This window comes from Adiantum capillus-veneris, chromosome 16 (genome assembly GCF_014529385.1).
Source record: "Adiantum capillus-veneris isolate H3 chromosome 16, ASM1452938v2, whole genome shotgun sequence".
In the NCBI taxonomy this organism is placed as follows: Eukaryota; Viridiplantae; Streptophyta; class Polypodiopsida; order Polypodiales; family Pteridaceae; genus Adiantum; species Adiantum capillus-veneris.
This window is the reverse complement of record NC_140946.1, coordinates 6,820,740-6,892,828: the sequence shown is the minus strand read 5'-3', so window position 1 is coordinate 6,892,828 and position 72,089 is coordinate 6,820,740. Positions and strand designations below refer to the sequence as shown.

General features: G+C 40.0%; 1 protein-coding gene and 1 pseudogene across 1 annotated transcript; one reads left to right on the top strand and one right to left on the bottom strand.

Moving 5' to 3' along the window:
* Nucleotides 1-47,768: 47,768 nt before the first annotated feature.
* On the bottom strand, nt 47,769-48,044 carry LOC147438501 (uncharacterized). Its single transcript, XM_086484540.1, has one exon. The coding sequence runs from the start codon at nt 48,042-48,044 to the stop codon at nt 47,769-47,771; it is 276 nt and encodes a 91-aa protein (XP_086340666.1).
* Nucleotides 48,045-48,920: 876 nt separating this feature from the next.
* LOC147438500 (2-C-methyl-D-erythritol 2,4-cyclodiphosphate synthase, chloroplastic pseudogene) lies at nt 48,921-49,423 on the top strand (annotated as a pseudogene).
* The last annotated feature ends 22,666 nt before the right edge of the window (nt 49,424-72,089 follow it).

The window sequence follows — 72,089 nt, the reverse complement described above, 5'->3', positions numbered from 1 at the left end:
TTTAAAATGCAAAATTGCTAATTTTTTGGCTTTTTTTTGCAAATATTTGAAAAAATATTTAGGGGTTATAATGAAAGTCTTAAGCTTTAATGATTACTAAAACCATTCAATTATTTTTTCAATTTAAAGTTGCAGTAGAACTTCCAGAGGTGATAGCGGTGTCACATTTTATCCAAATTTAGTTCTGAGAGTTCCTAGCTATAGGTTTGCCGTGCTTGTGTTTGAAGATCGTTATGGTTTAAGCATATCTTAGCCTTCTATGGGACCAATACTGATGGGACTCAAATTTACTTAAATCCTAATGGGGAGTATATGGTTTGAGTTGATGACCATAGTGCTGAGTTTGAGGAGGAGGTTAGGGCCAACGAACAGGAAATCTTCTACATGGATATAAACAAAATGCAATGCGTAAAAAATGTAAATCTTGACAATGTGGATAAAACAAGATTAAAAGTTGATACACTAATTCCAGACATCACCAACAAGGAGGGACCACTAGTGCTTGAGTTGGAAGGTTATGATCAAGTATACACAAAGCCTCTGAAGCATATCTCGACTCATGATCCACAACTAGGAGTAAAGTCTCGAGTACTTCATGACGCAAACCAAGCTTTCCAACAAACAAATGAGGTGGGAAAATTTTCTTTCGCAATTTAATTTTCATATTGCTGGTAAGTACAATCAAGTGGCCGATGCACTTTCACAACGACCAAAAGTTAATGCGTTGTCTATAGCAACTCACAATAATATATCTTCTATGATAGATGAGTATGCTACTGACCCTGACTTTAGAGACATAATGTCAGCCCTTGCTTTGGGGAAGAAAGAGGAACCATTCACCTTGCACGATGGTTATCTTCTCCACGGCAATAGGCTATGTGTTACCCACTCCCTTCGTGAGAGAAATTCATGTATGAATCCCATGCTCCTCCCTATGCGGGGCATAGAGGCATTCAACCTACTCTCCGAGGAGTGGAAATGTATTTCTATTGGCCTACCATGAAAGTGGACATACAAGAGTATGTTTCAAAATGTGTGGTATGCCAAAAGAAGCAAGTTGGATCACTACAGCCACTGCCTATCCCAAATTCACCATGGGAGAGTATATCCATGGATTTCATCTTTGGATTACCCAAGTCTATCCATGGGAATACAAGAATATGGACAATAATCGATAGGTTTAGCAAGCAAGAACACACTATTAAGGCACACCAAATGGCAACTCTCTTCATATCACAGATTTTCAAACACCATGGATTGCCAACATCCATTGTGTCAGATAGAGATCCTAGAATGACCACTAATTTTTGGAAAGGTCTCTTCGAAAATCTAGGAACAAGATTGAATTCCTCTTCGGCCTATCACCCACAAACGGATGGCCAAAATGAGATAGCCAATCTTATGATACTTAATCTACTAAATACTTATGTTACTGAAGTAGATCAATGCTCACAATGGGAAAAGTATTTACCTCTTGTAGACTATCCGTACATTATGACTGTACATAGTTCTACGGGAAAAGAACCTTTTGAAATAATTGCTACTTAAAGTACATGGGAAGATCTTCATTGCCGATGAGTATAGCCGTGACCTACAAGAATCTTTTCAAAAGATTAAGGAGGCTATATCCATCTCGCAACAAAGGCAAAATATGCTTCTAACAAGCACAGCAGGGCCTTAACGTTCAAAGAAAATGATTGGGTCTTACATAAGTTTCCCAAGGTTAGATTGAGGCAAACAACGGGCAAAAATCCTACAGGCCATCAAAAGTATTATGCTGAGTTAGTAAAAAGATACTATGGTCCTCTCCAAATCTTGAATCCCATCAATGAGATGGCTTATCGACTCAAGTTTCCCAACCATTGGCTCATACACAATCCTTTTCATGCGAGTCTACTTAAGCTTTACAAAGGAGAGCCACCAAGTGAACCAATTATTGAAGACCCTCCCGAAATCAAAGACCAAGAAGAGGTGCTACAACCCAAAGCTATCCTTTGGCATGAAGACAAGGTACTACAACATGGTAAGATTATCCAATGATATTTTATTAAATTCAAAAATTATCCTTTTGAAGATGCTAGATGGATGCAAGGAATAAAGCTTAAGGATAGTATGAACCTTGTCAATGCTTACAATGCTACATTAGAGTAAGAAAATGTACAAATTTCTTTTAAATGACCAATGTTTTTGTCTTATAAGACTAGTTCTCTTTTTATTATGCACAAATTTCAATAGTATGCATGCTTAGAATCATGTTTGTGATGATGACTTCTCTCAAACACCAAGTAAAATTTGTCACTCTACTTTGGGAAAATGAAATGGACTAAAGAGCAGACATGCTTGTAGCAGCTATGTCTCCCAATATAACCAACCCAAATGCTTTTCTCATATTAAATTGATCATTTAATGTGGGAGAAGAAACAAGAACAAGGGATAGAATATAGACATGTGCTTTCAGATCTATCTCAACACGAGGCCAATGGTAAAGGGACCCAAATGAGAGATGGTCTGTCAAAGATCAAGGCTAGCTAATGGAGCTTAAAGACCTTAGGGTTAGCTTCATTAAAGACCTCCAAAGGTTAGTGTTAAAAAGTCCTTTGACCTTAGGTAAGCTAGGGCTGAGCTTGAGTTGGGAACCCGGCCCAAACTTGAGGTGCTTGTCATGCTTGATGACTAAGATGCTTGAGGTGCTTGTCATGCTTGATGACTAAGATGCTTGAGGTGCTTGTCGTGCTTTGCCGACTAGGGAGTCTGAGGTGCTAATGGGAACACTACCCAGGCTTGAGGTGCTTTGTCATGCATGTTGACTAAGGTGTGCAAAAGTCAACAACTATCCCTACGAGGAGGGGGCGAGCCCTACAAGAGGGGGGATGAGAGAACACACACCCCCTCACACAAGGCAAGCTTGGTATAAAGAAAGCAAATGGGACACTTGTCAAGTTCCTCTTCATGTTGCCCTCATGGTGTGCCTAAATCCTATTGGTTGTCGCCCCAAGGGGTCCAATGATAAATTAGTTAATTTAATTATTTTTTTTAGCATTTATGAAGTCCTCTCTCTCAAACGAGAAACGGGGACACTTGTCCCAAGGCTACCCTTGTTGCTTGATATGCCCCTTATTGGCTAGGCTTGGAGAGGTCCAATGATCTTCAATCATGAGCTACAAGGGGGGGTCGACCAAAGAAAGCTAGGGGGTTTCTTGAGGGGTATACTCTCCCACACACTCTCATAGTGGGTAGTGCAAAGTGCAAGAGCTCCCTCTTCTTCTTCAAGCAAGTAGAGAGGTTGAGAGCCTACACCAAGTCTCTTGGTTATGGAATGAAAATCCAACCAAGAGCCATGCTTCAATGCTTAAGCTTGCCATCTTCTCCATCTTCATTACTATGCTATTATGTATGCTAGCAAGAAGAGTGATGATAAGTGAGGAACTAATTCTTTCTCCTATGAAATGTTTCTTCTTCCTCTTCCCTACCCTCCTTCCCTGCTAGCTCTCTCCACCTTCGAAGGTGTTTGAGGTCTTGGGATTGAGGCTTGGGATAGTTAATGCTTTCCACAAAGTTTATGTTATGCTTGTGATACATGAAGCTTTCCAACTTCATTGCATCACCTAGGTCATAAGGAACACAAAGATTGTATTGTACCAAGTCTCTCTTGATATTTACAAATGCCTATTGGAGGGAGGACTGGCTCCACATAAATCCGATCCTCGGCTGTTGTTATGTTCTCTAAACTCTCTCTATTGCAAAATTATTGTTCATGCCAAGTTAACTAAATGCTATGTTTATGTTGCTACCATAAATTAAGTTCGCCCTCTATGCTCACAAAGTAATTTCACAAAAGTGCTTTCTCTAATTTCCGCTACTCTCAAAGTTAATAGGCCATTTCCATTACAATGCAATATGAGTATCACTCAATTATAGAAAATAAAACTTGGAAACTAATAGAGTTGCTAGAGGGAAAACAAGCCTTGCCTTGCAAATGGGTGTACAAAAAGGAGTACATGGGGCAAAAGATCTCGAGCCTAAGGATAAGGCTAGATTGGTTGCTAAGGGTCTCAAGCAAAAGAAAGGCGTGGATTTTGATGAGACTTCCTCTCCAGTAGTCAAGATGACTAAATTGCATCTTGTGCTTGGATTAGTAGCCACTGAGGACATGGACCTTGTCTAGATGGACGTGAAGATGGATTTTCTTTATGGGGATCTTGATGAGGACGTCTATATGCAATAGTCAAATGGTTTTGAAGTCAAACCTAAGAAGCCTATGAGGAAAAAACTGGTGTATAGATTGTATAAGGCATTGTATGGCCTAAAACAAGGGTCAAGATAGTGGTACATGAAGTTTGACGTACATACGGTATAAAATTTGGTACTCAATCACCACATCACATTAGGCACACTACCAATAAACTTTAAGTTTTAGTATTATTCCTTCCACACGTATAAATAGTCCTTATGCAAATTTAAGAAAAATATCAAAATGGAGGAATATCCACAACAGACAAGGTTTTGATATACAATAAACAACCTCCATGAAAAGTATGGGCTGAGTTTGGAAGGAAACTTCCTAAGGATTTTAATGAAAACCTGACTTCCCTGCTCTCTATTATAATATTGTTAGGGCAAAATGACAACTTTCTTACACCACATGTGGGCTCCAAACAAGCATTCCTTTTCATGATATCACTATCTTTAGGTGAAGGACACAATATGATCTGGTAAGTTAAATATGTGCTGACAAATTGCTTGGTTTCCAAAAGACTGGCTTGAGTTAATCCATGCACCACAAATGAAGCATGTACATGGATGACCTTTTGCATGATGCCCAACCATATTTTGTCAAATTTTATTGAAAACCTCCTTGAGATATACCATATAGATATGAAAAACATTGCAATGGGTATATTGATTTTTTGATAAAGCATGATTTTAGTGTCTCAAAGGATTTAAGTCTTAAATCCACTATAGGATAGGTACTCTCGGATATTTTGTAGAGCATAACCTATAAAACAAAAACTGATGCAAGTTAGATCTTAAACTGTTACAAAATGTAGCACATTTTTTATAAAGGCAGACTCTATGAATACCAATGCTTGATATTTTTCTTAAAAAGTAGTTTTGGTAAGGATAGTACAAAGGTATCAATTTGGTATTGTAAGAAGATTATTAGAGTATGTAATCAAAGTATGTGAATTTTGAGAGTATCAAAGTACCAGATTGGGTACTATAATGAAAGTTTGAGAGAACCAAAGTACTAATTTTTTATTCATAAGTGTGATACGAGAAGTTTCAAAGTACCAAATTTGGTACTATAAGCAGAGTGCGAGAGCACCAAAGCTGAACTATATCAAGTGTGACATATCACATTACCAAAGTTTCAAATTTGGTACTCTAATCAGAACTAAAAGAGTACCAAAATACCAAAGCACCAAATCCGGTACTATAATCTGTCAATATTATTTAATAAAGTAGTGAGCTATTTTTTTGATATGACAAAAAGGTCAAACTTGACCAAAATGTGCACTAGCTACAATAGATAATTAAGGTGAAAGTGATCATCGAGTGTAAGATTCGACCAAAAGGTGAGATGTGACTAAAAAGAGAACTTATTCCCAAGAGCTAGGGGGAGATGTGAGCAGAAGGTGACATTTGACCAAAAGATGAACTTACTTCAATGGTGGTCAAAGCGAGCATGAGATTAGGCCAAAAGTTGAGATGTGACCAAAAGGTGCTCTCACTCACAAGAGGTGGCCAAAAGATGAGAGGTGCGATTTGACCAAAGCATGCACTTACTACAGTGGATAAGGCGAAAGTGGGCCATGAGTGTGCTTTCACTATGTTAAGTTCTATATAATGCATTGCTATGTTATGTATGAATCCAATTATTTTTTTCCTACTAGCATGAACAATAGTTACTCTTCTATCATAAGACAACAAAGATGAGAAGAAGAAAGGACGACGTAAGAATGAGAGAGAAGAGACAAAGAAATGGAATCTAAGGGAGAGGAGGACAAAGAAAGATAATACACCTCCAAAAAATGATGTGATTGTTTTCTTTATCTCACCCCGTCTTTGAGAACTTTTAGCTAAGCAACAACAATCTCTCACACGGGAACTTAGCGTGGAAGATGAAATAGATTATAATATAGGTCTTGACCTCAAAATGGGTGCAAAGATAATCATGATTGGGAATATAATGTGTCAAGAAGGGCCATAAAGCTCAAAAAATGGGAGACATGTAAGAGTATTTGCATTCAATGTGAGAGGACCTCTAGTCACGGAATAAATCAGGACATTGAACAACAAAGGGAACCTCTAGTCATGTAATGGATATCATATTCATGTATAACTAAAGATACATGTGCTACTGGTATTCTTTCAAGGTGGTATATTAAATTCATTTACATATAAGGGGTTTGTAAGACCATCTACAAGGTTGTCATATATATGGAATTTGACAAGCTTTGATCCGCTGATCTACCGACACAACTCATATGAAGTGACACCTCACCTCAATGTGTTTTATGTTGGAATTAACTTTGGAATTCTTTGCCAAATCAATGCCACTATGATCATCACAATGCAACACTAGGATCTCTTGAATCTTCTACATATCTCCCACTAAACGCACCAACTATAAAGCCTCCTTGCTGGCCTTTGAAGCTGTTGAATTAGATAATCCAATGTAGCATTTATTCCAATAACATAATTAAGAGATTAAGAATTTTATAATCACATTTAGACAATCAATACTCACAAGAGCATAGCATGGGCACACAATGATTATTGATCATGAGCAAGACTAAATACATGCTCAATTTATAGTCTAGAGCTAGGTGTTTTTGCACACATAAGTGATGTTGTCATTGGGATGCCAAGTAGGATGACCACTAGGATTCCACATAGGTTAGATCACATGGTTTATCACATGTCACAACGTTGATTAGACATCCACTTGTAAGAGGGTGCTCACACATATTAGGTTCTACAAAACTTGCACCCTAAAAACCTCTAGATTTTTTGCACTAAAGCACTCACACTACCTCCCTAAAAACCCACTAGGGGTAGTTACACAAGGTACAATCCTCCCCATGAACACAAGTAGCGAAAAGATGCACAAACTCTGTAGACACAAGGTGGGATACTCAAAATCCTCCCCTACAACACAAAGGCCCAGGGTGAGGAACATATGGCTAAATAATGTGTGGATGTGTCACAGGAACAGAATAATAGAGATAGACAGCAAAGACAGAGAAAGAGATCTTCGTATTGATAGTGTTTGATACAACAGAGGAGCAATAAAATATATGGGCGCACTCCGTTGTACGGAGCTCGAACCTCCCGACCACCCCCGAGCTTCAGTTCGCTTGCATGCAACGTCTCACTCGCACTCGTCCTCGCACTCGCACTCGCAGAAGAGAGATCGTTGAATGATCCCCAAAACGCACCTCCCGTCTTTCTATTCTGATTTTTCCTCCAAAAGCTTGCGATCTCTCAAAATAGCCGCTTTACTATTTTTGGCGTTCGGTCGACTTGACTTGCGCGCCAAGTATACCTGCAAGAATAAGGTAAAAAACGTGATCGCGAAGCGATCCGTAAAGGTTAGATTTTTGAATTTTTTAAAAAAAATTTCCACAAATTTTCAGCTATCTTCAACTGAACATAACTCCCAAACGAAGCCAAAACAGCCCAAGTCCGTCTCACACAATCTTGTTGCCCTCGCTGCGCTCTTCGACGGCTATGCGATGGAAAATTTCCATAGCCCACTCTGATTTGCTGAAAATCAACTTACAAAACAGCATTTTCTACAAAAACGATGCAAAAACATCAAATCCCACTTTTTTTCTTAATCTTTGGCCCTCAACGAGCATCAAAACATCAAAATCTCTAAAGACTCAGAGAACCAAAGTTGTTCTTTATAACACAGGCTTCCATCGCTTCATACATCACTTTTCCAAAATCCCACGTTAACAGCTTCAATAATGCCCTAGAAAGTGCCTTCCGGATCAAAAAAATTTATTGGACGAAAACAATCCACACATCCTTTTACACAGTGGACTAACTTTAAAACGACCAAAACTTCCTAGAAAAAAAAAATTTATTGCTAAAACACCTCAAAATCAAGTCCTATTACAGGATGGGATGAGGAAGGTCTTACCCTATGTGTAAATAGGCATTATCTAATTCTCTACATGAAGTGAGCCATAATGCTCCCAAATATGGTCACACTGGTGCACCCAAAAAATTGTACGTAGCTTTTAAAAGTATGTACTCCAAAATTGCAACAAGCTCACAAACCTTTAAAAAGTGATGCAAAGCTACCTTGAAAATTTGCAGTATGTTTCTCTTGCTGTGTAAAACTCCATTAGAAGTGGCATGTGGGAGCGGAGCTTTATCTTCACGATGGGAATGACCTCTGTTGGGTGGTTTTAGGATTGGCCTCTTGTAAATAAAATTGCTTGGTAATTAAGCCAAAAAAGGGAGCTTGGGGCAAATAAGGTAGCACAATAGAAGTTGGCAAAGCGGAGCGATAAAATAGTGTGGCTAGTGGCTCTTCTAACAAGTGCAATTTGAGGATGGGTGAATGAATGCTGATTAAGGATGCTCCCCATTGATTGCCCACATGCCTTCATAACTCTCCAATTTTTTCCAAACAAAAAAAATCACTTCAAAAAAGCCCCTTGACACACCTTGAGAATATCTCTAAATACACCCAATATTAGCCTTTCTCTGCTTTTCTTAATGGAGGGCTTACACACGAAAAAATCCACTAATCACTCTCTTTGATTGAAAAAAATAAAGCACAAAGTGAACGCTTATGGGATTGTTGAAAACCTCTTGAGAGTGCAATTCACACACGCAAGTCAACGAAACTAGTTGTGCTAACACGAAGGCCAATTGTGTTGTTTATTATTCAGGGAAATAAAAACATACACACTAGTTAATACTAGCCTTGACTGGGTCATGAGAGTAGTGGCCCATGGACATGTTCTTAATGGCCTAATCAAAGACTAGTTTGGGCTTTATTAGACTTATGAATGGTGATTGTAATGGCCAAGAGCCTCTGTATGCTAGATTGTGTGGTGGCACTCCATAGCATAGTTGACCTTGCACAATTGTCTTCTATAGAGTATGAAGAAGAAGAAGATCCTGAAGCAGAAAAGGAATTATTGCAAGTACAAGTACTTAAACACCCACCTGATATTGAGGTCTCTTGGGCTTTCCAAATGCTCAAAAATTCTAAAAATTCATAAGAATAAAAAACTTTTAGTTTTTGTATTGCACGTCACAAATAAACCTTAAAGGTTTTTTCTACAAGCTTTACTTTGACATGTATATATCATCTTTGTCAGGGTTTAGACATTGAGCATGCCTCCGACATGTGGTAAGATTGCCCATGCATCATTTTCCTTGCATTAATATTTGGTTCACTTCATGGGCCATACTCCTAAGACCACACCTTTTTATTGCTCACTTGTTAAGGATTTGGAATTAGGGGGGAGGGGAATGGGCTTGTCTGGTCTTTGAGTCATAGTGGAACATGTGGGGTCAACCTCTAAATCAAGGAGCACATGCGGGCTTTTGTTCAGCTATGAGCCATGCATGGTTAGTTGGGTGAAACGGTTAAAAATTGTTCCACAACCACCGATGTACTATAAATGGGTCCAAATTTATTTAGTCTTAACCATAAGTCTAAGTAAGCAATAGGGAAAATTGAAGTAAGTTATTGTATTGTAATCCATGCTACATCCAAACTAGAACTTTGCCTGGACAGAATCATTCACCATGTCAAAGTATACATCCTCAAGTTATTTCCACCAAAGAGACGAGTAAAATTCAAGCAAGGCAGAGAGCTTGGGAAAAACCACTCAAATTCAGTAAAGTTAGATGCAAGTGAACTAGCAAGGTAATCTAAAGTTAATAATATCTTGGGAATAGCCTCTACAAGGCTAGGGGATCAAGTGGTATCAACCTTATTGGTGAGATGATAATTTACATCAATCACAATGTATCCATGGAGGCTAAAATTTGATTGCCCGTTTTTAGTGGATTCCTAGTGTGGGTTAAAATTTGGGTCAAGTATTGCATGATTTGGATATCATTTGGGTTGTAAATCAACCCTGTAGGATGTTGGCCCCATGGAAACTGCTCTTTTGTGCCTATCCATCACCACTTGGTGGTGTAAAGCTCTTTATAGATCTTGTAGGTTTCTACGTTAGTTTGTGCTTCATCTTTCCTAGATATTGGAGATTAGCCTGTTTAAAATTAGTTTTACAGAATTGGTAAGTATGAGGAGCTTTTGGAAATAAATTCCAAAGTTTTGGTACAATAACCAACTTGGGAAATTTTTTACAAGAGGGAGCTATCTTGTAGCCACTCTAGTGTAAGACTAGAGACTCAGGCACCATGCAACCAAAAGCTAATCATGGTCAAAGCCGATACAATATCCTCACTGATTTGGTGGGGGTACCTTTGAAAAAGACCAAAATTTTAACCTCCTCCTATTCCCTCTCTTATTGGGAGCATGTAGGAACTCTTCAAAGAAGCAAAATGTGGTGGAAGCAAGAGAACGGGGTAGAAAAAGTGTAGAAACCTCTTCTCCTCTTCATTTCCCAAAATCCCCAAACCTTGCAAATGAAATAGAATCCTACCCCCCTAAACCCCTAATATGGATTTAGCCCTTGTTGCTTCCTTTTCCTGGCTCTCAACTTTGTTTTGGACCCCTCATGTTGTTTTGGGCTCTATGTTCATATTTTCACTTGAATTTCCTAGGGCTTAAAGTTATAGGATTCTCTTACTAATTTGACAGGCTCTTCTTTGGGTTTTTCTAAGACAATTTTCATGTCTTGTATGGTATAACATTTGAAATGTGCCAATAGATTGGGGTTTTGTTCCCCATAACTAACACTCCCCATAGATTGTGGCCTCTTTCAAAATGCATTTTCTATCTTTGAGATATTCTTTTCAATCCACATTTATGGGCTTGTACTTTTACTTCTTGGAAGGTTCACATTTCTTAAAAGAGGCAGCATCCGTTTTTGTCTCTGATTCTTTTTAGGTTCAATCTTGCAGATGGGATCACTATCTATTTTGGCTAGGTGACCAGTAATTTTGCAATTCATCCCATGTTTCCATTTTATCTCCTTCTTAACATAGTCATGCACTTCCACGTGAAGCAAATATTTGGTTTCATTTCAAAACTCTCTTGGTCATTTGACTCCAGTCAAGGGTGTGTTGTTGCTTGTGCTTTTGTTGTTGTTTGAGGCATTTACCTTCATTTCATATGAAACCCATTGCAGAGAGGTTTTGTACCTTGGCTATCTCATTGTCATTGTTCATCATCTCCGCTTTAGAGCTAGCTATGCCAGGTGAGCTCTTATATTTGCTATAAGACACTTCTACTTTGTCCAATCTAGGTACCCTCACTTGTTTCGTAGGTGTTCTTCTATCTCTATTTCAACATGCTCCTCAATGAACGATACCATCTTTATGGGGACTAAATCATAGCCATCTCCATAGAAAAATTGGGTCTATGATGCGAGGGCACAATTGTCTCTAGTGGTTTAAATTTTTCATCCATTCTTGGTTGAACAATTTTGAGTCCAAAAATATGAATAAACATAATCATCCTTAGTGGTGATCACTACAGTAATTTTAGCAACATGAATTGCTGATAGATCACTATCTTTCTTTTTAAAAAGGAGAAGATTGTCTTCACCTTCACTGACGTCACTTTATATCAAATAAAACATAAATAAAAACACAAATATGTTTTTGGTGGATTGCTACATTACTTTTATGCTAAAAATTAGCAAAATATAGGCTTTAAAAAAAAATTATTTAAATATTTACATACCTAGGGGCTTATGTATGTCATTTGTACCCATTTCTTTGCATTGGATGCACTTTTATGGAAATAAAAGAATAAAAAAGATATTTTGATGACAAAAACAAAAAAAATAGCAACTGTCAGTCCAAAAACATTGCCCATATATATATATCCTAATCCATCTTGGGTCCACATTTACCCCCCCCCCCCCCCCCCCCCCTATTCGGAGTCCTCTTGAATGAATGTGTATTGCTAGGGTAGTGCTATGCATGGACCAAATATAATATGCTTACTATATCTATTAGAGAATGTTATCGTCAAGCTTTTTATATAGAGAATATGAGTAGTGGTCGAAAATGGATCAAGGGTCCACCTTTTAGAAATATCTATAGCACATGCATTCAAGAGGTATTTATAAAGCCCTTTTATACACACACTTCACCATGAATTAAAAGACCCCTTTTCTTTTGTAAACTTATAACTTATTCAAAAATTTCATTTTTTAACACCTCTTGTACATGTAATTTTGTAACTCTTTGAAATATAAGAAACCCCTTTGGGTGAGCTCACATGCTACACTTAATTAAATTGAGGTGGATCACTTAAGCTTGTTCTAGCTATTGTGATGCCCAATTGGTTTTGGTCCTCAGTGTACTACATACAGACATGTTTTCCATATGGAGTTTCATTTGATATGGTTCCATTCTAGTATCATCAAGAAGTACATGGTATGATTGATCACATTGACCCTTGAATTATGTGTTGATATAAGCTCTCTTTGTATGACCTATGCTTAACCCAACCAAAATATTAATGTCAAATGCCTTTTTAGAACCAAGAGGATTGAGTTGAAGTATTCTTAAAAATGACTGGACATATTGCAATATTCTAGTTTTTCATCTCAATATCTGCAAGAAAGATGCTCTAGTTCCTGCTCAATTCTATCTTACTTCTACTGTTTTTGCTCTCTAATTGAGTGTAATCTATCCAATATCGCATTGGTTAGTGGCATGTGATTTGTAATTAACATCCACTAATCCAATTGGACATGAGATCTTTGTCTAAAGTGACAAGCTTAACTGATCCACTTGGTGAGACATCCTCTATTACAAATGCTCCACTCCCTTTCTTTTGAACTTAGGAGCATACTACTTAAGGAACTACACTAAGACTAGTCCTCCTTTCTTGAACTCTTTCATCAATAGGTGAGAATCAAAGAACTATTTTTAATTTCATATATAAATATAGATGGGAGCAATGGAAACTACTATTTACTCATCTTGATTTCTATCTGGAATATTTACATCACTTGCTCTAAAGATAGGGATATACTCTTTTGAATTGGAACGTAAGTAAATTGTGGATCCTTATCTCACCTATACAATCTCTCTCCTATTAAATCATAATTTTGAGCCAATGTTTGTTGTCTGTGTTTAATCATTTTCTTAGGAAATGCTTTACTCAAAAAGAACACCACCAAATATTTACCCCATTTGGGAACCACCATAATTCAAAACACTGTGGTGGATGGTATCTCACTTTTTTAATTGCTCAAATGGATCTAGTTATGGACACCTTGCTTCATTGATTGCCAATATACATGAAGAAATTTGAGTCACTTAGTGCCTATATCCTTTGCAAAATGCAGAGGTGACTATTGTATGACCTTGTTCACATTGTTCTACATACTTATGAACACCTTGCTTCATTGACGACCAATATACATAAGGCATTTGAGTCACTTAGTGGTTGGATCCAATATACACAAAGGCATCGATGTGTACATGAAAATCCCATTCCAATTGATGTCTTAAGTATAGGGGCTAATAATAATGCATCTAAAGTTTTGGAATGAGTCTTCGCATTCATAAGTCCAAGTGAAGGTATATAATCAATAAAGAGGATTACCTACTACAACATACATGTATGCAAACCTTTTGTAATCAACACAATGTCCTATGAATGCTTGTACTTTGCAAATTATTGGGGTTCTAAAAAAATGTGTAATCTCTTAGATCTTTACAAGATCAATTGATATCCCATATTTTAAGCATTACATGTCCAACAATTTTATCTTGTCACACCATAAATACACACTTCTCAAGATTTAAAAAATTATATATGGTCACCACTTTCTTTCTTTTTTTCTTAAATTGACATGATGACCATATTGAACACATAAGTCATCCATAAAGTCACATAAATCATACATATGCACTTCCAAGAATAATTGTATGTATGCTTGGAATGCATGACTCATGAGCCTCTGAAATGTTGCTAGAGAAATGGCCAATCCAATCGACATGAATCTATAAGCAAGTATAACCCATTTGGTAGAGAAGGAAATCTTATGTTGATCTTTTGGATGTACAACCAATTGGTTGGTTATAAACCAAAAAAACATTCAAGAAGTTGTATGCTAGTTTTCTTGCTATCTTTTATAAGACATATTCAATGATTAAAAGACAATACCATCCTGAATAGTAGCCGCATTTACCTTAATGAGCATATACTCTCAATTTCCATGCTTCTTGAGCACTACCACAATTGAATGAGTATGCTCTATTTCATAGATGAACTCAACTTCTTTTATCTTTTTTTGTCTCCTCCTTGATCTTCTTTGCTAAGGTTTCATTCTACATACATGGCCTTTGCTGTGTAGATTTTGCATAATCTCGTTAAGGAATTGTTTGTTGAAAAATATTTTATTCCATTAATTAACATACTTTGTACGACCAATCAAATACATCCCTGTGTTTTTTTTGGGCATTGATCAAAATTTTCTCCTCCTTTAGAGATAACGTCCGTGGAAATATATGCAAGTTTTGGATCTTCACCTAGTTGGGATAGCTCTATTTGTTTGGCATCTTCTAGTCTATCATAGGACTTCCTAGGTTCTTTCAACTCTCGTGTAGTTTGTTGAACTACTATCTTTCTATTGTGAAGTATATACTTCTTTTGATGGGACAAAACACTAGTTATGGCATCACTTTGTCTAATTTTGTCCGATTTCATTTCTGTTGTCTAAACATTAATAAGATTTTTCTTCCAACTCTTCATATTTTGATCTTTGTTTAGTATTTGCCCATATTTGTCATTCTAGGGTCTTGCTCATTCTTGTTATTCTTTCTTTGTTTGATCTCCATCTTTGTTTCTAAGATCTTTGTCTTTTGTTGCTTTTTTTCTTCGTCATAGAGGCTCTTTCACTTAAGTCAAACAGGATCTCCTTATCTTGTCCTTGACTCAATCCTATGCGTTTATCAATATGAGATATTGTATTTTCCCTTTTATTGATTGAATAGGATGCATTCGTATCTACTTTGCCTCTTGTTTCTTCAAGTAATGCTTATGTCAATTGCATCACTGGTTTGGAAGATAAAAAAATTTCTCCTCTCTATCCTAGCTGGCAATTGCGCTATTGTAAACCGCTTTTCAAAATCCAAGACACTTGAAGTGATTAGAACCTCTTCAACCTTTTTTGAAGGATCATACAATGCAACTCCCTCTTCTTGATCACAAAATTCGTTTATCTCATGTTTTTATTGGTTTCTAAGTTTTTGGATAGATCCAGCTTATGGTATCATATTTTGATAGACGTTATGCTATAACCCACCATATGTAGACAAGTACGACGTTACCATGTGTATGTATTAGACATAGACCTAATGATATGGATTACCATACATAGATGCTTTTTACTGCACCATATCGTGATTGTCATACATAGATATCATTATATCCATGCCTATGTATTGGACATAGAGATAACACTTTAGATGATAATAGATTTTTGTATAAGAGGTTCATTGCATCCATGATCATTTATTTTCAATGTGGGAAACATGTCATAGCAGTCTCATCAGGAGGAGGGGGAGTCCCCCACAGTAGTAGGTCCCATAGTAGTAGTTGGTGCCCCCATAACAGACGCAACCACCACAAGAGTTTGATGCCCCAACAATAGCCACATCTCCCTTATAGGAATTGGTGCCCCCACAACAATGGGATTCATCTTTAGTGCCTGAATCTTCTCTACCATGCACACGGGCACGCGTGCGCACACATACACATTGGCATGGGAGCTCTTTAAGGTGTGGAGCATCTTTGTAATCTTCCTTCGTGTCCCAAGACCAGGTCAATGATAGAGACCTTGGAGGCTACCATGGCTACTTTTTCCATCACGATGCCACTCGCCTTCTAGGAATGGGTAGTCACTCATTGTGTTGGGCATAGAGGCATGTCACAATGTGAAGTGGAGGATTTGCATTAGAAACACTCTGTGAGTTTATAGTAGTTTTATTCTAGGCCATGAGAGTTACTTCCATGAACACCCTTCCCCATTGATGTTGTCTCCACCCTACCATGAGAGAGCATGCCCTATTACAATTGTGATGTAATATGGAGCACTATCCAACCTTACTCAGTTGTCCCCATACTTTGTGTACTAGCTTTGGATCGAGTTTTTTCTTGGGCTAGAGGTTGACTAGAGGTTGACTACTATGATAGATGACCCGAAAAAGGCCATGTTTACGAAAAAACTTATGAGAAGTAGAGGCTCCTAAGGTTGATAGAGTTCATGAGAAGTAGAGGCTCTTGGGGTCAATAGAGTTCTCAGACCCCCCATCTAGCTAACAATGGGTAGAGCCGATGGTTTCTTGGAGCAGGATTCAAAATGCAGCTTGCATGGGAGGTTTGCTCAGTGGTGAGACTACATTCTTGAGTACTTTTCATAGCTAGGGGGACCTTCTTTGGTACATTGGTGCATCTCTTGTTTCATTTGTTTTGTTGGTAGAGTGGTTTGTAATGACATGCTTTTCAATGTTTTACTTTTCTAGATGTTAGTGCATATTTCACCCCTTGCTCGCAGTGGAGATTGCATAGATATCCTTGTCATATTTTCCTTCTCTATAGTTTAGAATGGGATCCATTATTCTAGCTACTATTGTCTTTTTTATTTCCCCAATAATTTTCTTTCTCTACACTAGTAGTGGCTCCACCTCCACCAATGAGACCCTCAATGCCCCTAGTTCCTCATACAATCAACACAACTTCACATGTCACCTGCTCCTATGCAGGCATAAAGAATTGTGTATTCAGAACCTCCAACACACAAGCCCGCTTGCCCTCTTGGTTTAGAAAGCTAATTGCTATAGAAAGTGTGGTAGTGTGGTCACGAGATCATAACCAAAATTTAGAGGGGGGAATGAGGTGGACCTGAAGAATGGTCAATCTCGGTTAAATCGACCTGGCAGGCCTGTGAAGGTTGTGCTACATAGCTCACGCCTACCATGTTTGGTGCTAACTGTCATACCGATCAACTATGATGACATTTTGTTTAATAGAAACACATATAAGTTGGGTTTATTTTTCACTCAAAGAGTGAGTAGGTTCAAGCACAAGATAGTAGCCCCACTATAGCCCCACTAAACTGTGTGCACAAAAAAAAAACTTAGACATTGGCTAAATATGTTGGGGTTACATGCCAAAGAGTCGACATGACAAACATGCATCTCTACGTGGAGAATATAAAATTAAAGGATGAGTGCTCAATAGTGTTTAGTTTGAAAAAGTATATCTGACCATAGAAAATGAAAGCTTAAAGGATGATTTCTCAATAGTGTTTAGTTTGAAAAAGCATATCTGACCATAGAAAATGAAAGCTTAAAGGATGATTTCTCAGTAGTGTTTAGTTTGAAAATTTATGCACAACCATAAAATGAAATGTCGTATCGTTGTAAAAGCATCTATATGAGATTTCATATCCTATTATCCACTCAAAAAATTCTAATAAAAAACGTGCTGCATTAGTGGTGATTGTGATACACTTTTCTTTCTTGTCATGAAAGATAGAGTAGTTTTAATCAAATCTATGCAAAACAATATAAACTACGTTCCTTGGAATTTATTGAGATGAGAAAAAGCATAGTTAATGGCTATAAGAGGATGTAAAGATTGTAGAAAATAAAAGAGAGAATGGATGGAGCATTTCTAAGTGAAGGTGAATGATGTTTTTTTGGAAACAATTGACTATTGCTTACACCACTGTGAGAATAAGAAAGAAGGGGCCATAGTTTCCGTCCTTATATAAACAAGATATTTAGGCTAATGAAAGAAGCGATGTGGATAGGTACAATCTATGGAGCTGTGACACAATGACAAGATCTCGATCAATCCACTGCATTTCAAGGTTTTCCCCCCATGATCGTACTCAAGTAATGACTAGGTGGATTTCTTGTTTTTGTGATGCTTGTATGAAGGGCCATTGGAGGCCTTGTTGTAGAAAATCATATGTAGGCAAGTGGACACGTAAGGAATTGAGAACACTCTCTAAGCTACCGATAGAGACTGATGTACCAAAAGATAATGATAAAATGTTTGAGGGATCCAAGGATATGCTAAGTGAGTATCTCACTGAATGTGATAGCTTTGCAATCAATGCGAAAGCTAGCAATGCAGAAGGTATAGAGTTCTTTTTGTTGAGATGTACAAAGAGAAAGTGGCAACAAAAATCATTGCAAGAGATAAGTGGAAAACAAAATGTGGAAAAAACACTTATGTTGTCACACTTGGGCTCTTCCTGAGTTCTTTCATTTCCATCTCCTCCTCCTCCTCCTGGAAGAGGTTAACACTTGAAGTTACTCCCATTCACGACACTCTTCTTGACGATAAGGGAGTTACTAACCTGTATTCTCACCTAGTTGTGAAATCAATTTTTTTGCTAATCCTCTAAAGCAATCCAAACCTGATTGTACCCAAAGTAGCCATCAAGAAAACTATAAGCTTTCTTTCCTATAATTCTTTCAAACACATGGTCTATAATAGGTAAGGGATAGTTATCTCTTTTTGTGGCTTCATTCACCTACTTCAGATTAGCACATAAGCATAAATTTTCATCTTCTTAGGCACAATCACTATGGGAGAGACATACGCCATGTGCTCTATTTCACAAATGATCTCAGCATCTAGGATTTTGTCAAGCTCCTTGATGACCTTCTGAGAAAAAGTATCATTATCGTTATATAGCCTCTGTTTTCTTGGTTTTATGCCCTCTTTTAGGGGAACAGTGTGTTGACAAACACTTGAGTCTACCCCTTTCAATTCTTTGTATGTCAAGTCAAAAACATCTTTATACTCCATAAAATCTACTATAATACACAAAATAAAAAAGAAATTTAGCCTACAATTACTTTACAAATTCTACTATAAGAGACTAAAATAACATCTCATCATTCCATAAGTTAGAAAACTCTTCAATTTTTTTGGGGTAAATTAGTAGACACCAAAGGTTGTACCAAAATTTAGAAAAAGTATTTCTATATTGTTTTTGTTGATAAACTCCCCAATCACAATCAACCTCTGCTTCCTATTAGTTGTTTCTGACTTCTATAATAATGTATGACATGAGCACACACTATGTCAAAATGATTTTCAAGCTAGTTCACCTTTGCATAAGCACTAGAGCTCGGTGAAGTTGCCCACATGAGTAACTAAGGGAACAATGTGGCAGTTAGGTAATTTGGGGATTTACTAACATCTACTCGGGGTGCCCGACGGGTTGAGAAAACACTTATGCCAGCAATGTCGCTATTCAACTAAGTATAGAGCCTCCAAAAGTCTTGTAAACACTTCAAAAGTAGCTCCTTTCTATGATCACTAGTTGAAGGGACCCCATGAAATTTATCTAGCCTAAAATGCATCATTTTACACCTTTCTTGATAGATGATATCTAGGACAAGTTGTCTATTCATCCTGGGAAAGCAAGTTCTCAAAGCAACCTCTAGATTATCTTTGGTCTTGCTACTACATAGCACTAATTGTTCTCTTTGGCACAATGCATGCAAAAAGGCCAATGCATTGGGCTTGAAAACATATTCATATTGCATCTTTCCTGGAACCCTTTGAGTGGTGATTACATGATACTTTAGTCTTGCCACATCAAGCACACATTTTCTTGCTCTCCCATTGTAGTAGGATACTTTGTATCTCTTTATGAGTAGGCCATTCACATCCAATATAATACATAATTGTTAGCAGCGGGACACACCCTATGAAGCTCGGCGGAATATTATTTTTTGTAATTATTCATTTATTCAGAAAAATCGACCTTTCACCTTTGTAAATAGTGGGGCTTACAGAAGCTTCCAGATTGTATCCCATTTTTGACATTTAGATTGAGTAGATGGTTAAATTGGAACATTAGGGTTTGAGATTGTAAGGTATTTATACCACTTTTTGACCTTAATGAAAAAACCTTTGTCATTTTAAAAAGTTATGTCTGTGAGTGAGCGTACTGTGTACTAGAGAAAGTGAGAGTTTCATCTTGACGCTACGCGCGCACCGGTGATAGGAATGAGTGCGGAGAAGTGTAGCGTGTTGCCCCCGACGAGAGCTACGTGCCAATACCTACATTGCGAGCGTACGGTCTGGTTTTGCGAGCATGACCCGCGAGCTTCATCTGGTGATTCGGTGAGCATACGTTATCTGTTTTTGCATTTCAGCATATCCACGCGTTCGCATTGAGTAGAGCTACACATTAGGCACTTTAGTTTTTGGAAACGACGACCTGCAAATTTCGGCCTGACATCCTACATGATTTTGCACCAGGTGTTTAGGGTTGGGATTTTGGTTCATGGACCTTAGGGAGAGTGACCTATTGGTGTTAGTAGGGTCTCCTTCAAGTTCTATGGCGTTTCGAGACCGTTTGATGGGTATTTTGCTCTTGGAAGCGTTGTAGGAAATCTCCTCTCATGCACTCATGAAGGCTGTAGCTTAGACATTGGGTAGAGACCTCTGTAGGAATTAGTCGAGAGTCGGTCGAGTGTAGGTTGACACCCTATGCTTGCTTCCATGCGCCTGCGGGTCGAGCTTCGTCCTTAGCTGACAAATCTTGCTAGGTGAGTTCTCGCTGTGCTGACGTCCGTCGCGGCATATCCGCCAACATTGGCGCCGTTGCCAGGGACGAAAACCCTAGGTAGGTGACCGAGACTAGTCCTTGAGGATAGGGATTCTCTGGCTTTCTAGAGTCTCGTTTTACATTTAGATAGGATCAGAGGGTGGAGGACTCTCTAGGTCTTAGAGAGAGTCTAGGGAGCATGTGTCTGGCGTAGATCCTTCAACTTAGGTAGACTTAGATAGTTTTAGGTATTAGTTGAGTTGTAGAGAGTAGGAGTTGGAGTGGTAGAAGCGGTGAGAGGAGAGCTTGAGAGTCCGGAGAGGCCAAGAAGCAACCAAAACACCATTATTACCATTTCACATGATGAGTAGGAGTAGGGTAAGTAGGACATCATGATTTATGAGCTAGAGCATTTCATGCATGTTATACTTGCTGTTAAGTTCATCACAAGGTTATAAAAGACGCAAAAGAGTGGTTGAAAGCTAAAGTGAAGTTCAAAAGTTGTTGTGAGTGTTTCTGATAGAGCTCTAGAGCATCAAGAGCATTTCTGTCAGGAAAAAAATAAATTTTAAGCCAAGGGACATCCTACGCGTAGGATGTGTACAGGCTGATGTGGTGGAAAATTTGAAATTTGGAGTTGACCAGTATGTTCAGAAGGTAGGTTTTACCCTATTTTCACCTAGAAAGTGAAAATTTGACCATATCTTGATAGGATAAGGCCAGATAGACAGAATTGGCAGACATCCTACCCAAATTGTGCCAAGGTATTATTTTAAGACAAAAACCATAGGATGGCTGCATGAGCATGATCTGCATGATTTATTGAGTGCCTGAGAAGGGTTTCATCTCAATTAGGTGAGAAAATTGGGTTTTAAGCAGACTTTAGAATTTTTGACTGAAAAGGTCTAGGACAACTAAAATTGGGGTCTTTTGAAATCCAAACCAAAATCTAAGCATAGCACTGAGTTGCTGACATCAAGGGGAAGCTGTGGCTCAAGTTTGGGGGTCAAACAAGCCAAGTAGACATCCTACGTGTAGAATGTGTTTTGTGTGATTTGGCACTCCAAACCCTGATTTGAGCATACCAAAGTGATCAGCGCATCAAGAGGAGTCTGTGCTTTGCATTTGAATCCATTTTGAGCAATTAGACATGCTACATGTAGAATGTTTAATGCATGAAATTGAAGCCAGAAACTGATTGTAGGCATAGTAGGGTATTGTATAGCCTGAGGCTTGTCAATTTTGGTCCAAATTGGAGTTGATTTGAATGGTCAGACCAACATCATGCTGCTGGAACAGATTTTTGATCCATTGACCAGCTTATAGGTGTACAAATCAAAAAGTAAAAATAGTTGTGGACTCAGCACATCAAGGGGAGCCTATAGTGCAAAAACCAGGCAAAATAGAGCAGGAGACATCCTACACGTAGGATGTCTACAGAGGCTTAATGAAGAGAAAATTTGATTGAGGACATACAGTGATGTTCCATTTGACTTAAGAGTTCCAGAACTTCTTTCAGAAGGGAATTTGGACCTTGTTTGACCTATTGACGGAGCAAAGACGGAATTAAGACTTTCCAGATAAATTGACCAACATCCGAGGGAAGTACAGTTCCAGATTAGTAGACCTAATCCAGAACATCAGAAGTGTATAAAATACGGTAGTGGTTGATGTTAACCCTCCAGTTATACCAATAATTACTAAGACCACCTCTAGCGGATAAATGCTTTGATTTGATTGCCGAAATTAAACGCTTGTGTACAAGTATATTCAGCGACAAAGCAAGAAATTGTGCGAAAACTGATCCTTTGCCAGGTGAGTGGTTGGATTTGTGTTAAGTTGCACTGCTAAGTTTGATGAATTTAAGATCAAGAAGACACAATTTTTAGAGACCAAAAGGTGGCAGGTGATCAAGGTAGCTTAGTGTCCACCGAGGAGAGTGTAACTCAGGCAAGGCTAGATCCACTAGCACTAATTATTGAGGAGGGTACTGACACTTCATTAGACAAATCCTTCTTCATGATGGGTAGTCAACAGCCAGGAGGTTTCTCCAATGAAGGACCGATGCTAGGAGGAAGCACCTCCCTAAATCCTTTGAACGATTCCAAGTTCACTATAATCTTCTTAGAAGGAACAAACTCGAGGGGAGCCCTAGTTTATTCTGACTATCGAGGACGCAAGTGTATTTGTATCGAAGAAAGGCCTGCTCAGAGACTGGAAATAATTCGAGTCTATGATGATGGAGATAGATTCCAAAATGAAAAGGGGAACCACTATCTAATAGTTAGTAACCCTGAGGATTACAATAGATATGGAGATAACGTGGCAAAAGGAAAAATGGTTTCAGAAACTCAAGAACCACCTCCAAACATTGATCGACCTGGAGCGCTTTTTATGTATGATAAGAAAACAACCAGGGTCTCAACCTATAATGAGAATGTGGGAATTTACAAGCATGAGAGCGAGGGAATAGTATCTTACTTCCGATGCAAAGAACCCTACCCAAACGAATTAAGCAAAGACAAGGTTCTTTACTTATTCTCTTATGAAATTGCTATGGGGAAGGATATTGTTTTTGTTGATAGGTAAGGACGAGAATACAAACGTATTCTCCCAGAGGAGGTAGAAAAGGCAACAGTCCCAGAAGCATCAACATATGCCCCCGAAGAAATGCCAAGAGCCACCTACACGCCTAGCAAATTGACAAATCCATTTTCAGAAGAGTACGACACGACCTCACATTCTACCCAACAACAGACGTTCAACTACCAAAACCAACCAGCAACCCAGCCATCATTGCAGGCATGGCTTCGACAGAGTGCAACATTAGAACAAGACCGAGACCGAGATGGTTATCCAGCCGCACGAGGGCTAAGGGATTTACAAGAACCACCACTCTATTCATAGTATCAAGGCAAGAGTAATCCAAAAACTCAAGGGTCAACAGAGCCTGGAAGACCACCCATAGAACGAGTTCGACGAGATGAACCATCTCTTGCAAGAACCGTTAGAAATTATGGCTTAGGAGCACCATTGTGAGAGGAACCATCCCACTACCGAAGGCCAGGGGAGGTATATAGATTGGGACGAGGAGATACAATGATGAGAATTGTAGACCATCATAGGATTAGACCTTCTCAGGTGCAAAAATGGGTAAACAAGAAATACACGAGAAATAGAGATCCTAGAGATCATGTAGCAGCCTTTGTGCGTGTAATTAGAGCTGAAGAGGTGTTAGACTTCCCTACCCAATTTGTAGGGTTTGGACTAACCCTGGAGGAGGATGCTGCTACTTGGTTTGACTCTATGGAGCGTAGAGACTTTGAGTCTATGGAGGAGGTGTTTGATGAGTTTATTGAGGAATCCTGACAAAGGGGATAGCTCATAATACAGTCTCACAAATCCATAAATTCAAACAGAAAGACGAGGAATCTGTGCGAAAGGTAGCTCTACAACTAAAAAGATATGTTAAGTTCTGTCCTATGGAAGAACTGCCAACTCAGTCCAGACTTATGCTTATATTTATTCAAGGACTAAGGAATGCAGATCTACAGAAGTACTTACATATGAAGAGGAGCACGACGTTAAATGAGTTAACTAAAGAGGCTCTTTACCTTGTAGACAATTGTGCGGTCTAGAAGGAGGGTGAATTCAAGGATCTCGATGACGCTTCATCCTCACAACAAAGTGGAAGCAAGTCCGCTAAGACAGCACCGAAAGGAGAAGTATTTTTAAGCCAGGAGTAGCTTGTAGAGAAAGTGCTAAAAAAGATTAACATGTACGCCAAACCTCAGGCTAAACAGCCAAAGTGGTGTGCTATTGAACAAAAATGGACAAACCATGGGACGGAGGAATGTTATTATAACAAAGGATATGTGAGAGAGACGTTATGCTCCCCAGGCTCAGGTAGCATCTCCTCAATTTCCATCGATGCATAGGTATCAAGCAGGCTCAGGTAGCATCTCCTCAATTTCCATCGATGCCTAGGTATCAAGCAGGAAACCTACCAGGACCTGTAGGTGTAGAAAGACCACAACCAGTGTTGGGGCAGCAACCACCCCTACCAGGATTACGACCAGTCGGTATAAGATACACACCACCAGAAGAGAAGGATTTGGTACCTATGCATGCATATTACGAAGATCCCAATGGATATGCTGCAAATCCTGCATATTATCCACTGGAAGAACCCTCAACGCCAGGACCATGGAGCATGATAGGAAGTGCGGACCACCAACAGCTTCACAGGTAGCAGGAGAAGGAAGATATAGCTTTCATGAACGAACATTGTCGTTCAAAGCCAACGGAGGCATGGGCAGGCAGAGACATGCATACCAACACAGAGGAGCTCAAGGAGCACCTCAACAGCCTAAGGGACCCTGCTACAAGTGTGGTGGAGACCATTGGCTAAGAGACTGTCCTCATGATGAAATCATTAGAGTCAACACATATTGCACCGAGTGTGGAGTTACTCATCTGATTCCTGATTGCCCTAAAAACCCGAGCAAAGGAGTAAAAACTACCTTGAACATGCTGGAAGCAATGCCTTCCAGTGGAGGGTCAGAAAACGAGACAATAATACCTATTCAGACAGTGACACAAGCCCAAGATCAAAGAATGACTAATGAACCCATAATTGAAGAGCCAAAAACCGATGCCCCAAGTTCAGAAACAAAAAATCAGAGAAGCACTTGGAATAGCTAGAAAGGCGCGTATGAAAGCCAGGAGAGAACGAGAGCAAACGGCTCTATCCGAGGAGTTAAAACACACCAAGGATAGATTAGAGCGGTTAGAGGATCTAGCTAGTCTAAGCTCACACACTACGGCAACCATAGCATCCAAGGAAATAGCAGAATCCAAAAGTGCAGGATCAGGAGGATCAGTGTTGGTAGAAAAGGTAAATGAGCAGTTAGACGCACTTTTAAAATCTTATGAAGCCAAACTCAAAAACAACCAAACCCAAGAGCAAAGATGGATGACTTATCCATATGCTGAAATAGAAAAACAAAGGTTGGAAATGTGTAGAAAGATGATTGAAACAGCTCAATCCCTGATAGAAAACCCGCTTGGTAAACCTGCAAGTTGGCATGAAGTACCAGTTCCAACCCCTATCAAACCAACTTTAGAGAAACAAGTAGAAACAAAAGAGAGACTCATGAATGCCTCTGAGTCTAGGAGAGAACCTATCATAGTGCCAAATACAATAGATGAGACAAGTGATGGTTTTCAACCTAAAACATTGGTAGAAATGGGTAGGGATTGTAACGGTCTTGATGATCTGTGGAAGCAAATCCGTGATGCCAACGAAGCTAACAGGGTGGGCTACCAAATGAATAGCATGAGAAAAGAGAAAAATGAGATCTTACCTCCTATTGAAGAATTTGAGGCAAGATCACAAATGAACTTTGATATGCATTCACAAGGGGGAGACCAGGTATCAATTAGTTTGGGGCACAGCCAACCAGACTCGCTAAAAACTCTACCCTCTTACCTAGGAGAGTATGAAGCCAAGTCTGAGGTGAGAGCAATCCCATCCCAAAGACTTTCTTCTAACAGAGTGATGGATTCACAAGAGTTGATTGAGTTATTGTCCACCCCTATGGCATGCACAATCACATTAGCCGAAATCCTAAGGCTACGACCAAACATGTGGACCACCGTAGGCAAACGCTTAGAAAAATTTGGAGTGAAAGACCCCACCTCGAAGCTTTAAAAAGGGATTAAATAATTGGACAAGCCTCAACTAAACACTAGGCCAGTACCTTTAAACAAGGTTGGAGAATATTGCGAGGGAGAAGATGGAAACACCACGCTTCCAAGGAGTAGTTTCCAAAGCTATTCTTGATAGTGGAGCAGGAGTCGCTATTGCCACCAAGGAAATCTGAAAAATGGGAAAAACCGGCTTTGAGAGCTACCAGAATGAAATTGCAATTGACAGATGGGTTCATGGAAAAGCCTCTAGGACTCTTAGAAAAAGTAATTGTTACCTCGTGCGGAATCGAGTATGAGCATACGTTTGCAATAGTCGATTTCGACAAAAAGAACAATTACGAGATCATCTTGGGAAGACCATTCATGAGACTATTAAAGATGGTCCAGGATTGGGGTTACGACCACATATACCTCAGACATGGCGAGACTACAACCAAAATACATCTAAAAGACCATAGTTACAAAGATGTGATCCAGACACCAGTGGAAGAGTTTGATTCAGCTACATTGGCAGGGTCCAAACTCCCAGCATGGTTAGGGCAACAAAAAGAGTTATGGATGTACGGAGCTTCACATTGTGGGAGCTTAAAAAGAGAGGAATGCGTCTTAGAAAGAGCTATTGAGGACAAGGATTATATTCAGGAACCTTTTCCTGAAGATGCCTTGGAACCTCTGGAATGGGAACACATACTAGCAACGTTGGATGTCTATACCATGACAGATAGTCCAACGACAAAATTTTGCGATACGGATGGCTATGATGTGCTACCCTATTACATGGTAAGCCTTATACGAGGAGGAGATGAGATTGTAGAACCACCAGAACAAAGAAGAGTTTTATAACTCCTCTAAGCATCTGGAGGTAAATAACGATGCAGATAAGGAGTGTTCAGACAGCTCAAGCAAACGTGAGGAGAAAACAGAGAATATCAAGTTTTATGATTTTGCCAATCAGCACCCTAGACGCCAGGAACGCTATAGGAGAAAACAAGCAGAAAAAAAATGAGAGAGAACCTGATGCTCACGATAAAAGATAAAACTCACTATCTAATGCTTGGCAAAGCAGAGGATTGTGTAAAAGACCAAATATCAGGAAGATTCTCGAGAGTGCAAAGGGAACGGACGCAAGAGGAAATAACACAGGTACGGAAGGCTAAAACAGAAACAAAATCAAAAAAATCTCAAGAATCAAAACAAGAAAAAACAAAAGACCCAACGTGGACCAAATTGGAGCGTAAAAAGAAATACCAAGAATTGAAATGGTCATTACGAGAGGTATGGACGACTGCGGGAGAAAGTGATGGTAAGGAGGAGTCAGAAAAAGGAAACATGAATGTACCATCACACTATCGGAAATTCACCATCCAGGACAGAAAAATCATAATGACACCACCAGTCAGGGAAAGAATAAACCAGGAATCTTACGATGGGTCGGAAAATACAAACGGATAGACCTCGCTGAACCAGGTGAAAAGCCTCAGCCAGTCTATATCGCAAACTGATTTAGAGCTTGAAGAAGAAGAACAGTTAACACAACTTCTCAAAAAGTATAAAGATGTGTTTGCATGGTCCTACAGAGACCTCAAAGGAGTTGATCCATCGATATGCCAACATACAATTCCTTTGAAATCAGATGCCAAACCTAGCAAACAACGTCCTTATACATATAATGACACATTTGCTAAACGAATCAAAGAGGAGATTGACAAGCTGATGGATGTTGAAATCATCTACGAAATCGAGCATACAGATTGGGTGTCACCCATTGTGGTTGTCCCCAAAAAGAACGAAAAGTACGAGTGTGTGTGAACCTCAAAAAGGTAAATGCAGCCACCATAAGGGATAATTATTCCTTGCCGATCATTGAACATGTACTTAAAATGGTGGCCAGGAAACGGGCTTATTCCTTTCTAGATGGGTTTTCAGGGTACAACCAACTGGCAATTGCAATAGAGGATCAACACAAAACAGCATTTGCCACAGAATGGGGAATATATGTGTATCGAGTTATGCCTTTCGGCTTAACTAATTCCCCAGCTACCTTTCAAAGGTTAATGACTCATACGTTCAAAGAATACCTGAGAATATTCTTAGAAATATACATGGATGATCTTTGTGTACACTCTCTTCTAGAGAAGAACATATAGACCATTTACAAAAGGTATTTGAGAAATCCAAAACATATCGAATCTAACTTAACCCGAAAAAGTACATTTTTATGGTTAGGCAAGGCCGCATCTTAGGACATATTGTCTCAAAAAATGGCATAACCACAGACCTAGACAAAATCAAAGTCATAGTAGACTTGCCCAAGCCTACTAATGCCAAACAAGTGCAATCCTTCATGGGACACTGCGGATATTATCGAAGATTCATATATATGTATGCAGTCATTGCACAACCTCTGTATCGTTTGTTAGTTAGTTTTGACTAGACTGAGGAGTGTGATACTTCATTCCAAAAGCTTAAGAAAAACCTTGTATCAGCACCTGTACTTAAGGAACCAGATTGGGAAAAGATATTCCATGTTCACATTGATGCATCTGCATATGCAATCGGGAGTATTTTGGCTCAACGTGACTTGGAGACGGAACAATGGATTTCCCAGTTAAACAGTGCAGAAAAGAACTACACAACCACTAAAAGAGAGGAGTTAGGAATGATTTATGTTGTAAAGAAATTTCGGCGTTATTTGCTCGCAAACAAATTTGTGTTCTTCACAGATCATCAAGCTCTTTTGTATCTGGTAAATAAACCATGCAATACCGGGAGAATTGTCGTTGGTTTATTATATTACTAGAGTTTGATTTCCTAGTGGTGGTCAAAAAGGGTAAAACACATCTACGGACGGATCATCTTTCAAGGCTACAAAATGGGCAAGCTGCTGAAGGAGTAGATGATGACATACCTGACGCCTATCTTTTCAATATTGAAATGATACCCAAATGGTCTCAGGAAATTTTTAGCATTCTTTCCTTTGGAGGTAGGTTTGATAACAAGGAATACAAATCCAAATAGCAAACAATTCAACAAACAAAAAACTTCCAGTTGATTGCAGGACGACTGTATCACCTAGGCTCGGACCAAATTCTACGGTTATGTATAAATCCAGAGGAATTCGAGTGTTATCTTGAAGAAGCACACATCCAGGATTGTGCATTTCATTGTTCAACAATGAAAACACACCAGAGACTGAAACAATTAGGGATTTATTGGCCAACTATGTATGCTGACACACATGCTTATGTTAACAATTGTACTATATGTAGTGCCAGACAACCAGTGGATCACGCGACATTGTTTCAGGTAAACATTGCACCTTCATGGAGTCAATATATCATTGATTTCTTCACCACAAGGACGTTTCCTGAAAACATAACAAGATCACGGAAAAGGGCTATAGAGCTAGAGGCTCACGACTATAATTTAATTGGGAACCAACTCTATAAGCGAGGAAAGGACAATCAACTTAGAATCTGTGCAAGTGAAAGTGAATACCTACTGATTCTAGAACACGCACATGGAGGCATAAGTGGAGGCCATTTTTCAGGCGATAAGACGACAAAAATTGTCTTAATCGCAGGAATATGGTGGCCTACATTGCATATGGATGGTGAGGAGTTTGTAAAGCATTGTGACGCATGTCAATGCACTAAGGTGCGCTGGCATCTCATCTCTAGTGCCGATAAAGAGAGATGAGATACCACTACGGCCAATGATGGGAGCAAGGGCATTTGCAAAATGGGGCGTTGATTTTGTGGGGCCTATTTCACCCCCTGCATATCGCACCCATACCCAATATATCATTGTGGCTACAGACTATCTCACAAAATGGGCGAAAGCCAAGGCAACACAAAAAGCAGACGCACGAACCACTGCACAATTTTTGTATGAGAATGTCTTCGTAAGGTACGGATTACCAATAGAAATTGTCAGTGATCGAGGAACACATTTTCTTAATGAAGTCATTGAATATCTACTAGAGGAATTTATGGTCATACATAGAAAATATGCTCCATATCATCCACAGGCAAATGGACAAGCTGAGGCCACAAATAAAACACTATGCACGGTTCTCACTAAAATTGTATCAGAGTCAAGGACAGACTGGGATCAGCAGTTACACTCAACACTATGGGCATATAGGGTAGCATACAAAACATCAATAGGAACAACACCGTACAACATGGTGTTTGGCCTAAATGCTATATTACCCATAGAGTTTTTAATTCCAACTCTACGAGTAGCGAAACACTTAGAATGGACAGGGCATGAGCTCTCTTCAAGAATAGATGATCTTGAAAAGCTAGATGAACTTCGCTTGAGAGCCGTAGCTTCAATCTATGCTAAAAAGAGAAGACAAAAAGAGTTTTTTTACAAGCATGTGCGCACGAAAGAGTTCAAAACAGGTGATTATGTACTTGTTTATACCTTGAAACAACATGCCAAGAAACTTAAAAAGCGAGCGATGGGACCCTTTGTGATTAGTGACTTATCACAAAGTGGAGTTGTCAAGCTTGCTACATTAGCAGGTGAAGAGATGCCAAATTGGATTAGTGGGTGTCGATTAAAAAAATATCATTTACCACTAACACAGGATATGCTTCAACAAATCCATCAAGAAAAACAACGGATGAAGGAGAAACAGAGGGTATGGGAAGAAGCCCAAGCAGAAGCAAAAGAACGCATTGCAAAAAGACGGCTTCTACGACAACAACAACAATGTGGATCACCGTTGCGAATCAATGCCATTCGACTAACGAATTTTGATGAAGACACAGTGGAGCCAATAATTGCAGTCAAAGTGGGTAGCAATCAAGTTGAATCGACGGCATTGCTTGATTCTGGAGCTCAAGCAAATCTAATCTCTTACAGATTATACAAACAGCTCAAGCCCAAACATCAACTACATCCTACTCCACAAGTGCTGGAAAGTAGTACATCACATTCGCTGAAAACAGTGGGCTGGACTATATTGCATGTACAAGTACATCAATATATTTACCCACACAAGTTTTATGTGGTTGAGGATGAAAGCACACAACACCCCATGTTGTTGAGACAACCTTGGCAAAAAGAGTATAATGTGTAGATAGATTGGAATGCGGATGCAGTCAAAATTCAGCATGCATAAGAGCAACAAGTGGTAGCGTTTGCCCAACAACCCCGGAAGAATCAGCTGCCAGCAACACAGTCACTGGATAAAGAACCAAAAGGATGGGTGCCACTAAAGAACAACACGATACCCATGACTAACAAACACGGAACTGCCAACCATGTTCACTACAAACATAAAAAGACACAGACCGCAGTGAAAAAATCAAAGTTAGCAACCCGTGAAAAACAAGTATGGGTGGGTGCCAATTAGCAGCAAAATAATGACAAACGCGGAAGTAGCAATAAACCTACAAAAATCTCCAAAGCAAAGCTACAAATGGAAAACAAAAAAGACAAAGACAATGGCCACTTCCGCCATGACAATTCTCTCCAAGAAGACAACCATGGCTTTATCAACGGTAGCGGTAAACCAAGCGACTTTTGTAGGAAAGACAATCAAACAGAGAGCAGTAGAGTTACAAATTTTACATGCCAAAAAAATATGCCGACCAAATCAACAACAAACAGGAAATCTCAACGGCGAATGCCAATAAGCATCTTGCTTATACCCTCCTCTTGCACAACATTAATTTTTTCCATGCATTCACCGAGTATGCATTATATAGGGCCACATTACACGGCCGAGCATTAGCATGAGTTTTCACCCATACACGGCACATACACTAAGGCGATACCTTGTCGTCCGGGACGACTCCGGCTAGGAGGGGGGGAGGCATTCTCAAATGCGGACCCAATGGAAAAAAGAGCAAAAAAGGGCATGTTTTTTGACTATTTTAAAGGTTGTCGTTTGATTGCAAAATTTTTAGGATTAATCTAAGTACATATGCCCTTATACAACATGAATCTACAAGTATATAGGGCCAAATCCCAAATCAAGCCCCTAGGTGTGTGGGCAAAATATTGAAAAAACGGAGAAATCCCGGCCATAAAAATTGCATGTGAGTGTATATAGTGTTTTGCGGTGATGTTTTTGATTTAGTATGATTTTTGGGAATTTTCTGGGTTTAATTTGCTATTTTCTTTTTAATTTTACTAATTTTCGGCAGAAAAACTTCAAAAATAAAAAAAGCAGGTGAAAAACGGCCGTAATGAAAAACATAAAATATGGGGATGATCAGTGACTATAGGACAACCTATGGTACAATGGGGGTGCAAATATGTGAATGGAGCGAAAAGCATGTTTTGGCCAGATTTTGACCGAAATGTCAAATTTCTCGGAAACTGAGCAAATGGAGTCCAAATCAAGAAATTTTTGAGCCTAAACCGCATCTCGCAAGAAGTTGGGAGCACATGTCAAATTTATTGGAAAGTGGTTCGGGGACCCCCATTATAAGAAATTTTCACTGCATTTTAAGCTCATTTCTACTATTGACTTTTGAGAGAGAGCTCATGCCACCTAGAGCGAACGGGACGTCTAGTAGCTTCTACGATGCGCACGACCACCCGACAGGCTCCAGACATGAGAGTTAGGCTCACCACCTTGAGCTTTTCGCGCATGTTTGTTGTTTTGTCGCGAAAACTAGCGTAGGGTTCACACGGGAAGAGGGCAGTAGAGACCTACAGGTAGAAGTGACCACCTAACGGCTAACCCAAAAGCAATGAGACTTCATCGACGGCTTACCCTAGCATAGGAGACCACTTTTGGATGACCAAAGGCAGTAGAAAACCATCGGGAAAAACCCTAATTCCTAGAGCCCCGCAAGAGGCCACCAAATGGGAAATCGGCGGAAAGGCGCCCATGTAACATTTAATGGCCTAATAACTTGTGTGTAGCGGAAATGAGCATGAACATAGTGGGCATTTCATTAGAATAGATTCCTAATGAGAATTACAAGAGTGCTTGGGTGGAGAGAGCAACAAAAAGCATAACACCTAGTTAAATAGCATCGACAATACTTTCAAAAGAGAGAGAAATTAAGCTAATGACAACAGTTGAGGACCGGATTTGCATGGAGCCGGTCCCCCCTCCAAAAGGCTTTGTATTATGGTTTCTCCCATCAAGAGAGACATTGTACAATACAATTCTTTGTGTTCCTTCAAGACTAGCTAGTGCAATGAAGATGAAAGCTTCATGCACTAAGCAAAACACTTAGCAAACACAACTTGAATTATCCTCGTTCTCAGACCCAAGACCTCACACACCTTCGAAGGTGGTGAGAGCTAGCAGGGTATGAGAGTAGATTGAGAGGAAGAAGGAGTATCTTGTGAGAAAGATGTACATCTCCTCACATAATCACTCATATTAGCATAGCTTAGCTTAGTAATTAGCTTGGTAGAGGAGATGAGCATGCATTGAAGCTTGGCTCTTGGTTGGATTTGCATCCACATGCCAAGAGTGTGTTGATGTAGGCTTCTATCTCATAAGCTTGGAGTAGGTGATGAGCTCTCCATTAAAGCTTGGGAAGAGATAGTCTTCTCTTTCCTCACATATGAGATTGTGTGAGTGTGTGTGTGTGTGATAATGCCCTGCAAAAATCAGCCCCCTCTCTCTCTTGGGCGAGCCCTCTTGCTATTTGCTCTTGATGAGCCCTCATTGGCTCTCCCCAAGTCAAGCCAATGACTATTAAGCAGCATAAGTGATAGCCTTCTGACATGTGCCCCCCTTTCCCCTTTTGTGAGAGCTTTAGGTAATTAAATAATTAAACTAAACTCTCATTGGACCCCTTTGCCTCCTGGCCAATAGGAATCAGGCAAGCCATTGGGCTCCTGAATGCTCATTGGACCCCTTGTGAGACTGCCCAATAGTCTTCTAGGAGACTTAATTCTCATTGGTTTCTTTTATTAAATGTTTTTAAATTAATTAAACTAGATTTACTCTAGCTTAATTCTCATTGGTCCACTTCAAGGGTCATCCAATAGAAACTAGGCACACCTTGTGGGCATCTGGCCTAGGGAGCTGACATGTGTCCCTCATTCCCTTTGTGTAAAGGGAGCCTGTGTGTGTGTGTGTGTGTGGCTTTCTCTCTCATCCCCTAGAAGAAGGGCTCACCCCCTCCCATGTAGGGATATGTGTTGACTTTGGAGAGCACACAAAGCATCCAATTCCCCCCTAAGCTTTAACCCTTTGGACACAACCTTCGAATTTTGGAACCTTAGCATTTTGGAAGTCTTAATGGGCTGAACCTTAGGGTCTTTTTAGCCCATTGTTGCACATGGCTCTTTTGAAGATGGCGCCCCCTTTGGATCCCTATTTTACCTCCTTTGGATCCCTACTGTGGCCGGTCTGCTAGCTTAACCAATATTCTAGCCTTTTCTCCCCTGGCACTTCCCCACATTAAATGATCAGTTTAATATGAGAAAATCATTTAGGAGAATTAGATATTGATTATTATGACAGCCCAAATGCTACCAAAACTCATGGGTAAGAGCATCTCTACATGCTCGACAAGTCTATATAGCCCACATGGCCATAAGGTGACCCGAAGCACACTAAACTTCGGAAACGACATCAGACACACAAAGCATCAAATAGCTCTCGCGGCCAAACCGCATGTCCGTTTGCCACCAAACTTCACGAGCGGCTTTCCTAGACCATCAACAACCAAGTCCTATGGTGGTAGACCACCACAAGTCATCGAAGACATGAAAACGCAACCACAGGTGCTTCCAGAGCGACAAATTGCCAAACAGAGCTCCGGTGAAGCCAAAGTCGACAAAAACCATATGGCAAGGATCCCCAAGGGACTGTGAAGCTATGGAGACCAACATCAAGAAATTTCATCGCCAAAAAGCACTCCAAGAGTCAGAAAATGACTCGAAGGCTCTGAAATCCACACAGGGAGTTTCTTTCTATCAATTTAACGTTTTTGTTAAAATAATGCTTAAAAGGGACTCAAGGGGGCTCATAGCAGGTACCAGTAGCACCAACCCCAACATCTGTCATCACACACAGCTTCTGAATAGCCTGTACAAGCTAGCCACCAAGTTTCATCACATTTGGACAAAAATTGACCTCATGTGCACCAAAAGACGGAAAGTCAGGACATAGAGGCAATAATGAGCCATAGATCTACCAAAACTTGTCCAAATCACATGAAACTTGCATAATATACTCATGAGCATATTGCCAAGCTATCTGTGTAGTCATATGTGAAAAATGATGAAATAGACATTCTACGCGTAGGATGTCTAAATGACATTTTTGGCCCCCAGCTTGCATTTTTGAGTTCCAGATCTCTCTATAACACCTTCATAAGCTCATATATCAAGTTTCAAGCCATTCCCATCACTTTTGGCCCCCAACACCTCCAAGATGCATTTTTTGAGCCCAAAAACACTACACATGGTCTTACCAACACCAATTCTTGTCCAAATCAAAATCCAAGAGCAGGGCCATGTTCCACATGCCAAGAGCTACCAACAGAACCAATTTCAAGCCATTTTGATGAAAAAGACATCCTACGCATAGGATGTCTCAAGTGTGATTTTGACCTTCTGTGCAAGGAATGACTTCATGGGAGCCATTACCATGGCGCAAGAAGCTCATATGTCAAATTTCAACCCATTTGAATATCATTTTCCACCTGTTGAGGACATCCTACCAATTTGTGAGCCTAAAGCCTGAATCTGCCCAAAAATGCACTTTTTGATGACCAAACCCAATTCCAATCACATAGCCATGTTCCACACGTCAAGGGCCACCACCCTGCCAAGTTTCACCAAAAACTGATGAAATAGACATCCTACGCGTAGGATGTCTAAATGATAATTTTTTGCCAGAATGATACTGTGAGCACATGCAGAGTTTCCCTAGTTCCTTTTAAGTTTTATTTTCAATGGTCAAGTCATTTGGATAGTTAGAACTCAGTTTATCAGCTGATATGGAAAAAACGCTAACTTTGGACTACTGAGTGCAACAGGATCCATGGCAGCCGCAAAATCACCGGCAAAGAAGAAGAGAATGACAATAAAAGACTACTTGGAAGAAGTAGAGCCATTTGTGATCCCAGAAGGAACCCTGAAGCCAACCAACACATGGATTCAGGATGATTTGCTAGAGTCATATGATTTGAAGATCTACCAAGGCGTGTTCAAAGATCCTGAAGGAAATGCAGTAGAGCTACCCATGATACCACAGGAGCTCAATGAGTTTGTCAGAAGCAAGATGGGAGATTACCTAGAGAAGATAGATCTCCATAACTACTTTGAAGCTTTGCCAGCTGGGATTGACATCAAAGAGTGTGGGAATTTGTAACCACTATCAAAGAAGATGGAGTGGCCATAGTCACTGGCCATAGTCACTGATCTGCAAGGCAAGCCGAATACCATGATTGTCATCATAGAGAGGGTGGTGGCAGCCGCTCTTGACATCTCCAACAAGGGAGATAGTGTGACAAAGCGCCGAGATGAAGTCAAGGTGTACTCCAAAAAGAAGAACAACTACACTTTTGAAGACATTGCAAACCCAAAAGTGGCTATCATGAGCCAACTCTACAACCAGTACTTCCACATGTGTACAAAGCGGCCACAGAAGTACATAATGCCGCCTGGAGCCATTGCTACCGCCTTCACCTAGGCAATGCAGAAGAGCAAGCCAAAAGTGATCAATTATGTTGCCTACATCCATGACAACCTGGTGAAGATGGGGAACAAAAATCCCACCTACATTGTACCTGGTGAGCTAATAACATAAGTGGTTTATGGAGCACTGCATGCCAAGGGAAACTGGCCTAAACCTCCTTCACAGAATGATTGGCTAAAGCTCAAAGAAGATAAAGAAGAAGAACCTCCCAGGGCACCCAGAGTTCCACACGTTTGAATCGCTGGTTAGAAACCGTGCTAGAAGAGCCACCGGAGCCGAAGAAAGGAAAGAAGGAAAGTGTACAAGTGCCGATCAAAGAAACCAAATCACAAAAAGCAGCATGGCTAGAGCGACTAATGGAAAGCTTCAGAGCCGAAAGAGCACTCAAGGGAGATCTAAGCGAGCTGTGGAAAACCTCCCTAGAAGCCATGTCGGGATCATCCCGAAGGGTGCACAGAGATCGGTTTGAAGACTACATCAAAAAATTTGAGATTTTACATGATAGGACAGAGAATATCCCTAATGTCCCTTTTACAGAAGAAGAAGTGGATGAAGTACGACGGCAACTGCTAGAAGAGCAGGAAGGCCAAGAAAGAGAGAGAAAGACAAAGGAGGATAGGGATTTCAAGAAAAAGCCACCAACTCCACCGTCAAGCCGAGAGTCCAGCCCACCGCCATCACCACCTCCCCTTAGCCCTCCACAAACCCAACAACAGGAGGATGAACAAGAAGATTCAAAGCAAGAGAAGAGCCAAGAGCAAGAGTGGAAAGAAGAAGCTGAAGCGAAAGAGGAGAAGTTAGATCCACAAGAAAAGAACTTCATAATATTTCTTGATCTACTAGCTACGGGTTATTCACGAGAAGAGGCAGCCACTGTGGCCTTTGAGTTGGCAAGCACAAGACCCAAGGAACAGATGCAGAGCCTGCGGTTAGTGGAACTGAAAGAGATGGCCACTGATACAATGGACCTACAGCCACCGACCAATGACTGGGATGTGGTGATGCACAAGCTAAGCCGGCGGGCTCAGGGCAAGATCAGTGCCCAGAGAATGTGAGATTGACAATCTCAAAGCCAATGAAGTTCAGATCAAGGTTGAAGTCAACTCACTACAAAAATTGGGCCAAGAGCATATAAAGAAACAAACAGAGCTACAAGCCAGTCTGGCCACGGCATTACAAAGATGCCAGGAGATGGAACGACAAAACCAGGCAGCAGAAAACAAGCTTCAAAGAGCGGAAGGAGAATACAAGAAAATCAACAAGTCATTGACAGATGCAGAGAGAGAAAGGGACAACCTGACTCTACAACTTGCTGAAGAGTCCAAAGAAGTGGAAACCCTGAGGAATGCCAAAGAAAAGGCAGAGATAGAGCATGAAGCGAGCCAGGATGCAGTAATCAAGCTGAAAGATCAGATGAAAGTCAAAGATCAAACCATCCAAAGGCTGTGGGCATCTCCTGCCAGAGTCAGAGCTACTAGCTCGACTGGCACCACTTCAGAGAATGAGCTATATGAAGAACAAATGAAGGAGCTCCAAAAGGAGTTAACATTGGAGAAGCGGCAAAGGCTAATGCTGGCCGAGGGGTCTATGGTAATGCAAAACCACCTAGAAGAAGAAAATCAGGCCATGAAGAATGAGCTAGAAGACATCATGAGAAAGCTCGAAGAGGCGGAAAAGATAAATGCAGATCTAAACAACCTCCTAGTAAACATGGGAGAGCAAGCAGACGAGAAAAAGAAGACACTTGAGAAGCAAATAGAAGAGCTGAGAGGCTAGCAGAATAGAAGAGCATCAGTTTAGCACCAGGCCAGCAGCCATGGAGGGTATTGACATAGAGAATGTGTCAGATCCAGTGGACACCACCATGCAAGAGGAAACCTTGGTGGGACCCCCACAAGAGCCACAAGATCTGACACAAGAAGAAGAAGAGAAGCTGCAAAAGGCCATAAAAGCGGCAGTCAAAGACACAGCCAGAGAATCATTGGAGTGGGAGCAAAGGGTGTTTAAGTCGATGACTATTCAAAAGATAGATGCCAGCAACCTTCGGCGTGAATGGCTACAGCCATCTCTCCCATATCCTCTGCTAAAATATGAAGCTGCCACAATCAACAAACAAATAAAAGAGGAGCCAACAGTGCCATTGTACAAAGCAGATATCTCCAAACCTGAAGGAGTCAAGCTGATAGTGGACTCTCAGCCCAGGTGGAGAAAGGCATCGCTGACAAAGTATTCTCAATATCTAATCCATCTGGTAGAGGCACCTAAAGTGATCAGAGATAACCTCAGTTTCTGCCCTCTACCAAGGATGAGGACATGGAAAGCCCACGAGTTGTTGCAGAGAAGTCAATCCACTTGGCTAAATTACCCGAAGCTGCCAGGCTTGAAGGCAGGCGAGAGAATAAGTGAGCAATACATGGTGAAAACCCTAACGGGCGCCATCAAATTGTTCACTGGCTCGCCTGACCTATCTTGCATCATGATGAGAAAGATATGTAAAACCCTTTTGGCAGTCTTCGAAACATTCAAACCAGGCTAGGCGACAGACAATATCTTCTTCTTTCAAGATACATACAGATGTGCATACGATCTGTCTGGTCAGCCTTCTCACGAGGTGATACATGCATTTTATCAAAGGATTATGTTTTTGCCATCTTATCACCTCCAGGCCTTTGAAGAAGCCTTCTACACCGGCTTCTTCACAATCAGCACAGACATATTCGGCCCGACGCTACTAGCTCAACATGCTAGATATGAGTCCCTTCTCAAGATGAGAGAAAGCCTACGCTAAAGAAGCAGCTCAACAGCCATGTCGGGGACGACATGAACAAGGAGGGGGGAAGTGTTAGCAGTGGGACACACCCTATAGAGCTCGGCGGAATACTATTTTTTGTAATTATTTATTTATTGAGAAAAACCGACATTTCACCTTTGTAAATAGTGGGGCTTACAGAAGCTTCCAGATTGTATCCCATTTTTGACATTTAGATTGAGTAGATGGTTAGTTTGGAACATTAGGGTTTGAGATTGTAAGGTATTTATACCACTTTTTGACCTTAATGAAAAAACCTTTGTCATTTTAAAAAGTTCTGTCTGTGAGTGAGTGTACTATGTACGAGAGAGAGAGTGAGAGTTTCATCTTGATGCTACGTGTGCACCGGTGGTCGGAATCGAGTGCGGAGAAGTGCAGCGTGTTGCCCCCGACGAGAGCTACGCGCCAATACCTACATTGCGGGCGTACGGTCTAGTTTTGCGAGCTCCACCCGCGAGCTTCATCTGGTGATTCGGTGAGCATACGTTATCCTTTTTTGCATTTCAACATATCCACGTGTTCGCATTGAGTAGATCTACACATTAGACACTTTAGTTTTTGGAAATGACGACCTGCAAATTTCGGCCTGACATCCTACGTGATTTTGCACCAGGTGTTTAGGGTTGGGATTTTGGTTCATGGATCTTAGGGAGAGCGACCTATTGGCGTTAGTAGGGTCTCCTTAAAGTTCTATGGCGTTTCGAGACCGTTTGTTGGGCATTTGGCGCTTGGAAGCGTTGTAGGAAATCTCCTCTCATGCACTCCTGAAGGCTGTAGCTTAGACATTGGGTAGAGACCTCTGTAGGAATTAGTTGAGAGTCGGTCGAGTGTAGGTTGACACCCTATGCTTGCTTCCACGCACCTACGGGTCGAGCTTCGTCCTTAGCTGACAAATCTTGTTAGGTGAGTTCTCGCTGTGCTGACATCCGTCGCGACGTATCTGCCAACAATAATCTTTTATATTCACTCATCATCATTAGAAGACACAATAGGTAATGGAAATACTTGTAGTGGAATTACTAGAAGTGGCTTTATCCTCTCTTTCCTCCCAAACATATTTAGAGCCCACACAGTCGTAGATATAGACGTATCTGCATCGTCTTGGGTACTTGAAGGACCATTTCTATCTACAAGGTCAAGAGAAATACTTGGACAATCAATCTTGGCATGGGTAGTGACATCACTTTTACCCACTGTCTTACCTATTCCAGCTTTGATATTTATGACGACCTCCTCAACCATACCTCTCGTATCCCCAACAATTGCATCTATACCCATAGCCTCAATTACATCAACTATGGAATCAACTGCATCAATAATGGCATCTATGCTAGCATCATTTACATTACCATCAACAAAAACATATGTGCTAGCATCAACTTCCATAGGATTTGCAACAATGCCATCTGTCTTTGCATCAACTAACATAGGATAAAAAATGGCACCTGTGCCATAACCAGCCTCTTGTCTTCTTTGTTGGAGTAAAAATCCCATTAAGATCAAGAATGAGTGCATGTTTCTTTATGATGATTGCATGAGCAATATTTTTTGCATATGATACAAAAGAATGATAACAATATAAGGTTTTGTACTTATTATAAATCTCATAAAAAGAGATCATATATTTCCAATAACACAATTGAAAATTGCACACATTTATTTATGTCTGGGGAATTTCAAATTCCGAGCAAACCTTTCCGAGAAATCATAAAAACAAGCAAAACCCAACAAGATACATATGAACTTAAATCATAATAGGAAACATTTAGCATCAAACTACATATTATCTATCTATCATTGTCCCTAAACACCTCCTCCAAAGCATGGCTCCTGGTCATAGATAATCAATCCATGGTAGATGCTTGGGCAAGTGTGTGTGTGTGTGTGTGTGTGTGTGTGTGTGTGTGTGTGTGTGTGTGTGTGTGTGTGTGTGTGTGTGTGTGTGTGTGTGTGTGTGTGTGTGTGTGAAGTTGAGTGTCGCATCAGTCCATCTACCAATTCACTTAGTTATCAATGGCCCAGCTTGAAGAAATGGAAGAGTGCCACATTTGTTGTGAATGTTGCAGGAAGGTTTGATCTACTACAAAAGTGAACGAAGAGGCCGTCCAACATTAGCGACACAAGTGCACATACAATTCGTGTGATCAAAAGGTTCAATGAGCTGGATGCAGTAGCATCTACGGTAATTCGATCGACACATTCACCATCATCAACATCTCTACCTTCTCGACCGTAGCATAATCTGCCATGCCCACAGGGCTTCAACATCTTCCCCTCCCTTCACGTGCGACTCTTACAAGATTGTGGTCCCCTTATATGCAACAACTAGGATCCACTCCTCAGCTTCCTTTAACATGTCTGTTGTCCTCATGCTGGAGCCTCTCCACTACCTTGTAGAGTTGTCCCACCCCTATTAGGTTTTACTCTATTTTGTAAAATTTGAACAAAGTGAAATCCTACTGCGCACTTGTCTGAGCACCCCATAGGGTACCCCCCTCCAAGGGGTGACTGGGTTGTTGACTGCTACAACGTACAGATTTGACACAATGTTGTTGTGAGGGCCGTACCCAGACTCGACCCTACTCACCTCTCTCAGTCCTCTAGACCGTTCCAGGGAGTGACGTAGATCTATCTATAGGTATCCCTCCCACTTGGGACCAACACTCAGACAGGACTCCGGTCTATCTCGAACGCCAACCCAATGTGAGGACCATACCCAGACTCGACCCTACTCAGCTCCCTCAGTCCTCCAGACCGTTCCAGGGTATGATGTAGATCTATCTTCAGGTATCCCTCCCACTTGGGACCGGCACACCGGCACTCAGACAGGACTGCGGCCTATCTCGATTGCCAACCCAAGGGGGTACATCCCTTCATTCAATGATTCTATCAGCTTCTCATAATCAATCTGTCCTCGACAACTTTCCGCACCCAAAATCGTGGTCCTTAGTCTTGATTCTCTTTATCTTTAACTTGAGGATCTGCTCTTGCTTTCTTGTTCTCCCTTGGTTCATGGTGATAACCCCTTTTTCCTGACAAGCAGACACGGCAGTTATCACTTTCCCCTAAGAAGAGGGATCTTGCAATCCTACCTAGTCTCGCTCGTCCCCGATTACCCATTTTTATCCCACGTAGTCCTAGCGTTTAACATAAAAGTTTTAAATCAACATCCGGCCATCTGACCCTCCGGATCCGCCCACCCACCGAACCATTTCATGAAAATCCCTTCCCGAGGTAGTACTTAACTACTACGAAATCAGGAAGACAACAGTCTATCAGACATCATCAAACAACAAGCAGCATGCAATCTGTTGCATACTCTCGTTCAGGAAAATTCATCTGGTTGTTCCCACCAGATCTTTATTTAGAAACTTTTTATTCATTTTCTTTCCTTTATTTGCTATAATTAGCTTGTATCTAGTTTTATTACTAATCATGCAACACATTTAGTTTCAACCAATTCATCTTGCCTCCCCATTCAGGCCAAGATAATTGGTTATAGCCATCAAAATGGCAACACCTTCACAATATTCCCAGAATTAAGTGTTTGGGAAAGGCTCATCAAGTAATTTAATCATTCCTTCCTAAGCATTTTATTTCGAGAGGTATAGCACCATCTGGTGACAGATGCAAAGGATAGCCCCTATATTCCTAGCCTTTCCAGTTCCTTTTTAAGCAACCAAGTCGAACAAATTTCCTTAATTAAATTCACATCATCCTCCCTGAGAATAACCTTCTCAGCCAACTATTGGCATCAGGCCATACCCGGATTATGGCCGATTTCCAATAAGATACCGCGGGTACTTCACCCGGCTGGGCAAAAATAAAACAAACCCATTCATCCCTTATCCCTCGGGCATGAATGACCTAGGTATAAAAACTTGCCGGTTACGTTACCCTAGCCGAAAAGGGCCAATCTTCGACAAGTTCCCCAAGAGAATCCTCTCAATGGGCCGGCCTTTCAATCAAATTGACCGCAAGAAGATCCATCTTGGTTCCCGGTCATTTCCAGACAATCTTCAAAACTCCTAATTAAATCTATGTTTTGCAATGGGCTATCCCTATCACCTCTCGAGATTCCTTTTAACTCCTAGTTGGTAATTTCCAGGTTCATTCATTTATCAACCTTAATTCCTACTTTCATTAATTATCTACCAGTCAAGTTTGTTTAGAAAATACAAGCGAGTTTTTGCCATAGGCATTTGATGGTTAATGTCTCTTCGGAAATGCCAACTTTTTAAGTTCAATCCCCGTTTTATCGATTCCTAGGTTTTTGTAATCCTTTGCCATCCATGGGGCATCTCCATGGAAGCTTGTAGATTTTTCGGTTCAAACAACACGGAGATCAATTCCGCGAAGTTATTCCCTATCTCCCCCATCCCGTATTTGCAAACAAACTTGAAATTGAAAACTTTAGAAGTACTCTTCAATACCAAAAATTGAACTACTTCTATCGAGCTTAGACGATTACTCTTTTCTTATGGTACCTAGCTTTCCATTTTAGGAATCTAGAAGGTCATCCTATAATTTATGAGTTTTCGAGCTTTCCATTAAAGCTTAAAACCTAAAATACAAGGTAGTCACTAAAGCTTACACCTAAGTGCAAAGTTATCATTAATGCTTAGCTTGAGAGTGCAAACCTACCTTTGAAACTGAACTTAATGATGTATAGATACTCTTAGCACTTAACCTATTTGTGAGGTTTCCATTAAAACTTAAACCTAAAAATGCAAGGTAGTCACTAAAGCTTACACCTAAGTACAAAGTTATCATTAATGCTTAGCTTAAGAGTGAAAACTTACCTTTGAAACTTAACTTAATGATGTATAGATACTCTTAGCACTTAACCTATTTGCGAGGTTTCCATTGAAGCTTAAACCTAAAAATGCAAGGTAGTCACTAAAGCTTACACCTAAGCGCAAAGTTACCATTAAAGCTTAGCTTACAAGAACAAATCTACCTTTGAAGCTTAACTTTATGATGCATAGATACTCTTATCACTTGACCCTAATTGCAAGGTTTCCATTAAAGCTTAAACCTAAAAATGCAAGGTAATCCTAAAGCTTACATCTAAGTGAAAAGTTACCATTACAGCTTAGCTTACGAGTCCAAATCTACCTTTGAAGCTTAACTTTATGATGCGTAGATACTCTTATCACTTAACCCTAATTGCAAGGTTTCCATTAAAGCTTAAAACCTAAAAATGCAAGGTAGTCACTAAAGCTTACATCTAAGTGCAAAGTCACCATTAAAGCTTAGCTTACGAGTGAAAATATACCTTTGAAGCTTAGCTTTATGATGCATAGATACTCTTATCACTTACCCTAATTGCAAGGTTTCCATTAAAGCTTAAAACCTAAAAATGCAAGGTAGTCACTAAAGCTTACATCTAAGTGCAAAGTCACCATTAAAGCTTAGCTTACGAGTGCAAATCTACCTTTGAATCTTAGCTTTATGATGCATAGATACTCTTATCACTTACCCTAATTGCAAGGTTTCCATTAAAGCTTAAAACCTAAAATGCAAGGTAGTCACTAAAGCTTACATCTAAGTGAAAAGTCACTATTAAAGCTTAGCTTACAAGTGCAAATCTATCTTTGAAGCTTAGCTTTATGATGCATAGATACTCTTATCACTTAGCCTAATTGCAAGGTTTCCATTAAAGCTTAAAACCTAAAAATGATGCACATAAACCTTCCTAGTATTAAAACACATGGATTTATGATCTTACTAGAAATGAAGATTACCTCTTCTAAGCAAGAGGGAAGTAGGGTTGAAGTCCTTCTTGAAGAGATGTGAGGCTCAAGGAGGAAGGAAGGGATTTGTGGTGAAGACAAAACCCTCAAGGGTTTGGCCTTCAAGAGAGGGAGAGAGCAAGAGCAAGGTTTAATGGAAACCTTGAGTTACTTAAACATAGTCTTGAGCATGGTAAGTATGCAAGTAGCTTAGCAATATGTCCCAAAATACAAAGGAGAGGGGGTGCTTATATAAGAAAAAAGTAGGTGTAATTCTCTTCTCAATTCCTATTGGACCCCAATTCTCTTCTCAATTCCTATTGGACCCCAAATTCTCTTCTCAAATGCTATTGGACCCTATTTCTAATGCTATTGGACCCCAATTTTTCTTCTTAGTTCTTATCTCATAACTTTATCTTTCAATTAAGTTAGTCCCTTTTTCTCCTAGTTCTCGATCTAGATCAGTTCCCACGCGGATCTTCACGAGGAAGTATAAACATAATCTTAATCTTTTTGGAAAAATATAGGGACGACGTAATTTCTTATCCAAAATATCCTTGTCTTTTCATTCTGGAGTAAAGTCTCGTTGTCCGCATGACTTCTTTGTCGGTCTTGCTTTTTCTAAATTATTTTCTAGGCTGAAAAGTTATGAATGGCTCTAGGGTTTAGGGAGGGACCTTACAGTTGTTGGCTAGGAAAGGCAAATATGAGTGTCTCCATTCATTGGATTTGGTTGGGCAAGCCACGTCTATAAGTGATATGGGGGTGGAGTAAAGGGATCAACAAATGTGCCTCAATCTACAAGACAAGAGAGATCCAGGATGTTGGATCGCCACAATAGGGGGGCAAGACTTTTATACATATGACCTCGCATCATGCTCAGGGACACGTGCTAGCCTAGGTGGTTAAGATAGAGTGCCTCGAGGTAGGACATCTAGAGGTCGAAGGGCATCCGTGACGTAGGGGGAGTGCTAGTATTTTTGCAAGACCAAGTTTGATCAACGACAAATTAAACCTCCACCATTAATGCCTTCACGTGTCATGTAGCGACAAGGTTGGGCAAGAAAAGGCTAGAAGCCTGTTGGAGTTACACTAGCTAAGGCAAGAAGGTCAATCGTAGTCATTTTCATCAACGACCAGATAAAGGAGTCCATGTTAGAGTGGACTCTTTTTGAGAATTTTTTGAGTCCTCTTTTTGAGTTTTCAAGGCGAGTTGCGGAGACGAGACCCTTATCAACGAGGGCTTTGTGGGCACGAGCCGGGGAGGTGATGAAGATCATGCTGATAATGATGACATGAAGGGTAAAGATAGGGCCTACATGATTGTGAAGGCACATGGAAGGAGGGATTTGGAAAGAATGAAGATGAAGTCCCCTCTCTCTCTCTCTCTCTCTCTCTCTCTCTCTCTCTCTCTCTCTCTCATATATAAGCATAGAGCTTGAAAAGGAAACTGATTACATAATTGATAAGATATTTTTGAAAAAACCGTATAGAAAGAGTGTCAATATGCAATATTACAAGGTCTATTATTATTGTTGTCCACACATTCCTAGTCAGCAAGAACGACGACGACATCGATGTAATGCACTTAAGCTGAAATTGACAAATGCTGGCAGGAAGGCAAGCTCCTTCTTGGGGGAGCCTAATTTTTTCGAAGTAGCATTGAAGCATTTAGCCAAGCAGTCGAGAGCATCAATCGAAGTACGACTTGTTTTGCAATACACAAGGGCGATGAGTTTTGTCGCCGGCCATGGCTGCTGCTCCATGACGATTAATCTTGACGAGCGCACGGCTACATATCTCTCTCTCTCTCTCTCTCTCTCTCTCTCTCTCTCTCTCTCTCTCTCTCTAAAAAAAACTCTCTGAAGGAATCCACGCCTTCAGAGAGTTTTTTTTCAAAGAGAGAGAGAGAGATCACGGGTTCATCTTTTTTTCAAGCTTAAACTAAACAAGACATTGCAGTTGCATGATGATTGAGCTTGACGAGCGCACGGCTACAAGAACTTGTTCTGCAATACATGAGGGGGATGAGCTTCATCACTGGCCATGGCAGCAGCTGCGTGACGGTTGAGCTTGACGAACGCGCGGCTACATATCACTCTCTGATCTCTCTCTCTGTCTCTCTCTCTGTCTCTCTCTCTCCGACTAAAATGATGCAGTTATACCTCCTTGAAATCATGTTGGGCATCAAGCACAGCAGCTTGGTGTCGCCAGGACTCGAGAGAAGTCAAGAAATGCTCTTGCACTGTCTCCACATGCAGCTTTTGCACAGTGCTAGAGCTGACGCTGAGATTGGCCAGCTCGTGCAATGCACAATGGCTGGCCCCTTGGAGGGTAAGCGCTGGCCCCTGGATCCTGCTGAACACCTTTGGGTAATAGCCCTGCACTAGCTTTTCGTCGTTGCTCAATAGAAACTTGGTGAGCTCAGGATCCATCGACACCACTATCGGCCGTCCCAGCAGATGAGTCTTGAACACGGCCATATGTGATCGTGCATATGACATGTGAGAGAGAGAGAGAGAGAGAGAGAGAGAGAGAGAGAGAGAGAGAGAGAGAGAGAGAGAGAGAGAGAGAGAGAGAGAGAGAGAGAGAGACTGTGTGTGTGTGTGTGAGAGAGAGAGAGAGAGACTGTGTGTGTATGCACGTGCGCATGCTTGATGCGTGCGCATGTGTGTGTGTGTGTGTGGCGCGGACTCCTTCAGAGAGTTTCTTCTTTTGAGAGAGAGAGAGAGAGAGAGAGAGAGAGAGAGAGAGAGAGAGAGAGAGAGAGAGAGAGAGAGAGAGAGAGAGAGAGAGAGAGAGAGAGATCACGGGTTTGTCTTCCATAACTACTTCAAGCTTAAAGTAAACCAGACATTGGCATTCTGGCGAACAATCATCTTGCTTCAACAGCATATAAAATGCCTTTTCTCTCACAGTGTGTGCAATATGGGCTCAAATCATTTCATTCTACCGACAACGAGCTCGCCAGGATTCTCTCCCACGTCCAATGTCACTGGAATGCCCCTGTGCACCCAGACGACTGGCTTGCCTAGAATGTTGTCAACCCTCCTCAAAGGAGAGTTCCACAATGTCAGCTAAGTTGAAGAGAGAGCAAAAAAAGATAAGGTGGAGAAGAAAGTAGATCTAGTTAGCTATGATCTCTCGGAGTGTAAAGATTTTTTCATGGAGATTCTCCAAGCTCGACATTTTGTTGTAAAGATGTTTTGTATTATATATATATATATATATATATATATATATATATATATATATATACACACACACACACACACACACACACACACACACACACACACACACACACACACACTGGTTGCGTTCTTCTTGGTGGTTGGACATGGCAGCTCTTGGTTTGGCAAGTCCCTATGGTGTGCAAAACAGTGCGTTGTTGATACAATGCAATTCTTTCCCTCATTCAGCTAGCAAGATCTCCATACCACCTTATCTTGAATAGACACAAGCTCAAAAGATATTGAATTTTGCCACAAAAAATATGACCTTCCTGACATCTACTAGATTTTTTCAAAGAATGATCCGAAATGGAAAGGAGCCACATCTTCAATCTTTGTGAAAGAAGTTGTTCAATTGATGCATGAAGCGGGATGTGATGTGCAATTTGGATGCCAACCTCATATTATGAAGGCCAAATTTGAGTCTCCATAAGGAGGCCATAAAGTTGAACCTCTATGAGCTGCTTGGCATAGATTTTTCTGTAGTTAATATCAAGGCCAATACCCATGACAAGGTGGATAGCTTAGGAGAGAATAGTAGCATTGCTGCCCACAATGTTGTGTTATTGACAAAGGAATAAGCAAACAAATGTATAGTAAAGTTTTGTAGGCTTTAATGGCTATTTATGTTTACCAATTAATTATTGATTAAACAATTATTGTGTGTATGTGTGTGTGTGTGTGTGTGTGTGTGTGTGTGTGTGTGTGTGTGTGTGTGTGTGTGTGTGAGAGAGAGAGAGAGAGAGAGAGAGAGAGAGAGAGAGAGAGAGAGAGAGGCTAGCACCATAACTAGCAATGGTGCTGACGTTTATTGTTTGGGTTTAGAGAAAGCTCTTTCTAGAGAAGAAGTATACATATACTTGAGCAAGTCGCTTAATAACTTTGCTCGGTTTTTAGCTTGCTCGGATAAGTTCGCTCGATGTTTGGTAGAACTCTTTATGTCTCATACTCATCTATAATGACGTCTCCTAAAAGTGATTGCATTTCTCTATTGATATGGGAAGACTGAAATACTAGTTTATCTCCATCTCTCTCAAAAGAATATAAGCTTCCAAGTGGCCTATGTTTGTGTGCATGTGAATGTAGCTCCTCAATGTTGATGTCTACTTGTTGCACACTTGATCCATGATTTTGAATGTCAATTGCATCTGCAAAGACAACATAATAGAATTTTAGATTAGCTCCCAAAAAGGGCCATATCTACACTAATCACATTGGAAAAATATGTACTTTTGTTTTTCTCACCACCTTCAATCCCTTGCTCCCTTCCTTGAATACTTTGGACTTTGTTTGTATTTTGTGGAGATTTTCTTATCCCTTCGTCAACTTTGTCTTGTACCTCCTTGGTTGCAATAGTAACTTGGAGCTCTTTGTTGGCTTCATCCTTCTTCTCACTACCCTCTGCATGTTGTTAGTGTCGTTTGAAGGTTTTGGAGATTTTTTAACAACAAAATTACTTTGATGTTGTACCACCACCATCTCCTATTCACTATTCCTAGTGTTTCTTTCATGAATATAGGTCTCTCCAACGGTGGGTAGCATGTTCTCACTCCCTTTAGTCATGTCATTTGAAGGTTTTTGAGAGGTTTGTGCAACAATATTTCTTTCGCTCTACAATGGCTTGAGTAGATACACCATTGCCTTTATGAAACTGGGTCTCTCCAACAATGGTGGGTAGCACTTGTTCTTCTTGAGTCATGTTATCTTCATATTCTATTTTGTTGTCTTCATCTCTCCAACAATAGTGGGTAGTACGTGTTCTTCTTGAGTGATGTTATCTTCATCTCTATTTTCTTGTCTTCATTTGAAAGATGGAAGAAACCATTGTTACATATTTCTGAAATAGTCTAGTGGATTTTCAATAACCATATAATCCATTTTATTTTTATCTACTCCAAAAAATTTATGCTAGGAAGGCTCTATTAAACCTCCATATGAGATACCTTTTGTGATTTTGTCATGCTTTAAAGAACTTAAAAGTTTGGGCTGTTTCTAAGTTTTAAGCATCATTTTAACACAAAAATGCTCACCCACCAAACTCCATGGTGGTATCCATGTAGCTTGGGCTTCATTATGAAAATCTTGTCAACAACTAAGTATTTCTAACACTTAGATGTACATCTAGGTTCAAACTTGGGTTCAAAACTCCTACCATTCTCCATGGTTTGATTCAATGTAACTTGGGCTCCATCTTGCAACTCTTGCTAGCTATAGATTCCTAGCACTTATATGTACATCTAGGCTCCAACATCAATTTAAACCTTTTACCAAACTCCATGGGTGATTGAATGTAACTTGGGCTCCATCTTGAAACTCCTATCATCTTTAGATTTCTAGCACTTAGATGTACATCTATGCTCAAACTTGAGTTAGAGCCTCCTACCATCCTGCACAGGGTTGATTCAATGTAACTTGGGAACCCTCTTGAAACTCTTGTCAACTATATATTCTAGCAATTAGATGTACATCCAAGCTCCAACATCGGTTAAAGCCTCTCCTAAAAAACTCCATGGGCGCATCAATGTTACTTAGGCTTCATCTTGCAACTCTTGTTAGCTTTAAATTTCTAGCACTTAGATGTATATCTATGCTCAAACTTGAGCTCAAGCCTCTTGACATCCTCAAGGGGTTGATTCAATGTAACTTGGGATCCATCTTGCAACTCTTGTCGGCTATATATTTCTAGCACTTACATGTACATCTAGGCTCCATCATCAGTTCAATCCTCCTACCAAACTCCATGGGTGCCTGTAACTTAGGCTCCATCTTGCAACTCTTTTCAACTTTAGATTTATAGCACTTAAATGTACATCTAGTCTCAAAAGCCTCCTACCATCTTCCATGGTTTGAGTCGATGTAGCTTTGCTTAATTGGACGGGATGCAAGCTTTTGGAAAAATTGCTAGTGTAGCTTGGGAATGTATTACATTTTGAGTTCTATGTTCAAACACTCAATTTTACTAACATCCCTTGATTTTCTTAGAAATTTCAGAGTCCCAAATAAGGTGATTCAGTGTTTCTTGTTGATGGTTCCACAAGAAAGACTTGCTGGGTTATTCATTCCACTGATGCATCTCAAAATTGTGGTTTTGAATTGATTGGCGCAACATGTGTGGTGCTACATGTACTAGAAATTTTTTATGACACCTTCTTGATTCCATTCATCACAATGGATACAAGAACCATGTCTCAAGAACTTGGTTGGAAGCATCATCAAATGGCCATTGAATAATATTGTTATGGACATAGGCAAATCTAACACAGTAGATGAGGATTTTCTTGTTGGTCAAGGAGATGGCTTGATAGACAGAGATAGTTGGAAAGAGAATAGAGTCTTCCTTTAGTCTAACAATAGATCTACAAAACTTGGTAATGGAGTGGTATTGTTGGTCCACCCATATGAGGCTATAAACTTTGTGAACTAGGTGAGAGTAGCTTGGGTGTCATTGTGGAAGGGTCTTTGCATCCACATGAAAGTGATCTTTCAAGTTTTGGATATGGTAAGCTGGCGTATTAGGCAGCTCACATTTGAGAATGGTGAACCCTTGATAAAAGAAACATGATGTTCTTCTCCCATTGAGGGTATTCAAGAACCCCTCATGGAAGAACTAGGAGATTCCCTTGATAGCTTAGATACAATAAAAATAGTTTTGAAAGGAGGTATCACCAATATAGAACTAGGTCTTCTTCTTCATACTCAAAATGGCAAAGAGCAGGATGCCATGGCTAGTGACTATGATATCAGAGATGGGACAACTAAGAAAAGGAGCTATGTACATAGATTTAGGCCTATAAAAAAAGAAGGTAATGCTCATGCATTCAAAAAGCTATTGGAATTAGGGTTGTAGGGAAACACACACAAGTTGGAGAAGGCAAAGGAAGCCCAAGGCACACAACAGAGAGTGTATTACTTAGTGTGCAATGGAAAGATAGATATCCCTAGAGTGATGGGTGTATATAGAATGCACAGGGAAAAAAACCTCCTAAAGAGGGGGAAAATTCCCCGACGGTCCTAGTGTGTTCACACACATCACTACCACATGTATATGGTAGCAAATCCCCCCTGGGAGTGATGCCATGAACAAGAGCTGGCACAAAGAGTAAAACAGAAGTGCCATGCTGTGAGAACAACATCATTCCACAAAGGGGAGCAAGCCCAAAGCTTTGCGAAAAGATTTGAACTTCACACGAGACAATGCCTTTGTACAAAGATCTACAAAGTTGCCCTGCATTCGCACATAAGATAAGCTGATCTCTCCTATTGACAACCTCTCCCTGACATAGTGGTAATGCACCTCAACGTGCTTTGCGCGAGCATGAAAAACTAGGTTCCTTGCAATTTCCAATAAACTCTAACTTTCAGTGTAGATGATGTTGGCAATGTCTTGTCCAACACCCAAATCATTCATAAGGCGTCTAAGCCATGCACACTCAATCGTAGCTATGAAGACTACCCTGTACTTAGCCTCACAACTGGAAGTGTCCACAATAGGTTGATTCTTTCTCAAAAACATGAAATACATGAGCTGCCAAGCATGAAACAAAAACCACTTGTGGACACTTGTGTGTCATAACAACCAGCCCAAGTAGCAAAAACTCCTCTTAACTGCCTGCCAATGCTTAGACCCTTGGCTATGCATAAATCTGTTGACCTGTGAAACTACAAATTGAATATCCGGCCTCGTGTTGCACATAAAGGAGGCATCCAACATCAGTTTGGTAAAGAGTGACATCGGCAAGATCACCAGCATCATGTAGACTCAACGTCAAACCTGTTTCCATGGGAGTGGCAATAGGTTTGCAATCCTCAAGTCCAAACTTATATAGCAATGTATCTATGTAGCTTTTCTGACACAAGGTGATACCACCATCACACTGCTTAAACTATATACCCAAGTAATGATGCAACAACCCCAAATCTTTGATCTTGAAAGTAGCATTCAGATCAGCCTTAAATTCACCAATATGTCTCTCATTTGGTCCAGTGATCAACAAATCATCTACATAAAGAACCACAATGAGAAGTACATCACCCACACACTTTACATACAGTGTGCTTTCTGTTGGACTGTTACAAAAGCCTCGTGTGACCAAATGAGTGTTAGCCTTCTCATACCAAGCATGAGGAGATTGCTTCAACCCATACAAAGCCTTGTTACATTTGCACACCTTATCCTCTTGTCCTTTCTTGACAAAACCACGAGGCTACGTTACATAAACTTATTCAAATATGACACCATTCAAGAAAGCAGTAACAATGTCTGATTGATGTACATCCCAACCAAAATGAGCTGCCAATGCACATACAAAACACACAGTATTCATACGACAAGTGGGAGAAAAATTCTCTTCATAATCTATGTCTTTTTGCTGTGCATAACCCTTTGCAACAAGTCGAGCCTTATAGCGATCAATCTCACCATCTGGCTTGCATTTCAACTTGGCATACCTCTAGCCTGCTCATTTTCAGCCCTTTCGTCATCAAGTACATCATGTACATCTGCATCAGTAATAGATTGATCTGTAACATTTTCAGAAACCCCCATAGGCTATACATTTGCCTCATTGGAATTTACATTCATACTTCCACCACTGAAAAGAGGCAACAAAGTGTCATAAATGCCCTGTGAGTTTACATTATTGTCTCTAGTACATGACAGCAAGAGCTGAACAGAATCTTCCATAAACACAACATCTTGTGAAACCAGAATACGCTTTGTTTGTGGATGACAGATGTACAATTCATGATCTCAGTTTTGGTGATGAAATTGTTGCATTTGGCCTTTTGTGTCGTGGGTTGTATAAGCTCACTTTGTATGACAAGTGTGGAAAAATTTTTGCAAATGCAATTGCAGATTTAAGGGCTGTTTCCAATGCAAAACTGTGGCATGCACGTTTTCTGCATCTGAATTTTACCAGTTTGTTGCGTTTGCAAAAATTTGATATGGTTGCTTCTTTGCCAATTCTTGAAGTGCTTGTCAAACATGTTTGTGAAGGCTGTATTTTGGATAAAATGCAGCGTGCTAAGTTTCTAAAGGATGGGTCAGTTCGTGCTACATGCAGATTGCAACTTGTGCATAGTGATGTTTGTGGGCCTATGCAAACTCTGTCCTTGGGAAATTACTTGTATTTTGTGACTTTCATTGATGACTACTCCAGGCATGCATGGGTATATCCATTGAAAGCTAAGTCCAAAGTATTTATGTGCTTCAAACAATTTTTGGCTATGGCTGAAAATGTCTCAAAATGTACTATGGACACCCTCCATTCTGATCAAGGGGAGGAGTATATATCTCATGAATTTAATATGTTTCTGGCTAGTTGTGGGATAAAACATCAATATACAGTGCCTTATACACCTCAGCAAAATGGTGTTGCTGAGAGGAAAAAAAGTCACTTATGAAAATGACACGATGTATGGTCAAAAGTCTAGCTTTGCCGCAATTGTTTTGGCTTGAGGCCATCATATGTACCACTTATGTACTTAACGGGAGTCTTACAAAAGTGTTGCAGTCTATGACTCCATATGAAGCATGGAATGATAGAAAGCCATCTATTGAGCACATGCGTGTTTTTGGCTGTTTGGCATATGCTTTGGTGCCACAAACACAACGCAAAAAATTGGATGATAAGGTTGTCAAATGTATTCTTGTTGGTTATAGTGCTGAAAGAAAAGGTTACAACTTGTATCATCCACAAATTTGACTATGAGATCAAGTCTAGCAAGTGTAGATACAGACAAAAGGTTCTTTTTGATCCAGGTACATACAATGCATCAACAAGTGTGAAAGAACTGCCATTTACAGCAGTAAGCACAATCTTTCCAACTGCGAAGCCTCATTGCCGCTTGCATAAAGACTTGCTAGAATATCCCAAGCCTGTTTTGTAGATTTTGCTGAACGGAGTGAGGAGTGACAGTGCACTTCATAGACAATGCAATCAATGCATGAGCTAGTGCATCTCTTACATCCCAATGAGCCTTCTCAATCGTAGGAAAAAGAGCTCTGACAGCAGCAACCTTGACAGCAAAACCTGGAGCATCCTCAACATCGCCTACATCCACAGTGCCAGGATGTACATCAATGCCCTGCATAATGTTCCAAATGCCCTTTGATACAAGTACATGTTGCATCATGTAAGCCCACATAGGGTAGTTGTCCCCATCCAATCTATCTTCAGCAGCAAACATCTTGAACACATATGTGTTGTTAGCCATGGAAAATGCATGCACCAGATGTGAGAACTGTCCAAATTGAGGAGAAATTGAGTGATACCAACACGTGCTACATAGCACAACCCGCAATAGACTGTATGGGACCTGTTATGCAATAATTGATACTAACAAAACTTTTGCACAAAATGATAAAATTGCATGTGCAGACCTGGCTGTAGTTGAAACAGAGGTCAAAATTAGCCCAAAATGAAATATTGAGCAGACCAAGCTCTACGATCTTACCCGAATTTTTTGTTTGACACATGTTGAGATTGAAAAAGCACTCATACATGGCTTCATAGTAGATAATAATACATATCAAATAACACATAAGTCATAGACAACTATGCATGGCACTTGCAAAACACAACATGTTCTACCAGTGATGTAAAAGCAAGTGGACATTTTGCGACAAGTAAATGACACACAAATTGACATAGAAAATGCTATCACAACCAGCATGCTCAAGGTTGTGGAACACAGTCTTCAAGATAGTCACTTTATCAAAATCTAGCACATTCTCTAAATGCGGCATTTACACATCAATAAAGGTCAAGCTAGTGTCTACAAAAATAAAGTGGAGTATGCTAGATACATGGCACAGAGGAGAGCACAAATGTTGCGACAAATGAGCTGCAAAAATCTGTACTATGCTTGGAGGAGCTCTTCAAAATTCAATCCAACCAAGTTCTTGTGCATTACACATGACAAGATAAACCAGAGTAAGACTGTTATACCACAAACTAAACCAGTTCCAAAATCTCTCAATGGAGTTGAGGAGAGGATTCCAATAACCTTGATAGGAATGCTCACTCATGGATAGGGACAAACATCTTATTGTCATTTTGCATTGGGGTTATAGCCAAGTGATCCCAACTTCACAGTTGCATCTCTCTCAAAATGTCTAAGAAACTTAGAAAGAGGAGATAAACACATGTTTGGTGACTTGAGGGTTGACAAATCAAGTATAGAACCACGAACAAAATCTTTTTGATTGTGTTTTTTTGTCTCGTTGCTCTCTATCACCATATGAAAGTGCTTAAGAAGAAAAACCAATACTACAAGGAACAAAGTGCCGAAAATGAAGAGGCAGAGATTGATCTAATCAAGAATGTGGACACTATGAATATTGCTTGTAGACAGGGAAATTATTGTCCTAATTCACATGTACAGGAGGATGGCAATGTCTCTGGGTTCAAGAGATTGCCCAAGGACATGTCCTAATTATTGTCCTAATTCACATGTACAGGAGGATGGCAATGTCTCTGGGTTCAAGAGATTGCCCAAGGACATTGTTGTTGCAACTTGAAAACTGCGGTGCAAAAAATAAGAATCGAAATGCATTTGCATACCTATCACTGTTGGCTACACAAGGAGTATTTGACACAGTGCAGCTAGGTTTTCTTATGGTTGGTCACACTCATGAAGACATTGATGCATTTTAGTCACTTCTTTGAGAAACTTATAAAACAAGCCATTTTTACATTTCCACATTTGATAACGATCTTCAATGAGTGTGTTAGCATGCATCTAACACCTTTTCTCCTACAAAAGGTGGTATACTTTAGAGGATTTGTAAAGCATGCAAAGCCATTTCAATTTAGGTTCTATATGAGTGATGGAATACCTTTGATGTAGTACAAAGTACGCCCTAAAAATGTCGATTGGTTACTCAAAAGTGGTATAGAGTTATGGAAGAGAAATGACCAAGGAAGACCCAAGCTTCTTGAAGGTGTTCCAAAAGTATTACCACCCTTTGAGTATGTCAAAGATAGTTTATGGAGGGATTGAATAAGTATGTTAGTTGGCGAAAAGAGCACTTGGAGGAGAAAGGAGACAAAAGTGAGTATGCTGGGCAAATCAACCCAATCCTCATATGGAAAAACGTCATGCAATCTATGCAAACCCTTGCTACAAGCAAAGACACTTTATTTGATGACTTTTGGCCAAGGAGCATATGTGAACAAGCTCATCCTCTTGAAGTTCCATTGAAAGATAATGTAGATGCAGTACGTGATGTAATTGAGGGCCATTGTGGTCCAATGTGCAACAAACCTGTTGAGGAGTTCAACCCAACTCTTGATGTGGCAAAGAGAGACTTTGTACTTGTGCAACCTTATGATGAAAATGATCCAATTTGGCTAGGAGTGACAATAATACATATTGATCAGAACAATGAGTCAACAACCTACCTACAACTCAAGATACAATACCTAACACCAATTTTAAAGAAGAACAATGCAATTGATGTGGAGGTTTACAAGGATTTATGGAACAAGTATTGGAGAGAGAAAATCAATGATACTTAATGCTAGGAAGACACTAGTTGCATCATTTAAGTACCTGCACTTGACTCTTTCATCTCAGTATTCAACTTTAGACCAATCATATACTTTGTTCTAGGGGGGATAGGCATGTTTCAATCTAGTGCAACATAGGAGCCATAGTCCCTGCATACATCTGAAAAGCATAGCATATGATACACATGGGTGCAAGGCAGGGAGAATACTTCCAAGATTTTGGCATCAAAGGGGAATCCACATCCTGCATAGTGGTAGAATCCTCCAATTGACACCTCACTATTTCTCTGCTCAGACTCCACAGATGGAGGGAAAGGATTCATCAAACTGGCCCCCACATTATATAAATCCCTCTCCATGCTAACACAAAATTTAACATGCTCTGATTCTTGTGCTATTTTTCTCTCTGTTTTTGCAAGCAATTTTTGTGAAACAAAGAAGAAAACAGATAGTCTTGAAAATGAAACAAAAGCAGCATGATAAAATAACCGTTCATAAATGTATGTTGAAGTCAATGACCGTTTCTGTGCTATATAGCACATGGACTTTATACATCTACTATTGTACACATTTCAAGTATTCTATACTATAGTGCTACATAGAATATGTAGTGTAGATCATAATAGAGAGATTGTTTGCAATACCACAAATAAAAAATACATTTGATCTATATTCTATATAGCACAAGCTTGTGGTATATGAAGCACATAGCATAAACTCCAAGTATTATGTACTATAAGTGCTACATAAACTATGATGTGTAGATCATAGCAGAGAGACTGTTTGCAACAACAAATATAACACAAAAAAATTCTCTATATGCATTGATATGCAATGTGCCATATGACACATAGCTCTATTTAGAGTGTGCTTTATAGCACATAGAACATTTCCACACACACACTCCAAGAAGATATTGTGCTATATGGCACATATCACACACTCTAGGGCTACATTGTGACCATATAGCACACAAATTATGTTATATAGCACATATCACAATCCCACACATACTCCATGGCTATGTTGTGACCATGTAGCACAAAAAAAATGCTATATAGCACATATTACAATTCATACACACTCCAAGGCTATAGTGTGACCATGTAGCACTTAAATTATTCTATATAGCACATAATACATATGTAGATTGTGCTACATATCACATAACATATAATCACACACATTCCAAGAAGATGAGGGCTACACTGTGACCATATAGCACCTAGATTGATCTATATAACACATAGAATATAACCACACACACTCCAACAATATTAGAGCCATGTTGTGACCATATATCACATATTCTATACTATGTAGCACATAAAACATATAGATTCTGCCATATAGCATACAACACATAGCCATACACTCCAAAAAACACATAACCACATGGAAATGAACCACAAACTCCAAAAGAAACCCAAACACATGTAGGAGGGTGAGATGTGAAGAACCTTCACCATGGCCACCTTGGCTTCTAATTCATCAGTTTTCCTTGGAGGGGAAGACGATAACTCTCCAATCAAATCAACCAGGCGTTATCAATCTGCAGGGTCTTGTATGCAATCAATCTGCATTTTTAGTTTCATCACCAAATTGTTTGATCCTTGAACACCCTCAGTCCTATGCAATTCTCTAACTTCGTCCTCTAGCTACTTCTTTGCATCCTCTAGTCTTGACTTACAATCTTGAAATTTGGCCTCTTCAATATTCTTCATTACTACATATACCCTGCTATCCTCCTCTTCTAATTGCACTAGGCACCCTACGATGTGGGCACACTTGACAAGGGTACAAACAATCCTTCTATTCTCATTGATGATCTGCTAGAAGCAACAATGCTTCTGAAACCTAACCCTCTACCACTCATCTGCTCTTTCCACCTCTTCATTTTGCTTTTCAGGTTGTGTATTTACTGTGAGGCTTTCATTGCCCTCTCTACGGAGAAAAACCAAGCAATTTGATTCTTTCTAGGACTTGAGGTGGCTTCCATGCAATTTTTCAATGCAAAGGCCTTGGCAAAGCGTGTCCCTATTTCATACATGAAGGGAACCTCTTGGTACACATCCCAATGTTTCCACACTCCACACAATCTTTTGTAAGAACTCTAATCGAGCATGATATGCCTTCACTTTCTTTTGGCTACCAAGAATATGCTTTGGGCATATGAATACATCTTCCTAGACCTCATAAAAAATTTCATTGGTACAAGGATGTTAAAGAAAGACTATCTGAATAATTTTTATATAAACACACAACATGAAAAAAGAAACCACTAATTCAACCATGAGCTTTTGCACTTGATTTGAGAAGTAATACTTGGATAAGATCTCCTACTATGGGACAAGATGTAGTTCTCTACAAAATCCATGACAAAGACCATAATACTAATGGGGAAGGAGGCAAGGCATCCATGAAACTAATTATCTTGACACTTTGTGAAATGTGCTTGTTGCACATAAAGATACATAGAGGACTTAAAACTCTGCATGAAGAAGGGGCATGGTGCACTATGGGGTGTGAGCTACAACCTTTAAGATGTACCACCTCTATGCTTTGTATATTTTTTCAAGGACATACTGGTGGGTTCTATTGTTTATTACGAAGAATCTTCACAGATGCCTTCTCTCCCCTCTTCTCCTTTGGGGATTCCAATCTAAAAATTATAATATGACGGCTCGAACCTGTGTGGGAGGATGAATTAACTTATGAGCGTTGTCATAGCCAGTGGCACAGACATCTAGTTACGGTTTTCTGCGCTCTGTTCACATAGAAAAAAAATTGGGATGCTTTGTGCAGGCAAACAAAAGAGCGAGAGTCAATGTCTATCAGCGCTACCACTGCAACATGCATGCTCCCCCCAACCCACCCGGGCTTCTCTCGACTTCCCTCCCTGCATGCCGACCAAACATTTCCCTCATTTTTCCATTTCTTTGTTAACTCAAGACGGATCCACGCTAGATTCCCACTAATACAGGATTTTGCAAAATCGTGAGCACATACTATTGCCATGTAACTATCTTGCCCTTGTCACCATCACTTGGCACAACTATATAGGTTATGAAAAATCTCCACATTGGGTACACTAGCCCTCCGAACATAGCATTTGATGGTGAGATGCCCCTCCACATGCGCACACAAGAAAGTGGATCGAATGTTGAGGCCCCATTGGGACTTCTCTAGCATTCCTTGAAAGAGCACAAAACACATCATACACCATCCATAACTACACATGATATTCTCATGAGCAAGTCTCTCACTGATGCATGGAGGTGGATTTCATGTATCAAAGGTACACTAACCAATGGTGATATTGAGGTGGACATCATGGCATACATGGAAGAGTTGAGTCCACATGATCTCAAGAATGAAAGCACCACGCTCTATTTACTAAGTGCAGCCAAAATTAGCAGTTTGACGTCTAGAAATGTGTGATAGTTCTCCTCCCAAGGCTAACATATGAGCTCTCTCATGCAAAGAAGCATGAGAGAGCTCATGCAAAGAAGCATGAGCATCAAGGAACACATCTACTACTTGCCCAAATATGCTCACCATGCCTCAAATCAAGTTTCTATCTCTTAAGGTGCCCGACATGCAAAATGGGGCAACAAATTATAATGCACAAGAAGTGGATCAAGAAATGCTTGTCATGGATCTATTTGCAACTACTATGGTGAGTGTGCAATGAGATGCAAGTTCATTCTCAGAGCCATGGATGCATGATGGCTTGACACTATCGACCACTATTGTACCCCCATGGATCCTTGAACTATAGATTTTAGTAGTTTTGTAGGTCTCGATGACACAAGGTTGATGTAACAACTACTCAAGAAGTTCGAGTATGTAAAGCAAGATTGATGTCACAAAAGTACATCTCTGCAATATTGACTGCAAAATATCTAGCCCTTGAGATGCTAAGTGTACATACCATGGACAAAGGAGACATGTCAAAAGCTCAGGTAGGGTTGACATGTGCCTTCAACATCACATGAATTCAGCCAAAGATCCCCAGTGTGGGAGGTGTGACATTGCCAATTGATGCCACATCTTCTAGTGACAGTGTAGATGCTAAGCTCAATACTGCAGGGACCAAGGACGAGGATGAAGGATGATAGGTAGACAAAAGAGGGAGAGAAAAAGTGCAAGCCTTATAAAGTAGTGATTGCATGGAAATAAGGTCTAAAGCCTTGATAGCAAGGAGGCCAATGGATTCTTCTAGCACATTTGTATGAAGCCTTGCTCTTGAGCATTGCTTGCATTCCCAATATTTTTGGCTATTTTCTTTCACAAGAGAAAACTCTTTTGTGTTTCCAAATTTATGAATGGAATCCTTATGTTGTCTATCGTGCTTTTAAGACCTCCACAATTATTAACCTATGCTTAGTTAGATAAATGCTTGCTATATAAACATCTAGTGATGTAATCAATACGGCATGGAGAACTCCAAAACTTACACACACATATGAAGTGAGCTTAAAGAAAGGGTTTAAATACATTTTCTCTTTAATGTAACATAATGAAGATAAATCATGATAAGACTACACCCCGGGGGATCCACCTTATAAAAATACCTATAGTACATGCATTCAAGAGGTATTTATAAAATCTCTTTGCACATACAGTTCACTATGAAGTAAAACATCCCTTTTCTTTCATAAACCTGTAAGTTATTTTGAAAATGTTCATTCTTAATTCCATTTTTACATGTAATTTTGCAACTATTTGAAACTTTAAAAAAATCTCTTTAGGTGAACTCATGTGCTACACTTACATATATAGAGGTGGAACTCCATGATTACACCAATCCTTCTTTAGAGAAAAATGTAGTAAATCTATTAGTTATGGTTTTTTTTTTTTAATAAGTATTCAAAAATTTGATATTTCAAAGATTTGTTAAAAATATTCTCTATTATTTGATAGCTCAATTAGATAAAACTTTAATATTAAATTTATTCATAATTACATACTTTTTTAAATTTGAGTTTTATTTTTTACATTGAATTATCTATTGTTTTCTACCTTTATTTAAAATAATGTTTTTTGGTAAAATTTGGAGTGATGTGGCAGTTCGGTTTGGCTCTCAAACGTAGTGAGCCAAAAAAAAATCCGGATTTCTTGGACAGAGAGCCCATTTTTTTGTATAGATGAGATCGTCATCCTTGTACCAAGATGATGTGAATTGTAGATGATGTGGTTTGCATAGGTGGAAAAATGAGGTGGTGGAGGGGGATGATGATGTGTCAAATTGATGACATGGATTGACTACGTGGTAATAAAGATGGACGATGAGTTGGTAGGGTGGTGATGTGGCATGCAAGGTGTCTTAAAGGGTGGTGCGTGATGTAGCATGCTCGGGGGGGGGGGGAGGTCACTTAATGATTATGCGACTATCACGTGAGTGCAACAAAAGGGGTTATTAAAATTTATTTTTTCTCACAATTTCACATACATAAGGGTATTGTAAAATGGAATTACAAAAAAAATTTACAAATTGAATAGGAAAAGGGTGTATTTTATTTATAGAAATTTACAAATAAGGAGTTTCAAGAACACACGCAATATGCACAATTTACACATAGTGACCCCCCCCCCCCCCCCCCCCCCCAAGATGGCATGCCATGCAAGTACTAGGTACAAGCTGGCACATGAGGTGTTGGATGACATGGTGCTTAGGGTAAAGTGTCATGCAAGATGGCACTTGAGGTGGTGGATTCCTTGGCAATTAAGGTGATGGGGCATGCAAAGTGTCATAGTCAAAGAATTGGCTTTGGTGATGTGGCAAGTGATATGGGATGATGACATGAACATTTGGTGATGAGGCATACATGGTGGACTAGCCAATTAGGATTGGGAGGATAGGACCAAACCATGGATGATAAACAAGTGTCAAAATTATTAGGCTTGGTACATAGCCAAGCCTAAAGAGGCACACCCCAAGTGAATTGGATATATAGAACAATGAAAAATTGACTCAAATGTACTTCTATGAGCACCCTGCAATAAGGGCTATAGCATATACAAAAACTAAAATAAGTGACAATGTATGATTTTTAAATAAAAACACTCTAGCAAGGTCTTCTAAGTAGCATTTGTTATTTTTTTATTTAGATCTATTAAAAATGAACAATTAAAGTTTTATTTTTTGGCATGGTCATGTCAAAAAGTTAGATTTTATAGACAACAAATCTACAAAAGAATAATGAATAAAAAATATATAGAAGGTAAAAAAATATCAATAATCAAATTAGATTGCTTGACATGTGCACAATCAATGTGCAAAATGGCATGTGTAACAAAGAAACCAAGATAAAGTTATAGTTGATTGTTTATCAAGGTCACAATGCTATGATAAGAATGAGAGGCTTAGCAAGAATAGTACTTGCACACAAAGATGATGAAAACTTTCCAATGTGTTTGCAACTATGTGTTTTCCTCTTAAAAGTAAGTGTTGTTGGAATGAGCCAATATGGCTGCATGTAGATCAAGTGAGTTAGCCAGTGTGTATAGGTTGAGAGAGTCTCTCAATTATTTTCTTGTACATACTAGTAGTTTACCTAGGAGGATCCACTCATCGGCACATTCGCTTTAAAAAAGGGAAGTTATTAGGGTAAATACGGCATGTGCCTTGGCCCAAGATGGACATCCACAATATTTGGCACCTGATGACCTCACTAACCCACTCACTTCTTCTTTGTATACATAGAACAATAAGGAGTGGGTGCTATTTTAGGCTACTCTACTCCACCCCATGTAGGGGATACCATCGTAGCATAGCTCCAATGACCAACAATAGTTGTCAATCCGGAGGGATGAACTACCCGGCTAGGACATGGAAACACTCACCAATTAGTGAGCTAATTATGGAAACAAGAATGGAAACTCTATGAGATGATCTTCTTGGCCTATGGAGGAGCTAAGCCATAATATTTGGCAATCTCCACATCCACTTCTCTTCACCTCAAATCAACCCAATCACACAGTAAGGATTGCAAAGATGCACACATCACTAATCCGATCATGCAACGTACTAATCACAAGCGCACACACATAGATCTATTGAGAATCTGCACTCCAATCAAACCTACATGAATCCACAAATAATAGAGGGAAATTGTACAAGATTAGAGTGGAATTAATGTTGAAATTAGGGTTGCAGAGAAACGCATGCAGCTTGGGGAAGACAAAGGAAGATCAAAGCACAAAATAGAGAGTGTGTTACTTAGTGTGCAATGGAAAGATAGATAGCCCTATGGGCATGTATACAATGCTCGGGGGGAAAAACCTCCTAAAGAGGGGAAAATGCCCCGGTGGTCCTAGTGTGTTCACACACATCACTACCACATGTATATGGTAACAAATCCCCCCTAGAGTGATGCGTTGAACAAGAGCTGGCAGATGAGTAAAGGGAATTGCCATGCCCTTAAGGACATGATCAGTCCACAAAGGGGAGTAAGCCCAAAGCTTTGCGTAAAGCTTCAAGCTTCTCACGAGACAATGCCTTTGTGAAAATATATGCAAGGTTGTCCTATGTTGGCACATAAGCTAAGTTGATCTCTCCTGCTGAGAGCCTCTCCCTGACATAGTGGTAATGCACCTCAATGTGCTTTGTGCGAGCATCAAAAACCAGGTTCCTTGTAACTGCCAATGCGCTCTGACTGTCAGTGTAGATAGTGTTGGCATTGTCCTGTCCAATACCCAAATCATCCATAAGGCGTCTGAGCCATACACACTCAACCGTAGCTGTGAAGACTACCCTATACTCAGCCTCACAACTTGAAGTGGCCACAATAGGTTGCTTCTTGCTCAAGCATGATATACATGAACTGCCAAGCATGAAACAAAAACCACTTGTGGACACTCGCGTGTCAAAACAACCAGCCCAATCTGAGTTTGGAAAAGCATGTAAGTCTAGAAGCAATGATCCCCCCTTGGGATAAAACAAGCCAAGACGTAAAGTGCCACTAAGGTAACGTAAAATCTTCTTGACAGCTTGCCAATGCTTAGACCCTGGGCTATACATAAATCTGCTAACTTATGAGACTGCAAACTGAATATCTGGCCTTGTGTTGCATACATAAATGAGGCATCCACAGCAGTTTGGTAAAGAGTGACATCTGCAGGATCACCGGCATCATGTAGACTCAATTTCAAACATGTTTCTATGGGAGTGGCAATAGGTTTGCAATCCTCCAGTCCAAACTTACATAGCAATGTCTCTATGTAACTTTTTTGACTCAAGGAAATACCACCATCACACTGCTTAAATTGTATTCTGAACTAATGATGCAACAGTCCCAAATCTTTCATCTTGAAAGTAGCATTCAAATCAGCCTTAAATTCAGCTATATGTCTCTCATTTGGTCTAGTGATCAGCAAATCACCTACATAAAGAACCACAATGAGAAGTACATCACCCTCACGCTTTACATACGATGTGTTTTTTGTCGGACTGTTACGAAAGCCTTGTTTGACCAAATGAGTGTCAGATTTCTCATACCAAGCACGAGGAGATTGCTTCAACACATACAAAGCCTTGTTACATTTTCACACTTTGTTCTCTTGTCCTTTCTTGACAAAACCGCAAGTCTGCGTTACATAAACTTCCTCAAATATGTCACCATTCAAGAAAGCAGTAACAATGTTTGATTGATGTACATCCCAACCAAAATGAGCTGCCAATGCACATAGAAAATGCAGAGTAGTCATACGACAAGTGGGAGCAAAATTTTCTTCATAATCTATGCCTTTTTGTTGTGCATAACCCTTTGCAACAAGTCGAGCCTTATGGCGATCGATCTCACCATCCAGCTTGCGTTTCAACTTGTAAACCTACTTCGTACCAATGGCCTTTTTGCCAGGAGGCAAATCACGTAAAGTCCAATGTGACATTTTCTATAAGTGCATCATATTTTGATTGCATGGCAGCCATCCAATTTTTTGAATTTTGTGCTTCATCAAAAGATAGAGGTTCCTCAACATCTCATGTAAGCCAGACACAGCCAAAGCAAAACAATCTGATGCATAAGATGCATGGCGAGAGCCTGAATGAGTACGACTAGACAAAGGTGCATCCAATTTACTGTCATGCAAAGAGTGCACCAGCCATTTTGGCATACCTCTAGCCTGCTCATTTTCAGCCCTTTCCTCATCAAGTACATCATGTACATCTACATCAGTAATAGGCTGATCTATAAATTTTTTGAAAACCCCCATAGTCTGTACATTTGCCTCATTGGAATTTACATTCAAACTTCCGCCACTGGAAAGAGGCAACAAAGTGTCCTAAATTTCCTGTGAGCTTACATTATTGTCTCTAGTACATGACAGCAAGGGCTAAACAGAATCTTCCACAAACACTGCATCCCGTGAAACCAAAATGCGCTTTGTTTGTAGATGATACAACCTGTAACCTTTGCTTTCAGCATTATAACCAACAAAAATACATTTGACACCCTTATCATCCAATTTTCTGCGTTGCACTTGTGGCACTAAACCATAAGCCAAGCAGCCAAAAACATGCATGTGCTCAATAGATGGCTTTCTATCATGCCATGCTTCATATGGAGTCATAGATTGCAACGCTTTTGTAGGACACCTGTTGAGTACATAAGTGGCACACATGACAGCCTCGAGCCAAAACAAATGTGGTAAAGCTTGACTCTTGATCATACATCTTGCCATTTCCATAAGAGACCTGTTTTTCCTGTGAGAAACACCATTTTGTTGAGGTGTATACGAAACTGTACAATGGTGTTTTATCCCACGACTAGCCAAAAATGCATTAAATTCATGAGACATATACTCCCCCCCTTGATCAAAACGGAGGGCGCCCATAGTACATTTCGATACATTTTCAGCCATAGCCAGAAATTGTTTGAAGCACATAAAAACTTCGGACTTTGCTTTAAGAGGAAATACCCATGCATGCCTGGAGTAACATCAATGGAAGTCACGAAGTACAGGTAATTACCCAAGGACGGAGTTTGCATGGGCCCACAAACATCACTATGCACAAGCTGCAACCTGCATGTGGCCCGAGCTGAACCATCCTTTGGAAACTTAGAACGCTGCATTTTACCCAAAATACAGCCTTCACAAACATGTTTGATAGGTGCTTCAAGAGGCGGCAAAGAAGTAACCATATCATATTTCTGCAAACGCAGCAAACTGGCAAAATTCAGATGGCCAAAACATGCATACCAAAGTTTTGCATGTGAAATAGCCCTTGAATTTGCAACTGCATTTGCAAAAAAATTTCCACAGTTGTCATACAAAGTGAGCTTTTACAGCCCACAACAAAAAAGGCCAGATGCAACAATTTCATCACCAAAACTGAGATCATGAATTGTACATCTATCATCCACCAATTTGACTACAAGTCCAAGTCTAGCAAGTGCGGATACAGACAAAAGATTCTTCTTGATCCTAGGTACATAAAGTGCATTAACAAGCATGAAAGAACTACCATTTGCAGTAGTAAGTACAATCTTTTCAACCCCATGAACCAGATAAGAGGCATTGTTGGCACAAGTGACTGAATGCCCATGAGGGATAGACTCAAGAGAGGTGAACAATTCACGATGTGAGGTAATGTGCTTTGTAGCACCATTGTCGAAATACTACACATGTGAATTTGCAGCAATTGACAAGAATGCATCATGGACAGCAGGATTGTAAGTGCACTCTGCACTAAAAGCCCATTCTGCATCAACATCAGCATCACAGTCTCCTTTTACGGAAGACTCAACAATGGCTGCATTTGTAGTGGAACCAGCATTTGCAGTGGAACCACCCTCTTTCTTCTTAGCCTCTTTGGCCTTCAACTTAGTACACTGCTTGATCAAGTGACCATTAGCTTTACAATAATGGCAACGCATCTTCTTTTTGCCCTTATCACCAGAAACTCCAAAGGAAGTGTTGCGAGTAGAAGCATTGGGAACAGAAGTTTTGCCACTCGCAGTAGAACCATAAGAAGTGGCTGCATTACTATTACCACCCTTTCTTTGAGAAGCAAATAAATCCTATTCAACTGCACACTATCTAGTCCTGTTTTTTGTGGAAAGTGACTCTTGCAACATCAATGTGCATAATGCATCAAACTTGACAACTTCAGGATTTCCTTGGGTCATTAAGTCCCAAGTACTAGCAAAAGTTTGGTAAGAATCTGGTAAGGCATCAAGAACAGTCTGCACAAGGGAACTGTCTAAAATGACTTCACCTACAAAAATAAGTTGCTCATTCATATCCTTGACACCAAGAAGGAAAGTGTCCATATCATCTTCCTCATGCATAATCTTCGACTCTAGCTCTTTATGCAGCAAAGCAATTTAGCCTCATTGCGACTTGCATAAAGACCAGCCAAAATATCCCAAGCCTGTTTTGTAGATTTTGCTGAACAAATGTGAGGAACAATGGTGCGCTTCACAGACAACACAATTAATGCATGAGCCTACGCATCCTTTACATCCAAACGAGATTGTTCTACCGTAGGCAAAACAACTCTAATAGCAGCAATTCTTGCAGCAAGACCTGCAACATCCTCAACATCTCCTGCATCCTCAGAACCAGGACATACATCAATGCCCTGCACAATATTTCAGATGCCCTTTGACACAAGAACATGTTGTATCATGGAAGCCCACATAGGGTAATTGTCCCCATCCAATCTGTCCTCAGCAGCAAACATCTTGAACACATCTGTGTTGTCAGCCATGGTAAATGCTGCACCTAATGTGAAAACTGCCCAAAAAGAGGAGAAATGAAGAGGGAACAACACGTGCTATATATCACAAGCAGTCGTAGACTGTAAGGCACCTTTTATGCAGAAAACAGCATTGACAAAAATTCTACACAAAATGACAAAATAGCATGTGTAGTACTGCCTGTAGTGAAAACGGAGGCCAAAATGAGCCTGAATCAGAAATCTGAGCAAACTAAGCTCTATGAGTTCCCTCGAAATTGGAGAAAGTGAGCAGGCATGTGCTGGATGCAACCTGCTCTAATACCAATTGTTGGAATTAGGGTTGCAGAGAAACGCACACAGCTTGGAGAAGACGAAGGAAGCTCAAGGCACACAATAGAGAGTGTGTTACTTAGTGTGCAATGGAAAGATAGATAGCCCTAGAGTGATGGGCGTATGTACAATGCTCGGGGGAAAAAACCTCCTAAAGAGAGAAAAAATGCCCCGACGGTCCTAGTGTGTTCACACACAATCAACCACTACTTAGTTATGATCTAGCTAATCAAAGCATCATTAACAATTATAAAAAGTATGAAAGAGGCATAGTGAAAGAGAATTAAGCATTGATTACTGTTAATCAAGTTACACAACCAAGGAGAAGCTCAAGGACTCCATAGACACACACACCTCATGAGCTCTCACCAAAGAGTGGTCTCAACAAATGAGTATGAGAACCCTAATTCCATTTACACACTGCCTTATATACATAGGGTAAAAATATGTAGTGTCCAGGAACCCAAGGCCTTTAGGACTCCACATCTTACTAAATTTGAACTAACTGACCTATTCTTTATAGCTTGGAACTCTCATTGAGCCAGTAACTCAATACAAATATTACAATGGCGGCTTGAAATAAATCGAGAATTTACAATACATCCATCCATGGAAAGATGTAAAAAATGAGTAACTCCAATCTTTATTGCTTCCTCATATTTACCTTTGATGTGCACTTGTAAGGCTTGGGTCTTTAGCAGGTTCTGTTAATTGATGTCAACTCAGTTAACATTCCTCCTTCCGATTTTAGTACCCGTCATTGAGCACTGTTGAGAAGTGTCCGTGGAGGATGTGGAAGGTTTTTGATTGGTTGTTGATGAGCTGATTATCTTCATTGATCTTTGTATTTATTGATGAGATCTATTTTGTTGTGGGCTCTGATGTGAGAGATGATACCGCAATTTTTTGTTGTCGTAGCATATGGTGAGGCTTTTGCTTATAGTATGTTCAAGGGAGGCAGAATGGTGAGGTTCTAAATTAGGGTCTAATACTTAGATGACCAAAGGAAAAAAAACCCAATGGGAAAAAAGTGTCTTTCAAATACGTGCATTATTGGAGTACTTATTAGTATAATAAATATTAATAAAGTACTGAAGAGGCTATTTGTTGATGGATATAAAATAAGAGGGTAATAAATATGTGAGTAGCATGACGGAACATTGGTTTGCCTATTGTAGTCCACTCAAGGTGCATAGGTGGAAGAAAAAAAGAGTGTCTAATGCATATGTCCAATGATGTGACATCATATATGCATACACAGATATGCATTGAAAACAATATGTTGTGTAAGAAATATTTTTTAGGGGTTCTTTAGCATTGGAAGACTAAGGAATCCATATCTCTTTATTACCTTCATAGTTTCTTTGATGACTTTGTTTGGCTCTAGGTTTGGTTGAACTCTTGAGATCTTCATACAGTTCTGTTGTAGCTGCAATTTTCCTTTGGTTGATTGGTAGACAAATCTTCGTATAGCCCTTGTATAACTTTTATCCAAGAAGAAGATTCTTTGAAGTCTATTGCTAATTTTCATCTTCTTGAGGGTTGTGGTAGACCTTAGTAGCATTCAGTGTTGCTCTATCGTTTACTTGCTTTTCTTAGGGATCGTTGGATGATGTCCAGGTTGATACCTAGTGGCCCTTCTTTCTTGGGAGGGTCTTGATTTTGCTTGAGATGCTCTGATCTTTGGTTTTGGTACCCATATTTTTCTATTACCTC

What these genes read in the sequence shown, in the direction of transcription:
- LOC147438501 (XM_086484540.1), bottom strand. Translation starts at nt 48,044, where the DNA reads ATGGATCCTGAGCTCACCAAGTTTCTATTGAGCAACGACGAAAAGCTA.